Source organism: Helianthus annuus, chromosome 2 (genome assembly GCF_002127325.2).
Source record: "Helianthus annuus cultivar XRQ/B chromosome 2, HanXRQr2.0-SUNRISE, whole genome shotgun sequence".
Lineage (NCBI taxonomy): Eukaryota > Viridiplantae > Streptophyta > Magnoliopsida > Asterales > Asteraceae > Helianthus > Helianthus annuus.
The window spans coordinates 88,859,282-88,931,370 of record NC_035434.2 but is presented as its reverse complement, the minus strand read 5'-3'; the positions used below and the strand labels follow the sequence as shown (position 1 = coordinate 88,931,370).

The 72,089-nt window shown below is 41.9% G+C and overlaps 3 protein-coding genes across 3 annotated transcripts; 2 read left to right on the top strand and 1 right to left on the bottom strand.

Annotated features, from left to right (window-relative positions):
* Positions 1-29,960: 29,960 nt before the first annotated feature.
* LOC110890040 lies at positions 29,961-30,824 on the top strand. The gene has a single exon (XM_022137604.1). The coding sequence runs from the start codon at positions 29,961-29,963 to the stop codon at positions 30,822-30,824; it is 864 nt and encodes a 287-aa protein (XP_021993296.1).
* On the top strand, positions 30,824-32,125 carry LOC110890031. Its single transcript, XM_022137597.1, has one exon. The coding sequence runs from the start codon at positions 30,824-30,826 to the stop codon at positions 32,123-32,125; it is 1,302 nt and encodes a 433-aa protein (XP_021993289.1).
* Positions 32,126-55,559: 23,434 nt separating this feature from the next.
* Positions 55,560-57,392, bottom strand: LOC110890014. The gene is made up of 2 exons (XM_022137586.1): positions 56,078-57,392; positions 55,560-55,891 (listed from the first exon to the last, which is right to left on the bottom strand). Exons 1-2 carry the CDS (start codon positions 57,390-57,392, stop codon positions 55,560-55,562), a joined length of 1,647 nt encoding a protein of 548 aa, XP_021993278.1.
* Between the last annotated feature and the right edge of the window lie 14,697 nt (positions 57,393-72,089).

Here is a 72,089-nt window from a genome sequence, read left to right as displayed (position 1 = left end):
AGAGTGATGATTTTCTTGTGCCAAATGATTTGGTGATGATTGCTAGAGAGCCAAGGAAATGAGAGTACGTGCTTTGGTTTTGGTGAAAGTGATTAGTGAAAAGGGGATTAGGATTAAGTATAATCAAGTTCACTAATGGCTCTCTACACCCCTAACTAATATAATTTACAATAGTACACCATCTCATAACTATTTCATAGTTCCACCACCAAGTTTACACATTTGACAAGTTTCACAAATAACAAACAACTATGCACAATCAACAATCAAAACATATCTAATCCCATGGAAATCAATTGTGCAATTACATGAACGTGCAATAAATACGACATAGAATCTTGAAAATTCGAGTTGTCACATTATCCCCAACTTAAAAGAAATTTCGTCCCGAAATTTGGTACGCACTCACTGAGGAAGCTAGGTAAGGTATATCGTTCACTGGTTTTCCTGGGGTGTCACATCATCCCCCCGTTGATTTGGAATTTCGTCCCGAAATTCAGTAGTAGTAGCTTCAGCCTCAGTAGTGGTTGCATTGGTTTCGAATAACTGGGGGTACTTTTCTTTCATCTGGTCTTCGCGTTCCCAGGTATACTCTGGGCCACGCTGGGAGTTCCAACGAACTCGAACAAGAGGGATTCTCTTGTGTTTGAGGACCTTAACATCCCGGTCCGTGATTTCAATTGGTTCCTCGACGAACTGCAACCGCTCGTCGATAGTGAGTTCCTTAAAAGGAACTATAAGGGTCTCATCTGACAGGCACTTCTTCAGATTCGACACATGAAATACATTGTGAACTGCACCGAGTTCAGGAGGTAGGTTTAATCTGTAGGCTACTTTGCCAATCTTTTCTAAGATTTCGAATGGTCCGACGTACCGCGGATTCAGTTTGCCTCTTTTACCAAATCGAACCACACCCTTCCAGGGTGAAACTTTCAATAAAACACGATCCCCGACCTCAAATTCCAATGGCTTTCTACGCTTGTCCGCGTAGGCTTTCTGACGGTCGCGTGCTGCCGCCATGCGTTGTCGTATCTGTGCTATCTTTTCTGTGGCGTCCACTACAATCTCTGGACCCGTAATTTGACTATCCCCCACCTCTGCCCAACAGAGAGGTGACCGGCATTTACGTCCGTACAATGCCTCGAATGGAGCGGCTTGAATGCTGGTATGATAGCTGTTATTGTATGAAAACTCCACTAAAGGGAGGTGCTTTTCCCAGCCGTTGCCGAAATCGATGACACACGCTCGAAGCATGTCTTCTAGGGTTTGGATAGTTCGCTCAGACTGCCCATCCGTCTGAGGATGATATGCTGTGCTCATGTCTAATCGTGAGCCGAAGGATTTGTGCATCGCTTGCCAAAGCTCTGACGTGAATCGTGCATCGCGATCCGAAATAATAGAGGTGGGCACTTCGTGCCTCGAAACAACTTCTTTAAGATAGACGTCTGCGAGAGTGGAGAACTTGTCCGTTTCCTTGATCGGCAGGAAGTGTGCAGACTTGGTGAGTCGATCAACTATGACCCATATTGTATCGTTCCCACGCTGAGATCTAGGTAGGCCTGTAACAAAATCCATGGAAATTTCTTCCCATTTCCATTGCGGTATCTTAGGCTGCTGAAGTAGACCAGATGGTTTCTGATATTCAACCTTGACTCTCGCACAGGTTAAGCATTTTCCAACGTACGTAGCGATGTGAGCCTTCATACTAGGCCACCAATAAGTAGTGCTGATGTCGTGGTACATTTTATCCGACCCTGGATGTACCGAATAGCGAGACTTGTGAGCTTCATCCATTACAAGTTCGCGTAAACCGCCATAAAGTGGGACCCAAATACGCCCCGTTACATAGTAGGCGCCGTCTTCCTTTTGTTCCATGCGTTGCCTTGAGCCGCGTAAGGCTTCAGCTTTGATGTTTTCGGGTTTCAGTGCTTCTAACTGAGCAGCTCGTATCTGTGCAGGAAGACTGGACTGAATAGTAAGCTGTAGCGCTCGCACGCGCTTAGGTAGAGTGTCTTTCCGACTGAGGGCATCAGCCACAACATTGGCCTTGCCTGGATGATACTTGATGGCGCATTCATAGTCGTTTAGAAGTTCAACCCATCTCCGTTGACGCATATTCAAATCCTTTTGCTTAAGAATATGCTCGAGACTCCTGTGATCGGTGTAAATCGTGCACTTGGTACCGTACAGGTAGTGTCGCCATATCTTAAGCGCGAAAACAACAGCTCCCAGCTCTAAATCGTGCGTCGTGTAGTTCCGTTCATGAACCTTGAGTTGCCGCGAAGCGTAGGCAATAACTTTATCCCGCTGTATCAATACACAACCAAGCCCCTGTATCGATGCGTCACAATAAACCACGAAGTCATCCGTGCCCTCTGGCAATGAGAGAATAGGTGCGCTGCAAAGCCTATCCTTTAAGTACTGAAAAGCGGTCTCTTGCGTATTACCCCATCTGTAAACGACACCTTTCTGTGTTAGCATAGTAAGTGGTTGCGCGATCTTTGAGAAGTCTTTAATAAATCGCCTGTAGTAACCCGCCAAACCCAAGAATTGGCGTATTTCTGTCGGTGTACGTGGTGCTGGCCAGTTTCTGATCGAATCAACCTTGGATGGATCGACATGAATCCCATCCTTGTTCACCACATGGCCTAAGAAGTGGACTTCACGAAGCCAGAAGTCGCATTTTGAAAACTTTGCGTACAATTGCTCCTTTCGAAGAAGTTCCAAGATAAGACGTAAGTGCTGTTCGTGCTCTTCCTGACTCTTGGAGTAAATCAGGATGTCGTCGATGAAAACAATAACGAACTTGTCAAGATAAGGTTTGCACACCCTGTTCATAAGATCCATGAAGACTGCAGGCGCGTTCGTAAGCCCGAATGGCATGACCAGAAACTCGTAATGACCGTAGCGAGTTCTGAAAGCGGTTTTGGAGACGTCCTCATCCCGGACTCTCAGCTGATGATAACCTGACCTCAAGTCTATCTTGGAGTAATAACACGACCCTTGCAACTGGTCGAATAAGTCATCTATGCGCGGAAGAGGATAACGGTTCTTCACCGTCACCTTATTGAGTTCACGGTAGTCGATGCACATTCTGAACGTACCGTCTTTCTTCTTCACAAATAACACTGGAGCTCCCCAAGGCGAAGAGCTTGGACGAATAAAGCCCTTTTCCAAGAGCTCTTGTAGCTGCTTCGACAGTTCTTCCAATTCGGTTGGAGCTAAACGATACGGTGCGCGGGCTATTGGTGCTGCTCCAGGAGCTAACTCAATCTGAAACTCGACTTGACGATGAGGAGGTAAACCAGGTAAATCTTCAGGAAACACTTGAGGAAAATCACGCACAACTGGTATATCCTCCAGCTTCTTTACCTTTGCTGATGCGTCAGTGACAAGTGCCAGAATGGCAGTATGTCCCTTTCGTAAACATTTCTGCGCCTTTAAGAAAGAGATGATGCCAACCACAGCACCACTCTTGTCACCTTGTACTTCGAGGGGTTCTTGACTGGAGCGAGGAATACGAATAACTTTTTCTTTGCATAAGATCTCCGCGTGATGTTGGGATAACCAATCCATACCGATGACGACGTCGAAACTACCCAAAACTATGGGTATAAGATCAATCGAGAAAGTCTGACCCGCTAAAACAATGCTACAACCCTTGACTACATGAGCGGCCTCTACACTTTTACCATTGGCTAGTTCTACGACATGTTTGGTGTCTAGGGGTGTTGGTGTACGTTTTAATAATTTACTCATTTTCAATGACATATAGCTTGTATCAGCACCCGAATCAAATAAGACAGTAACATAAATATCGTCGAGAAGAAACTTACCCATAACCACATTGGGATCATTCACTGCGTCACCCCGACCTAGCACAAAAGCACGACCCCGAGCTTCGTTGCCATTGTTGTTGTTGTTTCCCCCGTTATTGTTGTTATTGTTCCCGTTGCCCTGATTGTTGTTGTTGTTGTGCCGGTGGCTGCTGCTGATCCTGATTCGCAGGACGAGGGCTTCTACAGTCTTTGGCCTCGTGACCCATCTTGAGGCATCTTTGACATCGGCCCCTGTTACACTGGCCGCTGTGGTGCCTGTTGCAGTTGTTACACTTTGGAAGGTTTCCGCGATATCCACCCTGCTTGTGGCTACCTGACGACTGCTGGTTAGGGCTTTGATAGTTGCCAGTCTTTCGCTGCTGATTCTGGGACTGAACCGAAACTGATGCTTTGCTTGAATCCCCCTCCCATTTCCTCTTGTTGTCACTGAGGGTAACGGGAGTAGCTGAAGGAGTGACTGTAGCAGTAGCGCTGACGCGCTTAGGCAGTTTATTCTGATCCACTGCCTGATCGGTGATGCGATGAGCGAGGCGCTGGATTTCCTGGATGTTGTTGAGGTTAGCCGAGGTAACGTGGCTCTGTATTTCTGGTGCCAAACCTTTGAGATACAACTCGATACGCTTGTATGGAGGGTCCACCATAGTTGGACATAACACAGCCAACTCATTTGATCTCTTGGTGTAAGCTTCGATTTCCGAACCAACCATTTTCAAGTTATACAACTCGTCCTCCAACTTGTGAATGTCTTCTCTAGTGCAGTATTCCCTCTTGATCAGTTCTTTGAAATCATTCCAGGGTGTGGCGTTAGCAGCTGCCAACCCTAAGATCTGCACTTGTGCATTCCACCAAGTGAGCGCAATCCCTTCAAGTGTGCCAGTGGCGAACTTCACCCTGCGAGCCTCAGGGCATTCACACATTTCGAAAACCGACTCGAGCTTTTCAAACCAGTGGAGGAGTCCAACTGCTCCCTCCGTGCCACTGAACGAGCTAGGACGACAATCCATGAAATTCTTGAAGGTGCACCCAGGTTGTTGCTGAGCGGGTTGACCTATTGTGTACGAATAGGGCAAAGTTAAGTACGAGAATTAATGTAGGATCTAAAGATCCTAGTGTCTAAACTGCAAGGTATGCTACCTGCTTGGGCGGCTGCAACTGCCGCAGCAACGAGAGCCTCTAGCTGGGCTTGAGTCATGTTAATTCGTGCGGCCATTGATCTTCACATCAAAGGCAACATAAGTGAGAAAAGTTCGCGAATAGTGCGATGACAGAAGAGTGTAAGCACGTAAGTGTTCTCAAGCAATAACAAGTAGTGAGCAAAGTAATGTAAGCATACTACGAGCAAAGTTCTATGCAGTTCTAGCATGTAGGCAATAAACATAAACCTTATTACCTAGGATGTCGAGTCTTGCACGTGGAGCGAAGCGTCGTTGTGGATCGTTGAGAGCACTGTTCTGGTTATAGTCTGGTTTTAATAAAAACGTTTTTTTTCCATATTAAAACCAAGTTCTCTATAACCAATGGCTCTGATACCAATCTGTCACACCCCCAAAATCCACCTGCGGAGTATCACCGCTTGGGAGCGTGACTGACCAGGATCCAGCCACCAATCATATTGAACATGTAATTAATATTAAGTAAAATAAATGTAAACCATCCATCCAATACGATAGGTGTTCAAAACATAACCATAGTTTTCAAAGTGTAGCGGAAGCATAGTAAATAATCCAACAATAGTTAATAGTTTTAAAAGTCATAATAGTTCAACGTAGAAACCACGATCCTTGTCCACAACGACCCGCTTCTCCAGTGCAAGCTCCAAGTACCTAACGATCTGCAAGGCATGTAACAGTATGATCAACAAACTAGTTGAGCGAGTTCACAGTAAGTAAATGAGTAACAATAAGTAACGGGTGGCTCTACTGGGCCAATAGTGAGTTATACAGGTGGGGGCTTCCCATGTTATGTGACCACTAGACTATTCGTATTATCCCTGTTCTTCGTCCGAGAACAGTAGCGCGTATAGGGTGTACGTGGGTTTCACGTACGTATCCTTTGTACCGAGGATAGAAGTAAGTAATGCGTACACGTAGGTTTTACGTGCGTGCCTGACATCCGAGGCAGTAATGACATATGACCACGTAGGTGTTATCCAACCTACGGAACCACGTAGGTGTTATCCCAACCTACGGAACCGTCCTGACATCCGAGGACCATGATAGGTGATAGTCTAGGAAAAACGTTTGTACGTTATAAGTCAATTGAAACCTTTAACCCATTCCCACGACCCGGGAATCCCATGCCTTAGTAGGAGTGTGAACTCACCTTGGTTTGCTCGGTATGCTAGGTTATGTACTCACAAGTAATTAATCAAGTCTTATTGTATGCACGTATAACAAATCAGTTCACGTTCGAAATGATACGCATGTAATCTAATGTCGTATGGTGCTTGACAGCCAATATCATGTATCAATCATGTATCACGTAACAGTTAACCCATTCATGCAATTCACGTAATTCATGTAAACATATACAGGATCATGCATCTCACAAAAACTCAGACAAGTATGGGGGTGTCTCCCCTGTTCAAAACCCTGATAGCACACGATATAGCATACAACCTTGGACATAAAATCAACATACAAATTCGAACATGTGTGATCATATTAAACTCAGACATGGATGATCATGTTAAACTCGGTCCATAGATAGTCCATTAAACTCGGACAACTTATAATTCATTAAGATGGGACCTTTAATTTATTAAACTCAGACCTCCATTTAACATTAATAAACTCGGACCTCCATTTTAACATTAATAAACTCGGACCTCAAGTCCATTGATTAAACTCGGACCCCTTTACATATGAGTAAACTCGGACCCCTTTACATGTGATTAAACTCGGACCATGTACCCTTCATTAAACTCGGACAAGAGAAAGGAGGTTAAACTCGGGCAAGCATACAATGAAATTAAATTCGGACCATCCTAAGGCAATTAAACTCGGACCACTAAGCTTCACATTAAACTCGGTCCACTAAGCTTCACATTAAACTCGGACAATATCAAATCATTTAATTCGGACCAATATCAATTCATTTAAACTCAGGCAACATATTAACATAAACTCAGAACAAACTAACAGTAATTCATACGAGACATTCATGTTCAATACGATTTCATCAGTTACGTATATCATTCAAGCAAACCCTAAATCAAATCATATGACGGCAAACAAGTTTATTCGATCGATTGTTAAACCACAACAATTATCACCATGATACCTATCAAGCATGCATCTAATCATCATTGTAATTTCAACTATCCATGATTAAATCACAGAATCTTACATGAGAAGCTAGGGTTTTTCCAAGAACACAAGAATCAAGAAATCAATAAACAATCAACAATTAATCACAACAATGATTAAACAATTACCTTGTGATGATCCTAAAGAGAGTAATCAAGAGTGATGATTTTCTTGTGCCAAATGATTTGGTGATGATTGCTAGAGAGCCAAGGAAATGAGAGTACGTGCTTTGGTTTTGGTGAAAGTGATTAGTGAAAAGGGGATTAGGATTAAGTATAATCAAGTTCACTAATGGCTCTCTACACCCCTAACTAATATAATTTACAATAGTACACCATCTCATAACTATTTCATAGTTCCACCACCAAGTTTACACATTTGACAAGTTTCACAAATAATAAACAACTATGCACAATCAACAATCAAAACATATCTAATCCCATGGAAATCAATTGTGCAATTACATGAACGTGCAATAAATACGACATAGAATCTTGAAAATTCGAGTTGTCACAGTGAGGGTTGTCACATTCTCCCCCAGTTAAGAAAATTTCATCCCGAAATTTTAGGTTCTGCTTCTGGTTGCAGGGGTCTTAGGAAATAAGTGGGGGTACTTTTCTTTCATTCGGTCCTCACGCTCCCAGGTGTATTCTGGACCATGTCTTGCATTCCAATGAACCTTGACGAGTTTGACACTGCTCCTGCGGGTTTTGTTGATCTTCCAATCTGTAACCTCAACCGGTTCTTCAACAAAATGGAGCGTGTCGTCAATATGAATCTCGTCTGCGGGAATGACAACAGTATCTTGTGTTGGACTCTTCTTTAGATTTGATACATGAAATGTATCGTGAACACCATTCAGCTCGGCAGGTAAGTCCAATTTGTATGCCACTAACCCAATTCTTTGCAGAATCTTGAATGGACCAATATATCGCGGATTCAACTTTCCACGCTTTCCAAAGCGTGCCACACCCTTCCAGGGTGATACCTTCAACAATACCATGTCACCTACCTCAAACTCTAGAGGTTTCCTTCTTCGATCCGCATAGCATTTTTGTCGATCTCGAGCCGCCTTGATGCGATCTCGGATCTGTGCAATCTTATTTGTGGTTTCCTGGACCACATCAGGACCAACAAATTGTTTATCACCGGCATCAGACCAACAAAGCGGTGATCTGCACTTGCGGCCATATAAAGCTTCAAATGGCACGGCTCCAATGCTGGTGTGGTAGCTGTTGTTGTATGAAAATTCGACCAATGGTAAATGTTTGTCCCAGCTACCACCCAGATCCATAACACATGCTCTCAGCATATCTTCCAATGTCTGAATAGTTCTCTCGCTCTGGCCATCGGTTTGCGGGTGAAACGCAGTGCTCAGATTCAATTGTGATCCAAAAGCTTCTTGGAAAGACCGCCAAATCCTTGACACAAACCTTCCGTCTCTATCAGAGATGATCGAGAGAGGCACTCCATGACGTGCAATGATTTCTCTCATGTATATTTCGGCCAACTTGCTCGTGTTATCTTTCTCTCTGATGGGTAAGAAGTGCGCAGATTTTGTTAATCGGTCCACTATTACCCAAATAGTGTCATGACCTCTTGGTGTTCTTGGCAACTTTGTTATAAAATCCATTGAAATTTGTTCCCATTTCCACTTGGGAATCTCAGGTTGTTGCAGAAGTCCTGAAAGCTTCTGGTATTCAGCTTTTACCTTGGCGCATGTTAAACACTTGCTAACATAAACAACAACATCGCCTTTCATTCTAGGCCACCAATAATAATCCTTACGATCTTGGTACATCTTATCCGCTCCTGGATGGATAGAGTACCGTGATTTGTGAGCTTCATCAAAAATAACTTTTCTCAATCCACCAAACAGAGGAACCCAAATCCTTTTCATGAAACATAACGTTCCTTCCTCGTTTGGCACCAATTGCTTCTCCATTCCCCGGAGATATTCCACTTCAATGTTCTTTTCCTTAAGTGCCTCTTTCTGCGCGGCACGAATGCGCAGTGACAGATCTGTCTGAATAATCATCTCCAAAGCCCTAACCCTTATGGGCTTGATCCTTTCCTTTCGACTTAGGGCATCGACTACTACATTCACCTTCCCTGGATGATACTTGATCTCGCAGTCGTAATCGTTCAATAATTCGACCCAACATCTTTGTCTCATATTCAGCTCTTTCTGGTCGAATATGTGCTGCAGACTTTTATGATCCGTGAAGATTGTACATTTCGTTCCATACAGATAATGTCTCTAGATTTTTAACGCAAATACCACTGCGCCTAACTCCAGATCATGCGTGGTATAGTTCTTTTCATGTACATTCAATTGGCGCGAAGCGTAAGCTATAACTTTCTGGCGCTGCATCAACACGCAACCCAAACCTTGACGCGAGGCGTCACAATATACCACAAAATCATCAGTTCCCTCTGGTAGCGCTAAGATCGGCGCATTGCAAAGCTTGTCTTTCAACAGCTGAAACGCTTCTTCCTGTTTGATTCCCCAATCAAACTTCTTATCCTTCTGCGTGAGGAGTGTCAGTGGTTGAGCGATCTTTGAAAAATCCTCAATAAACCTTCGATAGTACCCAGCCAAACCTAAGAATTGTCGAATCTCGGTTGGCGTCTTTGGGGTCTCCCAATTCTTGATTGCTTCAATCCTTGTGGGGTCCACATGAATCCCATCTCCATTAACCATGTGTCCAAGAAATTGGACTTCGCGCAACCAAAATTCGCACTTTGAGAATTTGGCATACAACTTTTCCTTTTTCAGCAACTCCAAAATGGCTCTTAGATGCTGTTCGTGTTCATTCTTCGTCTTTGAGTAAATCAGAATATCGTCGATAAACACAATCACAAACTTGTCAAAATATGGCTTGCAGACTCGGTTCATTAGGTCCATGAAAACAGCTGGTGCGTTCGTCAACCCAAACGGCATTACCAGAAACTCGTAATGTCCATAACGAGTTCTAAAAGCGGTCTTAGGAATACTTTCCTCTTGTATCCTTAGCTGATGGTAACCATATCGCAAGTCGATCTTCGAGTAATAGCTTGAACCTTGCAGTTGGTCGAATAGATCATCAATCCTTGGCAGAGGATATCTATTCTTGATAGTCAACTTGTTCAACTCCCGATAGTCAATACACATACGAAAACTACCGTCTTTCTTCTTGACGAACAGAACTGGAGCTCCCCAAGGTGAGAAGCTTGGTCTGATAAATCCCTTGTCTAGCAACTCTTGAAGTTGTGTTGACAACTCCTGCATCTCTGAAGGGGCAAGTTGATAAGGTGCCTTGGCTACAAGCGCGGTGGCTGGAACCAAGTCAATGTGGAACTCCACTTGCCTTTGGGGCGGCAATCCTGGCAGGTCTTCCGGAAAGACTTCAGGATACTCCTTTGCGACAGGGATGTCTTCGATTTTCGGCTCAGCAGCTTTCTTATCCACGATGTGTGCCAGGAAGGCAGCACATCCCTTCTGTAGACACTTTCGAGCTTTCAGGCAGCTGATGATTCTTAAAGGTGTATCGCGCTTTTCTCCATGAACTACGATCGTCTCTCCATCTTCGGTTGGGATGCGAATGATCTTTTCGCGGCAACTAATCTCAGCCTTGTTGCTCGATAACCAATCCATTCCAACTACCACATCGAAGCTTCCCAACTTGACTGGCAGTAGATCCAAAGTAAACTCACGCTCTCCCAACCCGATTACACAACCTCTGACAACTTCATTTGCTTCAACTAGCTTCCCATTAGCCAGTTCAATTGAGTATTGGATATCTAATTTACTAGCAGTTAACCCAAGCATATTCTTAAACTCTAATGACACGAAGCTATAGTCGGCACCAGTATCAAACAAAACGGATGCAAAGCGTTGGTTTATAGGGAACGTACCAGTAACAACATTGGGATCCTGGCGCGCTTCCCTCGCCTCGATGTTAAACACTCTTCCGCGGGCTTGGTTCAAACCTGGGCAGTCCCTCTTAAAGTGCCCAATGTCACCACAGTTAAAACAACCAAGTTTTTGCCCATTACCACCTCCATTCCCAGCTTGAGTGTTGTTTTGATTTCGATTCACACTACCAGCTTCATTCGCAACGTTTCCCCGGTTTCCATTTCCGCCATTATTCCTTTGTGCACGATTTCCATTACCACCACGGTTATTGTTCCTATTACCGAATCCTCCTTGGCCTCCCCAGCTAGCATTAGCCCAGCAGTTATCCTTCAAATGACCAACTTTTCCACAAGCTTCACATACTTTTGGCCCACACCGGCCAGAATGATGACGTTGGCAGGAGTTACACTTGGGTAGTGAACCCATATAACCTTTTCCTTTCTTCCCAGCACCGGTTGCAGCTTGGACCGGTGTGCTTGATTCTCCTTTCTTGCCAACACTGCTAGTTCCCTGCTTGAAGTTCGAGAATTTCCTCTTATTCTCACCAGACGACTCTACGTGAGTGTCTTTCTTCTTTGGCTCAACATTCGAAAACTTGTTTAGGCGGATGGCTTCCTCAGTAAGAGCCACGCTCAGATCGATGGCCTCTGTGATTGTTGCAGGCTTGGAAGTAGTGACCATACTCATGATCTGAGGTGCTAAACCCCAAATAAAGCGCTCGATGCGTTTGAATTCCGGGGTAACCATATAAGGTACCACATGTGACAAATCGTGAAACCTTTGAACATATTCCGCAATTTTGGGACCTTCCATTTTCAAGTGCCAGAATTCCGTTTCCAGCTTCTGAATATCCGCACGTGAGCAGTACTTTCTTCGCATAAACTCTTTCAGCTCATTCCATGTCATCGCGTAAGCTGCGGCTTCACCAAGGGTTTGCACTTGTAAGTTCCACCAGGATAGGGCTCCGCCCAAGAATAGCCCAGAATTGTAGGTAATTTGCTGGTCTGGTGCGCACTTGCTCATTCGAAGAACAGACTCAGTCTTTACGGGCTTGCAGTCAAGGAACTGCTTGTAAGTGCACCCTGCACATACGTTAGAATATACAAATGGCATTAGCGAACGTGCTATAAATATCCAATTGTATCGTAGTATGTCTCAACGACTTAACATTACCATGAGGTGGATTGTTATTGCCGTTGTTGTTCGAATTGCTTCCACTGGTTCCTCCTTGTGAGGCTGCATACTGTGCTATGGCAGCGACAATGATTCCTTGAAGTTCTGCCTCGTTGGCAGGCATGCGCGTCTGGCGTCTTGGAGGCATCTTCTAAAAGATGTTTCAAGTTGGTCAGGTCATAGTAAGTAAAGTGTACGCATGTATTCAACAATATCAACACATAACATCTCATGTTATAGAACACAATTCAATCAACATCATATATAATGAGAATACTGCGATTGCGCTGTCATAGATCAAGACCACAATGTAAGGTTTACAAGTTCACAACTGTATCGTACATCATCATTGACTATGGGCCACATCGCCCTAGTCCAAACTATCTAATCAGTGTCAACAACAACCAATATACAAACATCAAAAATCATAATCATCCATAATGCGGTCTCCAAAAAGACTGTAAAGTCTGCACAATCGCGGTCCTCTCATCAAAAGTCTACCTGCGTCGTACAAAAAGGCCTAAGCTAATGGCGGTGGAGGAGGGGGAAATTGAGAAAAGAGTAAACGTCGCATATGAAGCCAATCCTCCTCCATAGCGCGATGAGAGCGCATCAGGTATGCAATCTGCTGCTCAGGAGTCCAAAAACGAGCGGCAGAATCGGGAGATAACGGACGAGGGGGGTGTGATACTGCAGGGGGAGTCTGGCACTGGCACGGGAGTCGTTGAGCTCTCTCCAGCTCCTGTACGCAACGGGTCAGCGCCTCCTGCTGTATCATGAAAGATCTGATAATATCCTCCGTAGAATAACCCATGTGATATGGGTGATATGGATCAGATGGTGGCATAATGGGGGGCGTGGTCCAGAGGAACGGCTCACTAGATGGAGCGAAGGATGGTACCGTAAACGGTGCAACAGTGGGAACAACAGTATGATGAGAAATCTGAGGTACAAACTGATCTCCTCCTGTCATGAAAGGTGTATGACCAAAAGGCTGTCGTGATGAACCCTCCCCAGGACGTGGTGGAGGTATGTCCTGAAGAAATGTGACAGGTAAGTCAGTGCGGTGGACATCTGTGGTATGTGTGGGAAGCAAGGGAACATCAATAGGAACTGAAACAGGGGCTGAAACAGGGGCTACAGGTGGTGTAACAGGTACCACGAAAGGTGGGAAATCATCGTCATCGTCTATCCACCCGTTGCGGGCGTGCGCGTATCGTGGATCAATATGGGTCGCAAAAGGTGCGCGGTCGAGCATCACCGGCACTGTATCAGGAAAAGGTGCGACAACAGGATCAGCAGGAATGTCAGCAACATGAGGAGCATCAACAAGAGCATCAACAGCATGATCATCCACCAACAGTGGAGCAGTAACAGGGTGATCATCAACAGGTATATCATCAACCAAAGGAGGAACAGCAGGTGCATCAGCATGAATAGGGTCATGCTTAAATGCGGGGTCAGGAGCAACAACTGGCTCAGGGGCCACAGCAGGCTCCGGATCAACAAACTCCATATCGAAATCAGCTGGATCGGCAAACAGAGGGTCGACAGGGGCTACAGGATCCTCCAAGGGCTTGTCTAAATGAATGAACTCAATGTCATGGTCTGGATCAAAACCAGGTGGCAAAACAGGATCTGAATCATCATCTACATCATGATCGAACTCAAAGCTGTGCGCAGGGACTGGTGCAGCTGATGACACCAGGTCTGGGTTGGCGTCGTGTGAGTGGTGCTGCACTCCCTGTGTGTGCGAAGGTGCGGATGCCACAGACTCAAAGGAGTCTGGAACAGGTGAATGAACGGGAGCCTCCTCTGCAGGAGCGTCAGCAAGAAGTAGGATATCATCAGCAGCAATATGGGCCTCGCCCTCAAGTGGGTCCTCCTTAAATAAATCGACATCGTCATCAGAGACAATGTCAAGGGGCATATCAACAACGGGATAAGCTACAAGGGGCACAGGAGCAGGGATCACCGCGAGTGGCAAATCCCCAACAAGATGGCCATCAGCAGGCTCTGCTACGACATCAGGCAGCGCAAAGGGTTGGAAGTCGTCATCATCTGTGCTGGTAGTATCGGATGTGTACACCTCGTGCTCCGATGAAACTATGTCGTCTGATACTATGGCCATGGGATCTGTAGTGTCCGACTCTCCAGTACCTGATGAAGGCATGACGTCTGTAACACAAACACACATAAACACAAACAATCAATCATATAATAAAATAAGCATGTTAGTCACCAATAAGCAATCAAGTAATTCTTCCTAGTCCCACTAAACTATCCTCCCAGCCTCTCAGACTGATCCTCCTAGTCTCTCAGACTATCCTCCCAGCCTCTCAGACTGATCCTCCTAGTCTCTCAGACTATCCTCCCAGCCTCTCAGACTGATCCTCCTAGTCTCTCAGACTAACTCCCTGGTCCCCTGACCAGAACCTCCCCAGCCACCCGACTGAACCTCCCCAGCCACTCTGCTGAACTCCCTCAGTCTCCCCGACTGAATCCCTGGTCTCCCGACCAACCAAAATTTTTTAAGAAAAAGATGCTCAACTTTTGTCTGTAAAAATGTTTTGTACCTGGGATCTGGACGTAATGTATGCAATGTAAAAATGTTTTCGTGAGAGCCCTAGTGATCATAGTCTAGACTCGAGAAGGAATCCTAGTTCGCTATGATCAAAGCTCTGATACCAAGCTGTCAAACCCTGGCTTTGCGGAAGTGTGGGTTTATTTGGTGTGACTTCTTAATACCATAGCTTAACCACAACAAAGCTATATGAAAATAAAACCATGATGTTCATCCATTGATTCAAGTTTTAAAAGTAAAATACGACAACATTGTTTAAAGTTGACACATGCAACGAGTTACAACCCAACAAAATAAAAACATCGTTCATAGGACACAACCACAAACATAAAATAAACACCGTTTAAGACTTGTGACTCGTCCAGGAAAAAGTCACAACCCCTAAACGTGGATGACATCACTTCTCCTACGCAGCATGAAGGCATAGCATACCTCGCCAGATCCCTAATTCCCTGAAATACATGTAAGTTTGAAAAATCAACAAAAATTGTTGAGCGAGTTCATGTAATGTGAGTATGTAAAACCTTTGTAATACATTTGTAAGTTTAAAATCCCTGGTATGTAGCAAATAAGGAAATAAAGAGATCACCAATGGTTTGCAAGGCCATTGATATGTGTGAAGTGCAGTAGGAAGACTCAAACCTAGCAGATTTTTTGCGCCGGGCTCAAAGTCTCCCCGAGGTCCGTTCTGTTGGGCCTGGAGTTGGGCTCGCTACACCCAGATAGATCTACCGCTAATGACCTCGGTCCTACAATGAGGATTAATGGCCTCCAGTTTCAGCCTACTCACTCACATGATCTAAGTAGTAACCCTCCTTACGCTAACCATACCATGTAAAAAGTATTCGTAATCATAGTAACATGTATTTCACCCCCGAAGTATAAAAACTGAAAACAGTTTAGAGAAAAGGGGGACATGAACTCACAGAAATGCGTCTCGAAATAGTATCTCCCAATCAACCTGCTGCGTGACGACCTACACGTACTAACTTCTATTAGACGGACGGCCGTGCCTTGGCTTAAGGTTTAAGTTTTTGGGAAATAGTTAGGCAACTATTTCGTATTTACACTTCTTAATTATCTTGTATAAATATTCCTTCCCAAGGTTGGGGGTTTTAATACATGTGCGTTTTTGTAATTCCATAAATATATTATTAAGTCTCAATTAATAAAATATATTTTTATTCATTTGTCTAAAATATTCTATCTCCAAAATATACATATTTTCCCAAAAATATTATATTTTACTTCATATAATTTCCAAAATAATACTTCATCAAAATACACATTTAAGGGTATTTTCCGAAAATACATAAGTTACATTTTAAAGTTTGTGTGGTAGTAATAATACCGGTGTAACTTTAAATATTCATTTGTGAAGGCGTTGGTATTATTTTAGAAGTCGTAACTTCATGATATTCCAAGTAATATTATTTTTACTCTGAAAATAATATATATGTAGTTCACAAAATAATCATAAAATCACATAAGTGTTTTACTATGAAATATATATTTTAAATATATATTTAACAAGTTTTATTTACGAAAATCCACCTCCGACACTTGGTTATTTTATAATAAAAATCATGGCGAAGTTTGTTTGGAAAACAAGTCAAAAATATATTCATAACACTTGTCACAAAATATTTCCAAGTGTTATTTTCTGGAAAAATTTCGCCAGAGTTTCCCCTGTAACTGGAGGTGGCCACGCTTACTAGCGTATCATTTTCTTTTCAAGATTCAATCAACAATTTTCCGATCATCAACATACATCATTCAAAACATCAAACTAGTCAAGACAAGTATAAATCGCCAACTCATGAACTTGTAAGTTGTGTAAAAATATGTAGTAACTTCCCAACATTTTAGTAGATCTTTCCATCTTTAAAAATAAAATCAGTTTCTTGAAAACATTATTCCTAAAGAATATGAGATTTTACAACTTCTAGTCAAAAATTACGAAAATGTTTCTTTGTTAAATCTTTTGTTACACAAGTGTCACTTACACACTTGCTTCTTCACTAAAAAGCTTGTATTTTGTGTAAGATCCGGGTTTTAAAACAAGTCTTGTATCTTTCACTTGGTTCTTCCGAAAAACCACTTGTGGATCTTTAGATCTACTAGTTTAGAACTCTATTTTACCAGAATAATCATTTTTACACAAGTTCATGTTCATAAGTAGTAGAGTTCATCATCTTACCATTTTTACACTTAACATATCACTAGTTCATGTTCCATGAACATGATCTAGCATGGTTAGATGACGATCCGTTCCACTACTAGCATCAAACAACATAAATTAGTCATAGCTAGACAAGTTTCATAAGTTTTACACCACTAGCTTTTCTTTAACCATCTTGTTCATCTTCCATTCAAGACTTTTAGTTTTGTTTCCGCATGTTCTTGAGCTTTAACCATTAAATCTCTTATTAACCACCTTAAACATGAACAAGAGAGTGTTTAGAAGCACTTACAACTAGCTCAAGGCTAGGGAAGAATCAAAGCGAAAACAAGGTGGATAAAAGCAACGTAGTGAGGTCCTTGAGATTCCGAAAGCACCGGGTCTCCTCGTATGATCTCTTGTACACTTGTATGTATGTGGAATGTCTTGATCAAAGCTTGATGATGGTGAGATGGTGGGCTATGGTTTCGGCCTAACTCAAGGAGAGGGAAAGAGAGAGATGCAATTTTGTTTAAGTGTTTGATGAATGAAATGTGATCTCATGGTTTTATTTATAAACCATATTAGTGTATTATCCATGGTGTATTGTGTCAACAAGATATTAGACATAGGCAAATAAAATAATCAAAATTGTAAGAAGTGTGTCCCATATGGGGACCGATCGGTTGAGGGGGGGGGGTTATGGTTTGATTTCAACTAACTAGTTAAGTGCTAGTTATGTTAGTTAGGTATTCAAGTTAGTTATTAGTGTGTTATGTAATATAACGGGTGTTAAAGCAGGATGGGGGGGGAGAGAGGCGATTTGGGCGATCTTGGCATCTTCGTGAAACCCTTCCAGGTCCTGATTGTCATAGGTGCGGCTGCCGATTGGTGTTCGTGTTAGGGTTTTCTGTTCATCACGGTTGGCTGATTTGTTATTCTTGTTCGGCTGTCAGATACGTGTTAGGGTTCCGGCAGTCCTTTCTCCATTCATTCGCTGATTAATTGTTCTTCAATCACAACGTAAGCTATTCTGACAATTCATTGTTCGCTGATTGATTGTTATTCGGGTTTGGCAGCCATTTTTCATCTCCGACTAGGGTTTGTGGCTGAACGCATTATCAGCCGTTACTAGGGTTTGATTGATTTAATTGCTGTTTTCTTGCCTGTATAAACATCTGATATGGCTGTTGATAAGGATGAACAACCTGAGGATAATTCAAACGTCTTTGCGAGAAAGATCCGAAGTATCGATGGGAAACCTTTTGAGCCAAGACAAAATTCACAAATCCCTACGGTTTCAGAAGTGGGTAATAAGAAGGTTCGGTTCATGGTACCGCTGAATGATACTGATTATGTTCTTGGCTGTTCGGATTCACCGGATGAGGATTATGCTATGGTTTTTGATAAGCGAAAGGTATCATTTGTGCTACCGCTAAATGATGTCAGTCCTGCTCGTGTCTGAAAGCAGGAACAGGGTGATAATGCTCGAGTCCAACAACAATTGTATGCTGATGTGGTACTAAACAAATAGGGTGAGCAGAGTGGTCCTAAGCGGGTTGGTAATCAGAATCAAAGTGAGGAGGAAAGTGCTAGGAAGACCAATGATACGGCTAACCAAGTACCGAAAGTAAATTTTCGAAAGCTAATATCAGATGCCTCTTTGGATGGTGTGGATGTAGTGCTTCCGATTGACTTTGTTCGCCAAGTTAACAACAGGTTAGCTAACACTCTTTATGGTTACTTCCTGGGGGATAGAATTGCATATCCGGTTGTTTATTACTTTGTGAGAACAAATTGGAAGAAACATGGTCTTGTGAAGACGATGATGAATTCAAATGGGTTCTTTTTCTTCAAGTTTGAAGATAGGAAGGGAATGGACGTTGTTCTTGAAGGGGGTCCTTGGATGATCCGTAACAAACCCTTGTTTCTCAACATTTGGTCCCCTACAAACAGCCTTAAAAAAGAAGAGTTTAAAAAGGTTGCGGTTTGGGTGAAATTGCATGACGTCCCTCTAGTGGCATATTCTGATGATGGGTTAAGCATGCTGGCTTCAAAAATTGGATCTCCTGTGCGGCTGGATTCGTATACTGTTGATATGTGTAATGAGGCTTGGGGACGGAGCAGCTATGCTAGGGCTCTTATTGAAATATCAGCTGATCAGGATTTGAAAGGCACTATAACCATGGCTATTCCTGAATTGGATGGAAACAAATATGTTGTCACACCCCCAAAATCCACCTGCGGAGTATCACCGCTTGAGAGCGTGACTGACCAGGATCAAGCCACCAATCATATTGAACATGCATTTAATATTAAGTAAAATAACTGAAAACCATCCATTCAATACAAAAGGTGATCAAACAAATCATCGTTTCAAAATGTAGCGGAAGCATAGTAAATAAACCAGTAGTAGTTAACAGTTTTAAGTGTCATAATAGCTCAACAGAAAAGCCACGATCCTTGTCCACAACGACCCGCTTCTCCAGTGCAAGCTCCAAGTACCTAACGATCTGCAAGGCATGTAACAGAATGATCAACAAACTAGTTGAGCGAGTTCACAGAAAGTAAATGCGTAATAGTAAGTTCGTTTGTAACAGGTGGCTCTACTGGGCCGTTTGTATGTTCTATTGGTGGTGGTGTTCCACGTTATTGGTGGTGGTGTTCCACGTTATTGGTGGTGGTGTTCCACGTTATTGGTGGTGGTGTTCCACGTTGTATAACCACTAGACTACTCGTAACTATAGGTATCCTTCACAACCGAGGATAGTGATCAGTATAAGTATCCTTCACATCCGAGGATAGTGATCAGTATAAGTATCCTTCACGTCCGAGGATAGTAATGTGGTAGTCTAGTCATAGTGTCAATAGTGTATCTAATCAACCTTTCAATCCCATTCCCAACACCCCGGGAATCCCATGCCTTGGTAAGAGTGTGAACTCACCTTGGTTTGCTCGGTATGCTAGGTTATGCACTCACAAGTAATTAATCAAGTCCTATTGTATGCATGTATAGCAAATCAGTTCATGTTCGAAATGATACGCATGTAATTCTAATGTCGTATAGTGCTTGACAGCCAATATCACATATCAATCATGTATCACGTAACCGTTAACCCATTCATGCATTTCACGTAATTCATATGAATATATACAGGATCATGCATCTTTCAAAAACTCAGACAAGTATGGGGGGGGGGGTCTCCCCTGTTCAAAACTCGTATATCACATATAATCATCATACAACCTCAGACATATACTCAGCATATAAATTCGAACATGTGTGATCATATTAAACTCGGACATGGATGATCCTGTTAAACTCGGTCCATGAATAGTCCATTAAACTCGGACAACTTATAATTCACTAAGATCGGACCTTTAACTTATTAAACTCAGACTTCCATTTAGCATTAATAAACTCGGACCTCCATCTTAACATTAATAAACTCGGACAAGCTAATGTAATTTAAACTCGAACCAAGGTAATGAAATTAAACTCGGACAACATTAAGCATATTAATAAACTCAGGCAACTAAATCAATCATTCATACGATTATTCAAGTCTAACGTGATTGAATCAGTTACGTTTTCATACGGCTCAAAACCCTAATTCATACATTTTCACAGTGAATGTTCAATTATCAATCAACAGTTCTACATATCTTGCATCTTAATCATCAACCAATGATTCCACATCAATTACACCCATTTCACAACAATCAACCATCAATCAATCACAGAATGATCATATGAAAACTAGGGTTTGCACATATTACAAGAACCAAGGATTTATGAAATCAAATAATCAATTAGGTTTACAAGTATTACAATAATCATAAACAATTACCTTGAATGATTCTAGAGAAAGAGAGGAATCAAACTTGTGATGCCTTGCCAATGATTTGGTGATGATGATTGCTAGAGGATTAGAGAGGTGAAAGTACGTGTTTTTGTTTTGTGTGCAAATGATTAAAGAAATGAGATTAGGGTTAAGTATTTAGGATTTCACTAATTTCCATCTACATCCCTAAGTGTTATAATTTACAAATGCACACCATCTCATATTTGACAAGTTTACTGTTTCATAGTTCCACCACCAAGTTTACACATTTGACAAGTTTCACAAATAACCAACAACTATACCCAATCAAACAATCAAAATATATATAATTTCATGGAATTCAATTGTGCAATTACATGAACGTGCAATAAATACGAAATAGAAATCTTGGAAATTCGAGTTGTCACATTATCCCCAACTTAAAAGAAATTTCGTCCCGAAATTTGGTACGCACTCACTGAGGAAGCTAGGTAAGTTACATCGTTTACTGGTTTTCCTGGGGTGTCACATCATCCCCCCGTTGATTTGGAATTTCGTCCCGAAATTCAGTAGTAGTAGCTTCAGCCTCAGTAGTGGATGCATTGGTTTCGAATAACTGGGGATACTTTTCCTTCATTTGGTCTTCGCGTTCCCAGGTGTACTCTGGGCCACGTCGGGAGTTCCAACGAACTCGAACAAGAGGGATTCTCTTGTGCTTGAGGACCTTAACATCCCGGTCCGTGATTTCAACTGGTTCCTCGACGAACTGCAACCGCTCGTCGATAGTGAGTTCCTTAAAAGGAACTATAAGGGTCTCATCTGATAGGCATTTCTTCAGATTCGACACGTGAAATACATTGTGAACTGCACCGAGTTCAGGAGGTAGGTTTAATCTGTAGGCTACTTTGCCAATCTTTTCTAAGATTTCGAATGGTCCGACGTACCGCGGATTCAGTTTGCCTCGTTTACCAAATCGAACCACACCCTTCCAGGGTGAAACTTTCAATAAAACCCGGTCCCCGACCTCAAATTCCAATGGCTTTCTACGCTTGTCCGCGTAGGCTTTCTGACGGTCGCGTGCTGCCGCCATGCGTTGTCGTATCTGCGCAATCTTTTCTGTGGCGTCCACAACAATCTCTGGACCCGTAATTTGACTATCCCCCACCTCTGCCCAACAGAGAGGTGACCGGCATTTACGTCCGTACAATGCCTCAAATGGAGCAGCTTGAATGCTGGTGTGGTAACTGTTATTGTATGAAAACTCCACTAAAGGGAGGTGTTTTTCCCAGCCGTTGCCGAAATCGATGACACACGCTCGAAGCATGTCTTCTAGAGTTTGGATAGTTCGCTCAGACTGCCCATCCGTCTGAGGATGATATGCTGTGCTCATGTCTAAACGTGAGCCGAAAGATTTGTGCATCGCTTGCCAAAGCTCTGACGTGAATCGTGCATCGCGATCCGAAATAATAGAGGTGGGCACTCCGTGCCTCGAAACAACTTCTTTCAAGTAGATGTCTGCTAAGGTAGAAAACTTATCCGTTTCTTTGATAGCCAAGAAGTGAGCAGACTTTGTGAGTCGATCAACGATTACCCAAATAGTGTCATTCCCACGCTGGGATCTAGGTAAGCCCGTAACGAAATCCATGGAAATTTCTTCCCACTTCCACTGTGGTATCTTGGGTTGTTGAAGTAAGCCTGCTGGTTTCTGATATTCAACCTTGACTCTCGCACAGGTTAAGCATTTTCCAACGTACGTAGCGATGTGAGCCTTCATACTAGGCCACCAATAAGTAGTGCTGATGTCGTGGTACATTTTATCCGACCCTGGATGTACCGAATAGCGAGACTTGTGAGCTTCATCCATTACAAGTTCGCGTAAACCGCCATAAAGTGGGACCCAAATACGCCCCGTTACATAGTAGGCGCCGTCTTCCTTTTGTTCCATGCGTTGCCTTGAGCCGCGTAAGGCTTCAGCTTTGACGTTTTCGGGTTTCAGTGCTTCTAACTGAGCAGCTCGTATCTGTGCAGGAAGACTGGACTGAATAGTAAGCTGTAGCGCTCGCACGCGCTTCGGTAGAGTGTCTTTCCGACTGAGGGCATCAGCCACAACATTGGCCTTGCCTGGATGATACTTGATGGCGCATTCGTAGTCGTTCAGAAGTTCAACCCATCTCCGTTGACGCATATTCAAATCCTTTTGCTTAAGAATATGCTCGAGACTCCTGTGATCGGTGTAAATCGTGCACCTGGTACCGTACAGGTAGTGTCGCCATATCTTAAGCGCGAAAACAACAGCTCCCAGCTCTAAATCGTGCGTCGTGTAGTTCCGTTCATGAACCTTGAGTTGCCGCGAAGCGTAGGCAATAACTTTATCCCGCTGCATCAATACACAACCAAGCCCCTGTATCGATGCGTCACAATAAACCACGAAGTCATCCGTGCCCTCTGGCAATGAGAGAATAGGTGCGCTGCAAAGCCTATCCTTTAAGTACTGAAAAGCGGTCTCTTGCGTATTACCCCATCTGTAAACGACACCTTTCTGTGTTAACATAGTAAGTGGTTGCGCGATCTTGGAGAAGTCTTTAATAAATCGCCTGTAGTAACCCGCCAAACCCAAGAATTGGCGTATTTCTGTCGGTGTACGTGGTGCTGGCCAGTTTCTGATCGAATCAACCTTGGATGGATCGACATGAATCCCATCCTTGTTTACCACATGGCCTAAGAAGTGGACTTCACGAAGCCAGAAGTCGCATTTTGAAAACTTTGCGTACAGTTGCTCTTTTCGAAGAAGTTCCAAGATAAGGCGTAAGTGCTGCTCGTGCTCCTCCTGACTCTTGGAGTAAATCAAAATGTCGTCGATGAAGACGATAACAAACTTATCAAGATACGGTTTGCACACCCTGTTCATAAGATCCATGAAGACTGCAGGCGCGTTCGTAAGCCCGAATGGCATGACAAGAAACTCGTAATGACCGTAGCGAGTTCTGAAAGCGGTTTTGGAGACGTCCTCATCCCGGACTCTCAGCTGATGATACCCTGACCTTAAATCAATCTTGGAATAGTAACACGACCCTTGCAACTGGTCGAATAGGTCATCTATGCGCGGAAGAGGATAACGGTTCTTCACCGTCACCTTATTGAGTTCACGGTAGTCGATACACATCCTGAACGTACCGTCTTTCTTCTTCACAAATAACACTGGAGCTCCCCAAGGCGAAGAGCTTGGACGAATAAAGCCCTTTTCCAAGAGCTCTTGTAGCTGCTTCGACAGTTCTTCCAGTTCGGTCGGAGCTAAACGATACGGTGCGCGGGCTATTGGTGCTGCTCCAGGAGCTAACTCAATCTGAAACTCGACTTGACGATGAGGAGGTAAACCAGGTAAATCTTCAGGAAACACTTGAGGAAAATCACGCACAACTGGTATATCCTCCAGCTTCTTTTCCTTTGCTGATGCGTCAGTGACAAGTGCCAGAATGGCAGTATGTCCCTTTCGTAAACATTTCTGCGCCTTTAAGAAAGAGATGATGCCAACCACAGCACCACTCTTGTCACCTTGTACTTCGAGAGGTTCTTGACTGGAGCGAGGAATACGAATAACTTTTTCCTTGCATAAGATCTCCGCGTGATGTTGGGATAACCAATCCATACCGATGACGACGTCGAAACTACCCAAAACTATGGGTATGAGATCAATCGAGAAAGTCTGACCCGCTAGAACAATACTACAACCCTTGACTACCTGTGCGGCTTCTACACTTTTACCATTGGCTAGTTCTACGACGTGTTTGGTGTCTAGAGGTGTTGGTGTACGTTTTAATAATTTACTCATTTTCAATGACATATAGCTTGTATCAGCACCCGAATCAAATAAGACAGTAACATAAATATCGTCGAGAAGAAACTTACCCATAACCACATTGGGATCATTCACTGCATCTCCTCGACCCAACACAAAAGCACGACCACGAGCTTCATTGCCGTTGTTGTTGTTGTTTCCCCCGTTGTTGTTGTTATTGTTCCCGTTGCCCTGATTGTTGTTGTGATTGTTGTTATTCTGGTTCCTGTTCAACTGAGGGCAATGCCTTTTGAAGTGACCCTCTGCACCGCACTGAAAACACCCTTTGTTACCCTGCTGCTGATTCTGTTGTGCCTGGGGTTGCTGCTGATTCTGGTTTGCAGGACGAGCGCTTCTACAATCTTTAGCCTCGTGACCCATCTTGAGGCATCTTTGACAACGAACCTTATTACACTGGCCACTGTGATGTTTGTTGCAGGTGTTACACTTTGGAAGGTTTCCTCGATACCCTCCCTGTCTGTGGCTGCCTGAGGAGTGCTGACTTGGACTCTGGTAACTGTCTGTCTTTCGCTGTTGAGCTTGCGACTGCACTGAAGCTGATCCCTTGCTAGAATCCCCATCCCATTTTCTCTTACTTTCACTGGGAGTAGCAAGTGTAGTAGAAGCAGTAGTGGTAGCAGTAGCACTAATACGCTTTGGCAGTTTGTTCTGATCCACTGCCTGATCGGTGATGCGATGAGCGAGACGCTGGATTTCCTGGATGTTGTTGAGGTTAGCTGAGGTAACGTGGCTCTGTATTTCTGGTGCCAAACCTTTGAGATACAACTCAATACGCTTGTATGGAGGGTCCACCATAGTTGGACATAACACAGCCAACTCATTTGATCTCTTGGTGTAAGCTTCGATTTCCGAACCAACCATTTTCAAGTTATACAACTCGTCCTCCAACTTGTGAATGTCTTCTCTAGTGCAGTATTCCCTCTTGATCAGTTCTTTGAATTCATTCCAGGGTGTGGCGTTAGCAGCTGCCAACCCTAAGATCTGCACTTGTGCGTTCCACCAAGTGAGCGCAATCCCTTCAAGTGTGCCAGTGGCGAACTTCACCCTGCGAGCCTCAGGGCATTCACACATTTCGAAAACCGACTCGAGCTTTTCAAACCAGTGGAGGAGTCCAACTGCCCCCTCCGTGCCACTGAACGAGCTAGGACGACAGTCCATGAAATTCTTGAATGTGCACCCAGGTTGTTGCTGAGCGGGTTGACCTATTGTGTATGAATAGGGCAAAGTTAAGTACAAGAATTAATGTAGGATCTAAGGATCCTAGTGTCTATACTGCAGGGTACACTACCTGCTTGTGCAGCTGCAACTGCCGCAGCAACGAGAGCCTCTAGCTGGGCTTGAGTCATGGTAATTCGTGCGGCCATTGATCTTCACATCAAAGGCAACATAAGTGAGAAAGGTTCGCGAATAGTGCGATGACAGAAGAGTGTAAGCACATAAGTATTCTCATGCAATGTCAAGTTGTGAGCAAGGTAATGTAAGCATACTACGAGCAAAGTTCTATGCAAATTCTAGCATGTAGGCAATAAACACAAACCTTATTACCTAAGAAGTTGAGTCTTGCACGTGGAGCGAAGCGTCGTTGTGGATCGTTGAGAGCACTGTTCTGGTTATAGTCTGGTTTTAATAAAACGTTTTTCCATATTAAAACCGAGTTCTCTATAACCAATGGCTCTGATACCAATCTGTCACACCCCCAAAATCCACCTGCGGAGTATCACCGCTTGAGAGCGTGACTGACCAGGATCAAGCCACCAATCATATTGAACATGCATTTAATATTAAGTAAAATAACTGAAAACCATCCATTCAATACAAAAGGTGATCAAACAAATCATCGTTTCAAAATGTAGCGGAAGCATAGTAAATAAACCAGTAGTAGTTAACAGTTTTAAGTGTCATAATAGCTCAACAGAAAAGCCACGATCCTTGTCCACAACGACCCGCTTCTCCAGTGCAAGCTCCAAGTACCTAACGATCTGCAAGGCATGTAACAGAATGATCAACAAACTAGTTGAGCGAGTTCACAGAAAGTAAATGCGTAATAGTAAGTTCGTTTGTAACAGGTGGCTCTACTGGGCCGTTTGTATGTTCTATTGGTGGTGGTGTTCCACGTTATTGGTGGTGGTGTTCCACGTTATTGGTGGTGGTGTTCCACGTTATTGGTGGTGGTGTTCCACGTTGTATAACCACTAGACTACTCGTAACTATAGGTATCCTTCACAACCGAGGATAGTGATCAGTATAAGTATCCTTCACATCCGAGGATAGTGATCAGTATAAGTATCCTTCACGTCCGAGGATAGTAATGTGGTAGTCTAGTCATAGTGTCAATAGTGTATCTAATCAACCTTTCAATCCCATTCCCAACACCCCGGGAATCCCATGCCTTGGTAAGAGTGTGAACTCACCTTGGTTTGCTCGGTATGCTAGGTTATGCACTCACAAGTAATTAATCAAGTCCTATTGTATGCATGTATAGCAAATCAGTTCATGTTCGAAATGATACGCATGTAATTCTAATGTCGTATAGTGCTTGACAGCCAATATCACATATCAATCATGTATCACGTAACCGTTAACCCATTCATGCATTTCACGTAATTCATATGAATATATACAGGATCATGCATCTTTCAAAAACTCAGACAAGTATGGGGGGGGGGGTCTCCCCTGTTCAAAACTCGTATATCACATATAATCATCATACAACCTCAGACATATACTCAGCATATAAATTCGAACATGTGTGATCATATTAAACTCGGACATGGATGATCCTGTTAAACTCGGTCCATGAATAGTCCATTAAACTCGGACAACTTATAATTCACTAAGATCGGACCTTTAACTTATTAAACTCAGACTTCCATTTAGCATTAATAAACTCGGACCTCCATCTTAACATTAATAAACTCGGACAAGCTAATGTAATTTAAACTCGGACCAAGGTAATGAAATTAAACTCGGACAACATTAAGCATATTAATAAACTCAGGCAACTAAATCAATCATTCATACGATTATTCAAGTCTAACGTGATTGAATCAGTTACGTTTTCATACGGCTCAAAACCCTAATTCATACATTTTCACAGTGAATGTTCAATTATCAATCAACAGTTCTACATATCTTGCATCTTAATCATCAACCAATGATTCCACATCAATTACACCCATTTCACAACAATCAACCATCAATCAATCACAGAATGATCATATGAAAACTAGGGTTTGCACATATTACAAGAACCAAGGATTTATGAAATCAAATAATCAATTAGGTTTACAAGTATTACAATAATCATAAACAATTACCTTGAATGATTCTAGAGAAAGAGAGGAATCAAACTTGTGATGCCTTGCCAATGATTTGGTGATGATGATTGCTAGAGGATTAGAGAGGTGAAAGTACGTGTTTTTGTTTTGTGTGCAAATGATTAAAGAAATGAGATTAGGGTTAAGTATTTAGGATTTCACTAATTTCCATCTACATCCCTAAGTGTTATAATTTACAAATGCACACCATCTCATATTTGACAAGTTTACTGTTTCATAGTTCCACCACCAAGTTTACACATTTGACAAGTTTCACAAATAACCAACAACTATACCCAATCAAACAATCAAAATATATATAATTTCATGGAATTCAATTGTGCAATTACATGAACGTGCAATAAATACGAAATAGAAATCTTGGAAATTCGAGTTGTCACATATGTTACGGAGACTATTCGGGTGGAGTATGAATGGGAACCTCCAAGATGTGCTCACCGCTGTGTGTTTGGGCATGACTCTGAGGAATGCCCTACTCGCATTGGCTCAACATCTAAATCTCCTATTAACAAGCCAATAGTAGACAAGGATGGTTTCACTGACGTTCCGGTTAAGAAGAGTGCAAAGAAGAATGGCTTTCAAGTTAATAACCAGAAGCCCAAATTTGAATACAGGCCGGTGGATAGGAAGAAAAAGCCTGTTACTTCTCAGCAGGTTTCGACTTCCCATAAAATCCAAACCCATAACCCGTTTTCTGCGCTCGAATATGTTGGGGGTCGGGGTGGTTCAACTCAAGAGAAAAATAAAGGGGGCAGACAGATTCATGTGGATTTAGATGAGGACGGGGTTGAAGTTGTTTATGATGAAACCAAGGATTCGGGTACATATCCTTCGTCTTCTAGAACAGGGGCAAGCACCTCTTCCACAAAGATCTTCAATGGTTAGCCTGTCTTGGGATCGTCTAAAGGGGCTGCCGTTTCGTGGCAACTTCATTTTCGATGATGGAGGTTGAAGATTTTGGTTTTTTATTGTTTTGTCTACTAGATATCTTTGCATGATGTATAGTAGGCTAGGTTTGATGTGATGTCATAGGTTTTTTTTATGTTTGTTGGCATACATATATGGGGCATGTCCTGTATATGAACTAGTGTGGAATTCATCCTCACTACTTGTACTTATTTGCGGTTTATAATAGATTCACCGGGGTAACCCTTTACCCAAAAAAAATATAACGGGTGTTAGGGTGTTCGGGGACCCTAACTAGCTCAGAAAAGGAAAAACAATGTCATTGACAATATTTTCATGTTCCGGGCAAAGTCCGGTTGTTCGGTTAGATATTAATCCGTTAAAGTGCTAAATAAGCATTTAAAGTGTTGTTAATATTATTTTTAGTGACACAATGAATTCTCGACACTTTAGGAAGTGTCTAGTATTATTTTCCCATGTTTTTGCACTTTACTAGTTAAATAAAATTCTGAATTTTGTAATAAAGTGCAGAATTTTGTTATCAGAGCATGTTTTAGGCACATCCGGTCACTATAACTATCACCTAGTGACGCAGTTTTACAATCCTCACCTCCCTACACTCCCTACCAGTGTAGTGATCTATTCCCGGCTCATATTGGCCTGAGAGACAGTGCCTGTCTAGTGTTGGCTATGTCAGCTTGTTACTGGGTTATCCGTTCATTGTGCTACTGTGCTTTTGTGCATCAAGTTTGTCACTATAGTTCTGTGTAAATAATGGAGTGACAGTAATAATGTATGATGCATGATAAGTATGTATCAGAAATCAAGTAGCAGTTTATTCACAACTGTAAGCAAGCACAGTAATTAAGCGTTAATTAAATATTAATTAATTCGTACGGATACCTGATTTGGTGAGGGTTGTCACAATTGCATTCAATGATAATAAACAGCTACATGATTAAAACATGATGTTCATCCATTCATAAGTTTTAAAAATAATACAAACACAAGTTGTTTAGTTTCAACCAACACACTTCAGTTTAACACGAAGCAAGTTTAACACGAAGCAAGGGATGGAACAGTTACTGGAGGATGGTCCATGGATGATAAGGAATGTCCCTATTATTCTGAAACAATGGTCATCGTCGGCTAATGTGACGAAGGAGGAAATTACCGAAATACCTGTGTGGGTTAAAATGCATGAAGTGCCGTTACCTGCATTTACTGAAGATGGTTTGAGTTTACTTGCGTCGAAGATAGGAGTGCCTAAGATGGTAGATTCTTACACGGCATCTATGTGTTCCGAATCGTGGGGTAGGAGCAGCTTTGCTCGGGCACTGATAGAAGTTCATGCTAGCAAAGAATTAAAACGAAGTGTGAAGGTTGCAATACCGTCTATGGAAGGAACAGGTTATGCCACGGCTGAGGTGAAAATTGAATATGACTGGGAACCGATGAGATGTTCTACATGTTGTGTTTTTGGACATGATGACAATACGTGCCCAAAGCAACCGAAACCAGAGGCAAATAATGATCTTAACAAGAGAAAAGACAACTTCCAGGAAGTTAAAGGCAAAAATAAGAAAGGAGGTCAGCAAGGTGTTAACGTTAAAACGCAGAAACAAAAAGTGATTTATCGGCCGGTGGTTAAGAAGAAGGTTGATGGGACGACTGCTTCGTCGTCTCGGGTTCATGTCTCAAACCCGTTTGATGTTCTTCAGGTCGATGAAGAGCAGCCGCATACGGATGGGTTGAATGATAAATCTAGTGGCCAACCGAAACCAAAAGCTAAAGGAGGTATGGACGGATATGAGGAGGTTATCGACGATGGGGTAGAGGTGGATGAGCTTTTAGGTGAAATCCCGAATTACCTAGATAAGAAACTGGAAAAAAAAGGAGCTGAGGGTGCAAGCACACCCGGAGAAAGGGGTTTTTAATGGGTAGCTTAGCCGCATGGAATATAAGGGGTTTGAACCGGCCCCTGAAACAAAAAGAGGTTCGGCAGGTCATGAAGGATAATCATTTGCAGGTTTGTGCTATTATGGAGACTCATGTGGATGCTTCTAATGTATCGAGTGTTTGCAAAAAAGTTTGTAGGTCTTGGAGTTGGGCGACTAACTCGGGATGCTGTCAAAAAGGAACACGTATTATGGTGGGGTGGGATGCCGATGTAGTTGATGTTATGGTGTTATCCCAATCTGATCAGGTAATGCACACTCAGATTATTTTCAAAATGGATCGGAAAACAGTTTTTTGCTCGTTTATTTATGCTGATAATCACTATAAGAATCGGAGAAAACTATGGGATGACTTGTGTTCTCATCACGCATTTATGAAGAATAACCCTTGGGTTATAATGGGAGATTTTAACTCCTCATTGTATTTGGAAGACTCGTTAACGAGTTCATCAACAAGTAGTGTTGGAATGAGGGAGTTTAAGGAGTGCGTCAATAATATTGAGGTTTTTGATATTAATAGCTCCGGTTTACATTATACGTGGTCGAACAAACAGAAACAAGGTGCGGTGTTTAAAAAGATAGATAGAGTCATGGGTAACACTCCGTTTATTGACGTTTTCCCAGCGGCAGCGGCGTGCTATCACCCATACAGAATTTCGGATCACTCACCATGTATTCTATCTTTGCCGAGTCTTACGAGGGAGAAACCGAAACCTTTTAAATTCGTAAATTTGTTGTCGGAGAAAAAGGGTTTTATGGAAGAGGTAAAACGCATTTGGGATGTAGATATGCAGGGGTTCCCCATGTTCCAAGTAGTTCAGAAACTCAAAGCGCTTAAGAGACCGTTACGTAAGCTTTTTCAACAGCAAGGTAATTTGCATGAAAAGGTAAAAGAGGCGCGGAACAATCTGGATGCGTGTCAAAGGGCGATGGATGAAGCTCCGATGAATTTAGAGCTGAAAACACAGCATGATAACCTTATCGTAAGGTATATAGATGCTACTCGTGATGAAGCAATGTTTTTACAACAAAAATCAAAAGTCGAGTGGCTTGCATTGGGGGATTCGAATACGAAATTCTTTCATAATGTGGTAAAAGCTAAAAATCATCGTAGTAGAATTTTTTCGATCCGGGATGCAAATGGAAATTTGTTTGAAGGAGGTGCGGTTCCGCAGGTAATGGTTGAACATTATACTCGGTTTTTTGGGACTTCTGGCGCTATAAGTATTGACCCGTCTCCAGAATTATTCACTAATGTGTTGCCGGTTGAGAAAGCTTAAGGTATGGTCCGAGATGTTACGGATGAAGAGATTAAAGGAGCAATGTTCTCCATAGCTGGTAACAAGGCTCCCGGTCCAGATGGGTTCACCTCGGTTTTCTTTAAGAAGAGCTGGGAAATCGTTGGGAATGATGTTTGTCGAGCCGTTCATGATTTCTTCAGAAATGGTAAATTGTTACAACAGCTAAACCATACAATAATTTCGCTGATTCCTAAAGTTACTACACCGATGTCTATTACGGACTACCGGCCAATCTCATGTTGCAATACTCTCTATAAATGCATTAGTAAGATAATTTCTAATCGCATTAAGGAAGGGTTAGGGGATATAGTGAGCATTAATCAGTCGGCTTTTGTCCCGGGGAGAAAAATTTCTGATAATATTCTTTTAACACAAGAATTAATGCATAACTATCATCGAAATGTCGGTCCTCCGCGATGTGCATTTAAAGTTGATATTCAGAAAGCTTATGACACGGTGGATTGGAATTTCTTAAGGAAGATATTGGAGGGGTTCGGTTTCCATGAAAAAATGGTGAAGTGGGTGATGGCTTGTGTTGCTTCTACCTCTTTTTCGTTAGCTATTAACGGGAATCTTTATGGTTTCTTTAAAGGGAAAAGGGGTTTGCGTCAGGGGGATCCTATGTCCCCTTATTTGTTTACAATTGTGATGGAAGTTCTTACGTTGATTCTTCAAAAACAGGTCGCGGTTTCAAATGATTTCAGGTTTCACTGTAAGTGTGAGAAGCAGAAAATAATCAATTTATGCTTTGCGGATGACTTGTTTTTGTTTGCAAGGGGAGAGAGTAGCTCCGCAAAAGTTATAATGGATGCGCTAAATTTGTTTAAGAATATGTCTGGCTTGGTTCCGAGCATGGCCAAAAGTACTGTATTTTTTGGTAATGTTACGGATCAAGTTAAGCATCGAATCCTAGCCATTATGTCGTTTGAGGAGGGAAGCTTGCCAGTTCGATATCTTGGGGTGCCGTTAATTTCTACACGGCTCCAATACAAAGATTGTAAACAGCTCGTGGAACGGATGGATGCTAGAATTTCTGATTGGAAAACTAAATGCTTATCTTTTGCGGGTAGAATTCAATTGGTGCGTTCGGTTCTTTCTTCGTTACATATTTATTGGGCCTCGGTATTTATTTTGCCGAAGCGAGTTATAAAAGATTTAGAAGATAGAATGAAGCGGTTTCTGTGGGCTCAAGGTGGTACGTTAAAAGGCAAAGCCAAGGTAAAATGGAAGTCGGTTTGTTTGCCTAAAAATGAAGGAGGGTTGGGGATTCGTCGAGTGGGAGAAATGAATAGTGCATTGATGGCGGTTCATGTTTGGAGTGTGCTTACCCATCGTGAGTCGTTGTGGGTAAAATGGATTCACTCGTATCGCATCCAGAACAGATCGTTTTGGGAAATTCCAATTAAGGGTAATTTAACTTGGAGTTGGAGGAAGATGCTAAACTTGCGACCAATGCTACGGAATCATATTTGGACCGAAATAGGTGATGGATCTAACACGTTGGCTTGGTTCGATAAGTGGGATGTGATTTGCCCAATCGGAAATATGGTGACTCCTCGAATGATTGCTAATGCGGGTTTTAACATGAAGACAAAATTATCGGAGGTGTATTCACATGGTGAATGGCGGTGGCCGGCTCAATGGGTTGTGCGGTTTCCAGCCTTAACGACTTTGCGGCAGCCCGTCTTGCATGCTAATCAACAAGATCGGTTTGTTTGGCGAAGTAGAGAGGGCATTAACGTGGATTTCAGCTCGGCGTCGGTTTGGGATGATGTCCGAACAATGCAGAATGAGGTGCCGTGGGCGGGGGTGGTATGGTTTTCGCAAGCGATCCCGAGACATTCTTTCGTCATGTGGCTCATAGTGAATAGAAAGCTGAAGACTCAAGACGTGATGCAAGCTTGGAACACTTCAGGAAACGCTAACTTTAATCTTATGTGTTGTTCTTTCTGTACATCAGGTCCGGATTCTCATGAGCATTTGTTCTTTGAATGTGGATATGCTTCGGAGGTTTGGAATGAAGTGAAGGTTAAAGCTGATATGGGAGACATCTCAAACCAGTGGCATGTTATTTTTGATTTCTTGGTGGGTATAGCAAATTCCAAGAAGGCTGCTCATGTGATCGCTAAGCTTGTGGTCAGTGCGGCGGCATACTTTGTGTGGGATGAAAGAAACCGAAGATTATTTACTACCAAACGAAGAAGTAAGGCGCAGTTGGTGGACGTCATTATCTCTACGGTTCGGCTTAAGCTCCAAACTATGAGATTCAGGCGCTCGGTGCAAACGGAACATGTGTTACGAGATTGGTCGCTTCCTCGAGGGTTACTATTAGCTGATGATGATAACGGCTAGGAGTTAATTCTTTTGTTTTGTAATTTGTTCGTTTGACTGGTGTGTTTTTGTAGGCGTCTTGTTTGCTGACGCGTGTAGACTCTCGGTTGGCATGTCTTCCGAGAGAACTGGGAAGTACTTTTGCTTCTCACTTGTTTTGATTGTTGGTTGATATAAAATTTACCGGGGTAACCCTTTACCCAAAAAAACCAACACACTTCATATTAAGTTTACAACCATTCAAAGTAGTAATAATTTCCATAAAGGAATTTTAAACAAAAGACTCTTAAACCAAGACTTTGATTCGTATATCTTATCTATGATAAGATATCCAAACTAAACCCTTCAAAAGTAGGATGACATCAAACTTGAAATTTACTTCTTGAAACCTTTCTCAATGCTGCCAGATCCCTCTAGTTTCCTGAAATACATGTAATTTGAAAACATCAACAAAGTTGAGCGAGTTCATGTGTTTTGTATGAGTTCCAAATAAACTCGTAAACATTTGAGAGAATCCTTTTGCAAACCGGTATGTAAAGCGTCTATGAATAGACCATTAATGTTTTGCAAGGACATTAATATGTGTGGTGCGTAGGAAGTGCTTAAACCTAGCGAATTTGTCCGGTCCATCCGGCGGGAATGACATAGTCACCACATGCGGCCTCACAAGGACCCATGAGTGGGGCTCGCTACACCCGATAGATCTACCATTCCTGCCCCTCGGTCTAAACTAGATTAATGGCACTTAGGAGAGGTACTACCCATCCACGTGATCTAACAGTTCGTTCCTTAGCTAAACCATTCCATTGAAACCTTTGAAACATGTATTCCACCCTCGATATATATAAATCCGAAAACAGTTAAGAGAAAAGGGGGACATGAGCTCACAAGTTTGCGTCCGCTGTCTCGTAACTCAAAGATCCTCCTCATGGGTCGTACTATCACCTACACACGTGCTATGTTTTATTAGACGTTTAGCTCGTGTAACGACTCTTAGTCTTATTTATTTATTAAGTCTTATTCTTGAATTTAGTATACTTTGAGTTATATGATTGATATACATTATATAATTCCCAATTATATAATTATTGGTTAAAATAAGGATATTTTAACTTGACTATTTTCCATTGAATTATTTGGAATATTGTTAAAAATAATTTATTTTTAAATTGGTTTGTCATGTATTCCTCACATATATATTTTCCAAGTATAGGTATACTTAGGGATCCCAAAGCGTAGAGTTAGTAACTAGTTCGCGTAAATGGCTCTGAGCGATTTTGGCTCTCTCCTGAAACCCTAGCTTTCCTCTTCATCGTTCCTGCTGATCTTCTTCTTGATTGATTTGGGTTAGCAATTGTGGTGTTGTCGTTCCTTCTGAGTAAGGATACTAGACTTCACCGTGGTTTCTAATCTTTTGACGTCTGGATTAGGGTTAGTGTTTTTTCGGTTTTCCTGCTAGGGTTTTGTCAGATCGCTTGGGTTTTTTCTTATTCGTTCGTGATTATTTAACGTTGCATGCTGTTAATTGGGTAAGATATGGATTATACTCAGTTTAAGGTGTCGGAATCGGATGGTAGGCATGTGAAGCCGCCGGATATTCTGTCCTCTTCGTCAAACCCTAATAAGGGTTTTGCGTCTAGGTTATTAAATATTGACGGCAAGACTTTCTGCCCACGTAGAGGGGTTATTTCTGATCATCAACAGGGACCAAAAGTTGTGAACATTATTGATGAACTCTCCAAGATCACCGTTCCTGTTGACAATAAGGCTGATGATCGTGGTGTTAACAGTTCGGAAGGTGTGCATGAAGAGATGTTTTGGGATACATTAAGTGGTGAAAAATCAGTTTCATATGCTGAAAAAGTTCAGTCAATTCGGAAAAAAAGAGAGGTAAACTTCAGACTTATGGAACCTAAGGAAAGTAGAGAGGATGCGGACATTGTTATTCCAAGAGAGGTGGTGCAGCAGGTACAACACAAATTCGATAATGTGCTATATGGTTACTTTTTAGGGAACCGTTTGCCATTCCCGGTGGTTGAATATTATGCGAAGAATGTTTGGGCTAAATTTGGTTTTTTAAAACTTATGATGAACGAGTCAGGATTCTTTTTCTTTAAGTTTGATTCAAAAGAAGGCTTGACAAAGGTTTTGGAAGGAGGACCATGGCTAATACGGAAGGTTCCGCTGTTTTTAAATGTATGGTCGCCCAAGATTACACTCAAAAAAGACAGCATTAAAACAGTTCCTATATGGGTGAAGTTGCACAATGTACCTATAGCAGTTTATACGGATGATGGATTGAGTTTGCTGGCGTCGAAGTTAGGAACCCCAAAAAGGTTAGATTCTTATACTGTTGACATGTGTGTTGATAATTGGGGTAGGAGCAGTTATGCTCGTGCTATGATTGAGATAAATGCTGATAATGAGCTAAAGGATCACATCATTGTGGCTATCCCAAAAATGGATGAGGAGGGGTTTATTTTGGATCGGGTCAAAGTTGAATATGAGTGGAGACCGCTCCGTTGTAGTTCATGCTGCTTGTTTGGCCATGATGATCATTCTTGTCCAAAAAAACCTAATGGTAAGGCTAAGGGGATAACGGTTGACGAGGAGGGCTTTGTTACTGATAATCGGAGGATGGCAAGGTATTCGTTTCCTCAAAAAAAGCAAAAACCAAAGGTTGTGTATAGACCTAAGGTTAACAAAAATCATGCTAGCACGTCTGGTACTAAGGGGGATGCTTCGAATGAGCCAGTGCTAGAGTCGGATGAACGTAAGAAGGATGAGAAATCCGTCCATAAGGTAGGCAAGAGTATTAGTGGGAATGGCAGCAATGGAAATGATTTGAATTTACGTAACTCTTTTTCGGCTTTGTCGGGTGAGCATGTTGTGGATGGAGACCCGGTTATCGACGTAAGCTATAAGGGAGGCTCGAACAGTATTACGGATAATGATGATGGAGTTTTTGAGTATTTACATACTGAAATTTCAGACTTTATGGCAGCTGGAACGAATGCAAAACCTTCTGAGGGGGCAAGCACTCCCGGTTCAATGGGTGTTAATGGATAGTACAATGGTTTGGAATGTTAGGGGCTTGAACCGGCCCCTGAAACAAAAGGAGGTTCGCCAATTAATAACCGAGAATCATGTTAATATTTGTGCTGTGTTGGAGTCGCATGTCAATATTACGAATCTGGATAAAGTGTGCAAAGGGGTTTTCCGTAGTTGGGACTGGTGCTCGAATGGTAGTAGTTGCTTGAGGGGCACTAGGATTATAGTTGGCTGGAACAAGGATATGGTGGATCTTATGGTTATCCACTATACGGATCAGGTAATTCATGCTCAAACTAGGAGGAAATCGGATAACAAGCAGTTGTTTTATTCGTTTATCTATGCTGAAAATAAGTACCAAGACAGAAGAGTTTTATGGGATAATCTTTGCAAACACAAAAGTTTTGTTCGTGATAGGCCGTGGGTGGTGATGGGTGACTTTAACTCAGCTTTATCTATGGAGGACTGTCTTGTTGGATCGTCGACGGTATCCATTGGAATGAGAGAGTTTTATGAGTGCATCCAACATAATGAGCTTATCGATGTCAAGAGCCATGGGATGCACTTCACTTGGAACCAAAAGCCGAAACTAGGAGTGGGAGTGTTAAAAAAGATAGATAGGATCATGGGTAATGAGCACTTCTTGGACTCTTATCCTGATGCTTATGCCTTATACCACCCTTACCGTGTTTCCGACCACACACCGTGCATTCTCAAGTTACATAGTTTGAAATGTGATAGGCCGAAACCGTTTAAGTTCGCAAATTTCCTGGTATCCAAGGAGGGTTTCACTCAGTGTGTTTCTAATGAATGGGCTAAGAGTATTCATGGGGTAACTATGTTCTCGGTGGTTAAGAAGCTCACGGCCCTAAAGTCTCCCCTGAGACGTCTTTTATTCAAGCAAGGCAATCTGCATGAGCGGGTCAAGTCTTTGAGGTTGAAGCTGGATGACCTTCAAAAAGCTATTGATACTAATCCGCTGGATCTTATGCTTAGAGAGGCTGAGGCTAAGTGTCTCAAGGAGTTCCAATCGGCCTCTTATGATGAGGAGTGTTTTTTAAAGCAAAAAGCTAAAGCCGAATGGTTGGCGGCTGGTGATTCTAATACGAAGTACTTTCATAACTGTGTGAAAACTAGAAACGCGTACAGTAAGATTCATAACATCCAAGATGCTAACGGTACTCAGTTTAATGGCGATGACGTTTATGCCGCTTTTGTCAACCATTATCATGATTTTTTGGGTAGAGCGCGTAATGTAGATAAGCTGGACTTTAATGATCTATGCACTAATGTCCTCAATCCTAACGTTGCAACGTCTATGGTTCGGCCTGTTACAAGTGAGGAGATTAAGAGTGCCATGTTTTCCATAGGTGAGAACAAGGCACCGGGTCCGGATGGGTTCACATCGGCGTTTTTTAAAAGCTCTTGGGAGATTGTTGGGAATGAGGTTACGAAAGCTATCCAGGAATTCTTTGTTAATGGGAAGCTGCTGCAACAAGTGAATCATACCATCATTGCTTTGGTTCCAAAGGTTAGAACCCCCAACTCGGTAGGTGATTATCGGCCGATTTCCTGTTGTAATGTGCTGTATAAGTGTATCAGCAAAATTATAACTGAAAGGATTAAAGGTAGTCTGGATGTGTTGGTGAATATAAGTCAATCTGCTTTTGTTCCTGGTAGAAAGATATCGGATAATATCCTCCTGACACAAGAGCTTATGCACAATTATCACCTGAATATTGGCCCTCCTAGATGCGCGTTTAAGATTGATTTACAGAAGGCATATGACACGGTGAGCTGGTCCTTCCTTGAGGACATCCTGATTGCGTTCGGTTTCCATCACAAAATGGTTAGCTGGATAATGACTTGTGTAAGCACAGTTTCTTATTCGTTGAGCATTAATGGCAATTTACATGGGTACTTCAAGGGCAAGCGGGGGTTAAGACAAGGTGACCCGATGTCACCTTACCTTTTTACTTTGGTTATGGAGGCCCTCTCGCTATTACTTAGGAATGCAGCTACTTCTAGTAATGCGTTTCGGTACCATCTTCACTGTAAAAAACAGAAGATTATAAATATTTCATTTGCAGATGACTTATTTATATTTGTAAACGGTGATGCTACTTCAGTCAAGGTCGTGAGGGATGCTCTTCATCAGTTTTCGGTGGTCTCGGGTTTGGTCCCTAATATGTCGAAGAGCACGGTTTTCTTTGGTAATGTTCCATGTTCTATCAAGCAGGAAATTCAAACCATTCTTCCTTTTCAAGTCGGTGTCCTTCCTGTTCGCTATTTGGGGGTTCCACTAATATCCTCTAAGCTTTCGTATAAGGAATGTAAGATTTTGGTTGAAAAAGTAGAAAAGAAAATTGATAACTGGACGACTAAAACTCTTTCTTTTGCGGGTAGATTACAGCTAGTGAAATCTGTTCTCTCGGCTATGCATATATATTGGGCTACGGTGTTTATGTTACCAGCTCGAATTATAAATGATTTGGAAAAGCGCATGCGGGATTTCTTATGGTCTGGCAATTACCATCGGTCTGCTAAACCAAAGGTAGCTTGGAAGATTGTATGCCTTCCGAAGGATGAGGGTGGGTTGGGAGTTCGTAGCTTATCGGATGTTAATAAAGCCCTTTTGACGTCTCATGTCTGGAGCATCCTTACAAGTAGGAAGTCGTTATGGGTTCAATGGATACATAGTTACAAACTAAAAGGTAGAAACTTTTGGGAGGTTCCTTGTCGTGGTCGTATGACATGGGGATGGAGGAAGCTCCTAGCCATCCGAAGCTTGATTCGGCCGTTCGTATGGAAATCTATTGGTAGTGGGTCTGAAACAAATGCGTGGAGTGACATTTGGTGTGATCATGGTCCTCTTCGTAACTTTATTACCCCAAGAATTATCGCTAATGCAGGCTTTAATTTACAATCTTCGTTAGCGGATATAGTTTCTCCGGATGGTGAGTGGAGGTGGCCGATTGCCTGGTACAATCTTTTCCCAGTTTTAATTAATCTAGTGTCTCCTATACTACGAGTGAATGTTCGTGATCGGATGGTTTGGAAAGACTTAGAAGGAAAAACATGTTCATTTACATCTTGGGAGGTTTGGAATAGTATTCGTCACCATGAAAGCAAAGTAAACTGGGTGAATATGGTGTGGTTTAAACAATGCATCCCTAAACACTCGTTCCACATTTGGCTTGTTATTCGAAACAAACTGAAGACGCAAGATCGGTTATCTGTGTGGGAAGCGGGTAGTGCAACTAATCTAAATCTCATGTGTTGCCCTTTATGTTGTTTTAACAGGGACTCGAGAGATCACTTGTTTTTCGAATGCTCTTTTGCGGCCCAGGTTTGGAATAATGTTAGGGTGATGACCGATATGGAGCATGTGGATGGTGAATGGTCCGATATTATGGCTTGGATGGATCAAAACGTGAGTCTGAAGAAACCCGAAAACGTCATAAGTCGTTTGGTGGTTGCGGCTGCAGCCTACTATGTATGGCAAGAACGGAACAACAGGTTGTTTACTCGAAGACAACGTACGGCTTCGGTGGTTGCTCAGGAGGCTATTACAATTGTCCGTATGAGAATTTTGAACTTCAAGTTTAAGCGGAGATTTGAAAATGGAAGCTTGATGGAGAAGTGGAAGATTCCTAGAAGCAATTTGGAGATAGAACCGGACTAGTGTAGTAGTTTTTTTATATTGTTTATGACTTGGCCGTGTTTGGCTTGGGTGTGTTTGTGGCTTATGTTGCCTAGTTGTGTTTGTTTGGTCGTTTGTGTCTAGTCTTGGTATGCCAGGACTAGCAATAGTGTGGTATGTCTGCCTCACTCTTGTTTTTATTGGTTTTGATTTATAAAATTCACCGGGGTAACCCTTTACCCAAAAAAAAAAGTATAGGTATACTTGTATTTGCATATTTTGCCAAGTAGTGGTAGTGTATTCCGGTATGTATTTATACGTATAGGAATACGTATTTTCTTGTATTTATTAAGTATTTTATACTTAATTTGTGTATAATTTTCCGGAATATTATTTTTATACAATTAAAAATCACCAACTTTATATTTTTGACATATACATATTTAAGAGAATTTTTATAGAAAATATCTATAAATTTATTTGACAAAAATATCTATACTTCCATATAGATCTTAAAAAATAATATGTTTTTAAGATTAAACTTAGAAAAATATATATTTTTAGTTTCTATCAGAATAATTTATTTTTGTGTTGTTTAATAAAATATATATTTTTCTCCACTTCAAAAATAATGTGACAACCCGAATTCCCAAGGTTAGTAGCGTGATTATAACCATTCTAAACCTTCATTACTTCCCTTTGACGTACCGTACTTGCATCCGTGCTTGTGTGTTTCTATGCAACGTTTTCGGTAGTCTTGTTAAATGGCATATATGAGCTTTATTGGGCCACAAAATACATGTGTTTGTTTGATAAAGGAACCCATGAGCACAAGTTTCAAACCCGGCCCAAATGAGTGTGTTGTTTAGAAAACACAACCGGCCCAACTGAATGTTTTGTTTAGGAAACACAACCGGCCCAAATATTGGCCTATTAATACAAGCGTACGTATCTATTTTACTTGTCTCACAATCGCATCACAACAACCCTAATCACCTATTGTGAACGGCAGTAGCAAAACCCCAGTCAGGATCACCATCATCGGTTAGTGCAATTAACTTTGATTTGATTCTTTTAATTGTTCTAGTTACGTATAGCATGTTTGAGTGCAAATGATTGATCGAGGGTTTATGTATAGCATGATACGCACTTAGGGTTTCTGCATGATAGAATAGGATTTGGATAAGTTATTTATAATGATTAAACTGTAGCATGATCTGAATAAATACATGATAGTGATCGATGGTGTGTATGATGTGATGTTCTTGGATAGGTTACATGATCAGGAATGATAAGCATGCATTGAATTAAGTCATGTGTAGATCGGATTTCGAGCAAGATGTTGATTTATGATGAGAAACTGCTACGAATGTTACCACTAAATCCAAATAACTCAATGATATTGTTGAACTGTTATTATAAATCAAAGATTATAGTGGGCCGCACATGACAACTATATTATATCCGCCCGCACATGGTTGCTGTTATAATCAGATTGTATGTGAAAATTGGTTGGCATGTGATACTATAGCAAAGGTTGTCAGGCCTTTTACTCTAGTGGCCCAATCAAAGAAAAGGTCCAACTGCATTTTATAACCTATAGTTGTGTGGTCCAATGGTAGTTTAGATTCATTAAATAAAAGTAGGCCATTTATTAAATTGATTTGATCACTCAAATCTGATTACATGCATCATCATGTGAAAGAAATGGGAAAATGTGATCAGCCATGTGGTTACAATGGGATTCGGCCCAATCAGAAATTAGAGGGATCATAGGGCTTGATTAGTGAGTTCTAACAATGACGTTATGGCATGAATGAGATCTATGTTATTGTTCGCTGAGGTGTTATTGGCGGTTTACATGTAGGAATTGATGATATGTAATGGACTATGTAATACGTGATTTAATTTACAAATCATCTACTGGCCGATGTTATGTTATGTGTATTTCAAGAATCAAATCACAAGTGGATCATAAACGATTGTGTATCATTGAACTAATTTCACTAGTTGGGCCAGGAAAATAATTAGATGGCACTAATGAAGTGTGTTGGCCATTTGGGCCGCACACCATGTATTGGTGTTTGGCCCACACAACTAAAACCATTTCTGTTTGGGGCCGGGGGGAGCATTAGGCCGCATGAAATTGGTCAGCCGACATGAACTTGAGGAAACCATGGACCACAATAAATTTTGAATGCATGATTAAATGAGAAATGATACGTGTTGTGCTTGTATGCAAACTGACTGTTATGTGTAACTATCATAGGGCTTGGTAAATCACTGTTGTTAAACGAGTAATTAATTCTACCGAGCAATCCAAGGTGAGTTCACTACATTCGAGCATGTGTCCCAGTGGTTGGGGACAGTCAGGGGGTATCCCATAGGGGGATAAGTCTTTGGGTAAAAACGGGTATATTGGTTAATATTCTCACCTATCATCTTTTGTAAGTCCCTCATCGGGTATTAGTTAGTAGTGCTACTTAGGTTTGGCACCCTCACACCGCTCCTGTAGAGGACGGAGGTGAACTAATGACCCAGTCTGGCCCAGTACTAGATAGGAGTACGTGGGAAGGGCAGTCGTGTATTTCAGGAGCCGTCATTGTTCGGAATTGAGATATTAACAATATTACTTGCATTGGTTATTGAACTGTTTTACATACAACGGGTAACAAACGTTTTCTAAAACTGTGAACTCGCCAGCTTTGTCTGATACACGTGTTACATGCTCGCAGGTCCTTAGGTACTTGGAACGCAGGAACTTGCTGGCTGGAGGGTGCGAGTGGTCATGGTTGCATTGATGAGTTATTTAACAAACATTTATTTACTTTGGTTGTGTGAAACATATACTTTGGGATACGTTGATGCTTCCGCTGAACTTAATGGTTTCGAACAACTTGTGCTTGAATTTTATTACTAATAAGTTATGAATCTTTGTTTTGAACTTGTGATTCAATGTAATTGGTGGCTCCTAGCTTGTTGTCACACGCCTAACAGGGACACTCCCTAGGTGGTAAATTGGGGGTGTGACAGTTTGGTATCAGAGCCACTGGTTATAGTGAATTTGGTTTTAAAAATGATTTATAAAACCAGACTATAACTGAACTGATACGACATTGACCATGACATTCAGCTCCAGGCAGCAAGGTTCGTCTCTTGTTTACTATTGCATAGCATAGTTAGCACATACTCATGATTAGTATCACACCCGAACGCACACTTGATATTACAATACGAATTACTATGCTATCTGTTTATGCTACGTGTTTTAAGGGTAGGACTCTACTTGAACATACATGCTCTATGTTGTGATGTCGTCGGTCGTACTGCATGAATTTGGGGAAACCTTTTAACATGAGTAGGGAGGAACTGAGATAAGCATGCAAATCGGGTTATTATTATGGGTGCACACATAATAACAACGTGGGGTGCATGTGAGTCCCAGTAAATCTCGACTAGTGTGAAAAAGGAATCCCACGTCGTTGGTCAATCTTGTATTAGAACCTCGAAAACTGTGAATACTATAGCAATACTTGACATCCGCTTGAAATGGTCTGTTAATTCGTTCCTTCTTCCCATACTTATAGAATCATGAACGGACGTGGTGGAGGTCGTCGTGGTGGACGTGGTGGAGGCCGCGGTGGTGGGCGTGGCGAAATCCATATGACCCAAGCTGAGCTAGAAGAATTACTCAACACCCAGGTGGCTGCAGCCTTGGCAGCTTATCAGGCTGGTATGACATGTACCAGACATTCCTTTCCTTTGAATCGTAAACTTGAGTCTTACTTGTTGGTATATTCTCTCTCGTTAATAGGTCAGCCGGCGCCACAAAACCAGCCTCACCCACCGGTTTGCACATTTAAAACTTTCATGGATTGCAAGCCACAGACCTTCAGTGGCACTGAAGGGGCTGTAGGACTTATACGCTGGTTCGAAAAGGCAGAGTCAGTGTTCGCAATATGTAACTGCCCGGTTGGGGATAGAGTAAAGTTTGCAGCAGGCACGCTTGAGGATGGTGCCTTGACCTGGTGGAATGCCCAGGTTCAACTGCTAGGTATTGAGGCGGCAAACGCCACTACGTGGGACGATTTTAAAGAACTGATGAGAGAGGAATACTGTCCTCGAGACGAAATACAGAAGTTAGAGAATGAGTACTATGATCTGAAAATGGTGGGGTCTGAAATTGAAGCGTATGTGAAGCGGTCGTATGAGTTAGCTGATTTGTGTCCGACCTTGTCCCGACCCATGTCCCGAAGAATCGAGTTGTTTATTAAGGGGTTACCTCCACGAGTGAAGGCTTTAGTTACAGCAGCGAACCTCAATAACCTAACTCAGATTGTTAGATTGGCACATAAGATCGTTGACCAAGAGGTGGAGAGCGACTCATTGCCACCTCGTATTTCTAGCACTACCACAGCTGCCACTACTTCCACTGCATCTGCTGCTGATAGCAAACGTAAGTGGAACGATACGGACAAGGGGTCCAACTCTGCACAGCCTCAGAAGAAGACGGATACTGGCAGCACCCGCAGTTTCAGTCAGACAGCATCAGTGAATCAGAACTCGAGTAACAAATCAGGGCAGGGATCATATGCGGGGAAGCTACCCTTGTGCAGCAAGTGTAACTATCATCACAAGGGACAGTGTGCTCGGGTTTGTCATCGATGTAATCGACCAGGGCATATGGCTAGGGATTGTAGGGCCACTTTTCCAGCTCAGCAGCAGCCATCACAGCAGTTGGGTAGGCAACAATCTCAACAAAATCAGGGTACTCAGAGAGGGTGTTATCAGTGTGGAGCCGAGGGGCACTTCAAGCGAGACTGCCCTCAGCTGAAGCAGAACACAGGGGGTAGTAACGGGAACAACAATGCGGGGAACAATGCGGGTAATGTCGCGCGTGGGCGCGGGTTTGTGTTGGGAGCTGGGGAAGCGCGGAACGACGGCAACGTGGTTACTGGTACGTTTTCAGTGAACGGTGTTATTGCTTCTATTTTATTTGATTCTGGTGCCGACTGGAGTTACGTGTCTTTAGAGTTTAGTTCTCAGTTAGGGTTAAGTCCTACACTTCTCGTAATGAAACACATAGTAGAAATCGCAAATGGTAAAACAATCGAAGCTACACATGTTCTATTTGGGTGTAAAATCGATCTTCTGGGTCAAGTATTCGACATTGACTTAATACCTATTACTCTTGGAAGCTTCGACGTGATCGTTGGAATGGACTGGTTGTCCAAGTATCAAGCGGAGATTCTCTGTAAGGAGAAGATCATACGTGTTCCCCTTCCTAGTGGGGAATTTTTATCAGTTCAGGGTCATCGCAGTGGGACCCCAGTTAGTATTGTTTCGGCAATGAAGGCTCAGAAGTATTTACGTAAGGGCTATCCTGCTATTTTAGCTTTTGTCACTGATTCACCGTCTGACGAAAGGAAGATTGAGGATCTTCCAGTTGTTCGTGAATATCCTGACGTATTTCCTGAGGAACTCCCTGGTTTACCTCCACATCGTCAGGTGGAATTCCAGATCGACCTCGCCCCAGCGGCAGCCCCGGTTGCTCGTGCTCCTTATCGTCTTGCACCAGGAGAACTGCAGGAACTATCAAACCAACTCCAAGAGCTGTTGGATAGGGGTTTCATCCGACCTAGCTCCTCCCCCTGGGGAGCTCCAGTCTTATTTGTGAAGAAGAAGGATGGGTCCTTACGAATGTGTATAGATTATCGCGAGCTCAACAAGATGACAATCAAAAACCGTTATCCTTTACCTCGTATCGACGACTTGTTTGACCAGCTGCAAGGGTCAAGTTTTTACTCCAAGATCGACTTAAGGTCGGGTTACCATCAAGTGCGAGTCAGGGAAGAAGACATTCCCAAAACCGCGTTTCGGACGCGATACGGTCACTATGAGTTCTTGGTTATGCCATTCGGGTTAACCAACGCACCAGCGGTCTTCATGGACCTCATGAACCGCGTGTGCAAGCCATACCTTGATGACTTCGTTATCGTTTTTATTGACGACATCCTAATTTACTCCAAGAACAAGGAGGATCACGAACGGCATCTACGCCTTATCCTAGAACTCCTGAGGAGGGAGCAGTTGTACGCGAAATTTTCGAAGTGCGATTTTTGGATACGGGAGGTACATTTTCTGGGGCATATAGTTAACGAGATGGGCATACATGTGGATCCTGCCAAGATTGACGCCATTAGAAATTGGGCGGCACCGAGGAACCCTTCGGAGGTGCGACAATTTCTCGGTCTAGCAGGGTATTATCGTCGTTTCATACAGAACTTCTCAAAGATTGCACAGCCACTCACCTCGTTAACACAGAAGAAAGTAGTTTACTCCTGGGGGACGAAGCAGGAGGATGCTTTCCAGCTTTTGAAACAAAGGTTATGCAGCGCGCCAATCTTATCTCTACCAGATGGCACTGAGGATTTTGTAGTTTATTGTGATGCTTCGATTCAGGGTCTCGGTTGCGTGTTGATGCAACGCGAGAAGGTGATAGCTTACGCCTCTCGACAATTGAAAGTTCACGAGAAGAACTATACGACACACGACTTGGAGTTAGGAGCAGTGGTGTTTGCGCTGAAGATTTGGAGACACTATTTATACGGCACGAAATGCACCATCTATACCGACCACAAGAGCCTTCAGCACATCTTTGACCAAAAAGAATTGAATATGCGACAGCGTCGTTGGGTAGAGTTGTTCAACGATTACGAGTGTGCCATCAAATACCACCCAGGTAAAGCTAACGTAGTAGCTGATGCACTCAGCCGCAAAGAGACAAAGCCTAAACGTGTTCGCGCATTACAACTCACTATTCATTCCAACCTTCCTGATAAGATTCGTACGGCTCAGACTGAGGCATTGAAGGAAGAGAACATCGAAGCTGAGGGTTTACGCGGTATGGAAAAGCAGCTTGAGCAGAGATCTGATGGTATCTACTACATCATGGAAAGAGTATGGGTTCCTCTGTTTGGTGATCTTAGAGAACTTGTGATGGATGAAGCACACAAGTCACGATATTCTATTCACCCGAGGTCGGACAAAATGTATCACGATCTTAAAGTTATGTATTGGTGGCCGAATATGAAAGCCCTCATAGCCACATACGTGAGTAAATGCTTAACTTGTGCTAGAGTTAAAGCAGAACATCAGAAGCCTTCGGGTCTACTGCAGCAGCCAGAAATACCCACATGGAAGTGGGAACAGATCGCTATGGATTTCGTTACTGGATTACCGAGGACTCAGGCTGGAAACGATACTATATGGGTAATTGTTGTTCGACTCACGAAATCGGCGCACTTCCTAGCAATTAAGGAAACAGATAAGTTTTCGCAACTTGCAGCAGTGTATCTTAAGGAGGTAGTTGCTAGGCACGGAGTGCCAACTTCTATCATCTCAGATCGAGATCCGCGTTTTACTTCTGAACTATGGCAGTCTATGCATAAATTGTTCGGTTCGAAACTCGACATGAGCACCGCTTACCACCCACAGACGGATGGTCAGAGTGAGCGCACTATTCAGACGCTTGAAGACATGCTGCGGGCATGTGTGATCGATTTTGGGAAGGGGTGGGAGAAACACTTGCCGTTAATAGAGTTCTCCTACAACAACAGCTACCACACAAGTATTCAGGCAGCTCCGTTCGAGGCATTGTACGGGCGGAAATGTCGTTCTCCTCTCTGTTGGGCTGAAGTAGGTGACAGCCAACTCACAGGTCCTGAACTCATTCTTGAAACTTCACAAAATATAGCTCGGATCAGAGATCGTATGGCAGCAGCGCGCGATCGTCAGAATAGTTATGCTAACAAGCGTAGGAAGCCTTTGGAGTTCGAAGTTAATGATCGGGTCATGTTGAAAGTTTCACCGTGGAAGGGTGTTGTACGCTTTGGGAAGCGTGGCAAGCTCAATCCCCGTTACGTTGGGCCATTCAAAATTCTAGAGCGGATCGGTAAAGTCGCTTACAGACTCGAGTTACCTGCGGAATTAGGTAATGTTCACGATGTGTTTCACGTTTCTCAACTAAAGAAGTGTCTGGTTGATGAGACACTAGTTGTGCCATTCCAAGAGCTCAAGTTCGATGACAAGCTACAGTTTGTTGAAGAGCCTATTGAAATCATGGATCGGGAAGTCAAGGTGCGTAAACATAGTCGAATTCCGATTGTTAGGGTCCGTTGGAATTCAAGGCGTGGACCGGAGTTCACGTGGGAGCGAGAGGATCAGATGGAGCTTAAGTATCCACACCTTTTTCCTAAAGACAAGTCTAAACTTGGTAAAGCTAGAGAATTTCGGGACAAAATTCCCCTTCAAGTTGGGGATGATGTAACACCTGAGGAGGATCCGCAACAATCTTGAATTGTCACTTCACTCTCTCGTACCTACTTGCCAAATTTCGGGACGAAATTTCCTTCAAGTTGGGGATGATGTGACAACCCGAATTCCCAAGGTTAGTAGCGTGATTATAACCATTCTAAACCTTCATTACTTCCCTTTGACGTACCGTACTTGCATCCGTGCTTGTGTGTTTCTATGCAACGTTTTCGGTAGTCTTGTTAAATGGCATATATGAGCTTTATTGGGCCACAAAATACATGTGTTTGTTTGATAAAGGAACCCATGAGCACAAGTTTCAAACCCGGCCCAAATGAGTGTGTTGTTTAGAAAACACAACCGGCCCAACTGAATGTTTTGTTTAGGAAACACAACCGGCCCAAATATTGGCCTATTAATACAAGCGTACGTATCTATTTTACTTGTCTCACAATCGCATCACAACAACCCTAATCACCTATTGTGAACGGCAGTAGCAAAACCCCAGTCAGGATCACCATCATCGGTTAGTGCAATTAACTTTGATTTGATTCTTTTAATTGTTCTAGTTACGTATAGCATGTTTGAGTGCAAATGATTGATCGAGGGTTTATGTATAGCATGATACGCACTTAGGGTTTCTGCATGATAGAATAGGATTTGGATAAGTTATTTATAATGATTAAACTGTAGCATGATCTGAATAAATACATGATAGTGATCGATGGTGTGTATGATGTGATGTTCTTGGATAGGTTACATGATCAGGAATGATAAGCATGCATTGAATTAAGTCATGTGTAGATCGGATTTCGAGCAAGATGTTGATTTATGATGAGAAACTGCTACGAATGTTACCACTAAATCCAAATAACTCAATGATATTGTTGAACTGTTATTATAAATCAAAGATTATAGTGGGCCGCACATGACAACTATATTATATCCGCCCGCACATGGTTGCTGTTATAATCAGATTGTATGTGAAAATTGGTTGGCATGTGATACTATAGCAAAGGTTGTCAGGCCTTTTACTCTAGTGGCCCAATCAAAGAAAAGGTCCAACTGCATTTTATAACCTATAGTTGTGTGGTCCAATGGTAGTTTAGATTCATTAAATAAAAGTAGGCCATTTATTAAATTGATTTGATCACTCAAATCTGATTACATGCATCATCATGTGAAAGAAATGGGAAAATGTGATCAGCCATGTGGTTACAATGGGATTCGGCCCAATCAGAAATTAGAGGGATCATTAGATGTCTTGATAATGTTTGAATAATAGGGCTTGATTAGTGAGTTCTAACAATGACGTTATGGCATGAATGAGATCTATGTTATTGTTCGCTGAGGTGTTATTGGCGGTTTACATGTAGGAATTGATGATATGTAATGGATTATGTAATACGTGATTTAATTTACAAATCATCTACTGGCCGATGTTATGTTATGTGTATTTCAAGAATCAAATCACAAGTGGATCATAAACGATTGTGTATCATTGAACTAATTTCACTAGTTGGGCCAGGAAAATAATTAGATGGCACTAATGAAGTGTGTTGGCCATTTGGGCCGCACACCATGTATTGGTGTTTGGCCCACACAACTAAAACCATTTCTGTTTGGGGCCGGGGGGAGCATTAGGCCGCATGAAATTGGTCAGCCGACATGAACTTGAGGAAACCATGGACCACAATAAATTTTGAATGCATGATTAAATGAGAAATGATACGTGTTGTGCTTGTATGCAAACTGACTGTTATGTGTAACTATCATAGGGCTTGGTAAATCACTGTTGTTAAACGAGTAATTAATTCTACCGAGCAATCCAAGGTGAGTTCACTACATTCGAGCATGTGTCCCAGTGGTTGGGGACAGTCAGGGGGTATCCCATAGGGGGATAAGTCTTTGGGTAAAAACGGGTATATTGGTTAATATTCTCACCTATCATCTTTTGTAAGTCCCTCATCGGGTATTAGTTAGTAGCGCTACTTAGGTTTGGCACCCTCACACCGCTCCTGTAGAGGACGGAGGTGAACTAATGACCCAGTCTGGCCCAGTACTAGATAGGAGTACGTGGGAAGGGCAGTCGTGTATTTCAGGAGCCGTCATTGTTCGGAATTGAGATATTAACAATATTACTTGCATTGGTTATTGAACTGTTTTACATACAACGGGTAACAAACGTTTTCTAAAACTGTGAACTCGCCAGCTTTGTCTGATACACGTGTTACATGCTCGCAGGTCCTTAGGTACTTGGAACGCAGGAACTTGCTGGCTGGAGGGTGCGAGTGGTCATGGTTGCATTGATGAGTTATTTAACAAACATTTATTTACTTTGGTTGTGTGAAACATATACTTTGGGATACGTTGATGCTTCCGCTGAACTTAATGGTTTCGAACAACTTGTGCTTGAATTTTATTACTAATAAGTTATGAATCTTTGTTTTGAACTTGTGATTCAATGTAATTGGTGGCTCCTAGCTTGTTGTCACACGCCTAACAGGGACACTCCCTAGGTGGTAAATTGGGGGTGTGACAAATAATATATTTTCTACTTTGACAAAAGACGATTTATTTTATAATAGTTGTAAAATCCATATTTTGCCGTTTCTTCGGTTTCAAAAAATACCGTTTGTCACATTTGTCGAGTTACGAATTTATTTCTGGAATATATATGTATATTGTCCATATGTCCTTTGTCCGATTTTTGTCCGATATTTGGGTATAAGATATATATTTATCTTCTTGTGATTCTTGTAGTATTTCATATTACAATTTTTGGTATTTTGGTGTGATATATTATTTTCAAGGTTCCTAATTTTAATATAACTAATACAATCAATATACATGTAGCACATAATTTTGTGACTTCTAAATATATACTTAGTCATTTTTATTATTAAAAATCAACCTCCAAAACTTGTAATTTTATAACAGAAATTATGGCAAATTTTTATATTAAAACCATGACCAAGAATTACTTGTAAACACTTGTTTAAAAATATCTTTCCAAGTGATTAATTTTTACAAAATTTTTGCCATAGTTTCTTTTGAAAATGGAGGTTTCCATGCTTAATAGCATATCATTTTCTTTTAAAAATTCATCATCAATCATCAACAATTTTCATACAACTTACCATAAGACATTACTTACACTTTTACTAGATGATATGAACTTGAAGTTTTATAAAACTTTGTAGTATTTTAACATGTTATTTAACATGTTTATCTAACACTAAAAACATGGTTTTTATTTCATCAAACTCATTTTTACAAATTTTCATCCTTTACAACTTGTATGACACTTTTACAAAAATTAATCCTCTTGTATTTTTCATGTTTCATACACTTTACTAGTTCCATTTAACCATCTAAAACATGGTTATTTTCCTTTAAAACCACATCATGTTGAATCTTGATGAAACCTTTAGTTTCTTGAAAATTTTATTTTTGAAATCTTACATTTTCAAGACTTACATCTTGTAGGAATAATCATCCTACACATAATCAAATTCATCTTCAAGTTCATGTTTAACATAAAGGATGATCTATAATTTTTTCAAGAATCATCCTCATACTTGCTAGATCATGTTTTAAATCATCATCTAGCAAGCTTCATGTGGTGATTTACACCATACATACAAGTAAGTAATCAACAAACAAGTTCATTACATACACTTAAACAACTTAGATCTTCATGTTTTAGAGCTTTATGTTAATGTTCATCTTCTTGATTTGTTGAGATTCTTTAAATTACCAAGTTACATCTTACTTTAACCACTAAAATTAAGAGTAAAAACAAGATCAAAGGGGCTTACTACTAGCACTATGGCTAGGGAAGAATCAAGATGGAAGATGATGAGAAATGAAGTGGTTAATAGCTCTCCAAAGTGGTCCTTCAAGTTCCTTTGCTTCCCACCTTCTTAAGTGTGCTTGAATCACCTTAGATTATGCTAGGATTACTTGGAAATGGCTTGAAGATGAAGGGGTTATGAGGGGTGTTTGGGGCCATGAGCTTGAGGGAGGAGAAGGGAAGTGTTGGTGAGTTGAAGGTGATGAAATGATTAAGTGCTATGAACTTGTGGTTTTATAAAAATGATCTTCAACATCTTTTTACATGAAGGTTATTATGTCTTGAATCAACTTAGCATATCAAATATAATATTCAAAGAAAATTAATATGTGGGGCCCCTTATGAACCGTCCACGATGGGGGGGGGGTCTTTAGTTAGGTTTTAACACTTAGTTACATTATTTGGTTAGATTTCAAGTGTTTTAGTTAGTGTTTAATGTGTTTAGTGATTTTAAGATGTAATATGGTGTTTGGTGATCATAACTAGCTTTGTAACATTAAAACAATGCTTCTAGTTAAATTTTGGTGTTTCGGGTAGTGTCCGGTTGTTCGTTTGGTTACCGGTTCGTTAAGGTGCTAAATTGCGCAGTTTAGGGTGCTATATGATGTCTTTTATGACAGTTTTCATTCTCGACACTTATCAAGTTATTCCGGACCATTAAACCACATTTTTGCATTATATTTTGAGGTTAAAATGCTGAATTTTGCTGTTTTCTGCAGAATTCTGCAGTTTAAGCGTGTTTCGGGCACTTTCCGGCACTTAAATCATCACTCGGAAGGCAATTTTATAGTCCCTACTTTCCTACATAGTATTCTAATGTAATTCTTGGTTCTGGGGCTCATTCTGTGTTCTAACAACATGTCTGTCTGAGTACTGAACTCCCGTCAGTACTTCTAGTTTATCTGTTTATTGTGCTAGTCTCGTCTTGTGCACTAATTGAACTACTCCGGGTTGCATGTAATAATGATAAGCAATCATGCAACATGTAATGTATTTGTATGTCTTTGAAAGTAAGCGGGAAATCATTCATATCATTAGTTCAATCATGCACAATCATAAATTACAAATTACTGTTCATATTTATCACACCCCGACCGCGTAAAACAAAAAAATCGCGGCGGAAACGTCGGGGAGTGTTGTAACAGAATCATTGTTTCATAACACATGGATTGAAGTTCTGTTTTATTGAATTGAATGTATTACATTACATTGAAATTAGAAACAAAACATGAACAAACTAGACTTTCATTGTCATTAAGTCACTAAGGCCTCGTTCGTTCCTATGTGAGCATGCATCAATATCATCATCAAACATCACCAACTATGGTACCTGAAACACATGTGAAAATACGTCAGCATAAAAATGCCGGCGAGTACATAGGATTTTATGTGAGTGTCAGATTCATGGCTCGTTTATATTTTGAAAATAACTTGAACACCTTTGTAAATTGATAATTAGAAAACCAATTTTTGTAAAATGCTTGTAATGTAAATTGAAATAACCATGTCAAAATAGATTTGTTTTATAAAACCTCGATACCATGAATCTTACTCAAAACATTTGTCTAAGTAAACCCAAATTGTAAATCATTTTTGAAATAAAACTCGAATGTTTTATATTGTTTAGAAAACCTTGTAATATAATTTTGTTTTGATAACCTTGCCCAAGTGATCTAGATAACGCAACGATATATAATGTGTTAAGAGCACTTATATATAGGAAGTACCAGCGGCGTATCCACCATGCTTTTAACAACTTACACCCGCCCCATTACCTAATCACTCCTTAACCCAACGGTTCAAACAGTTTCAAACGGTTCACATAATCAATCGGTTTCAAACGGTTCACATAATCAATCAACTTCAAACGGTTCACATAAATCAATCAATTCCAACGGTTCTAACAGTTCAAAATGTAAAACAATGTGTCCATATGCTGGATGAACATATGCAACAAAATGTAATATACAAAAATCAATGTGCTAGCATGCTAAGTGAACATACATAGCAAAACATAATGAAATCATGTACTATATATGTACTAATGAACATTTTTTTTGGGTAAAGGGTTTTACCCCGGTGATTTCATTCCAAACAAAAAATACGTACAAGTGGAGTAGAAAAACCTACACCAGTTCTCTTACATGACATGCCACATAAGAGTAAAACAAGCAAACAAGCCAAAACTAAGGAAAACAACCCTCAATACACTAAAACAATCAGGTCTCGCCGAAGAACTCAACGGAGCTCAGCTTCCAATCTTCCAAGATTTTCCTCACATGCGGCTTATCCTTGTAGTTGAATGATAGTAACTTCAGCCTCACGTTGTCAGTAATGACATTTATTAGCACCTCAGGCGGTCTTAATGGATTGTTGAAAAACCTGTAATTTCTTTCTTGCCATACAAAATACGCAGTCGCCTTGATAAGAAGTTTACCAATAACCGAATTTAGGGACCTTGAGGTCGCTTTCGGCAGCAACCATCCAACAATGTCAACCCACTTGTTAGGCACCATCTTCATACTAGACTTCTCCTTGATAGCATCCAAAACTGAAGAGGAGTAAGAACATTGGAAAAACAAATGCTCATGCGATTCTAGCTCCCGTTGACACAATAAACAACACATCATGTTCATAGAACCACTGGTGATGTAATTCCATTTTTAAATTCGATCTTGGGTCCACAATTTCCTTCTAAAGATCAGCCAGCAATGAAAAGAATGTCTCGGAATATTACAACCCGACCACACAATCTTTGACCATGTCATTTCTTGACCTCGAGCACGAATAGCTTCCCATACCAGCTTAGAAGAGAACGACATGAGTTTACCTCCATCAGATCTCCAAAGTGTGACATCTTGCTTGTTGGGAACGATATAGATCGGATTGAGCTGGAATAAAACCGGAAAAAGATCCCGCCAGGCCTCAGGCCAAGACCAAATGCCATTATGCACAACCTCAGCTACTTTTGAATAAATCGATAAGCCATGTTGATACATGTTTCTGGTAGAGACATAACGGCTGAGCGGGCACTGGTTGCACCAAGTATCATGCCATAAAGACGTAGACTCACCATTACCAATTTTCTTCCAAAAAAATTTGCGGACCAAGCTCCTGAAAGACAAAAGCTTCCGCCAACCCCATGTTGAGCTTTGCGGCACCTTAACATCCCAAAAACTCCTACCTTGAAGCCGATGAGCCTGAATCCACTCCACCCACAACGATTTCCGACCCGAGACAATACTATAGATATGAAAGGTCATTAAAGACTTGTTGACATCCGAAACCTTTCTAATACCCAGCCCCCCTTCAGACTTAGGGAGACAAATATCCTTCCACGCCACCTTCGCTCTTTTCGAACCCGAAGATCCGTGACTCCACAGGAAATCTTTCATAATCCTCTCTATGCTTTTGATGATACTAGCTGGGAGACAGAAAACGGCAGCCCAATAAGAATACATAGCCGCTAAAACTGAGTTAACCAACTGGAGCCTCCCTGCAAAAGATAAGAATTTTGTCTTCCAATCTAAAAGCTTTTTAGCAATCCTCTCAACCAACACCTTGCAATCACTTTTAAGCAATCTAGAAGCAATCAGCGGCACTCCAAGATACTTAATAGGCAACGCTCCTTCTGGAAACGGAACTAAGGACAAGATCTGGTTCTTTACTCGAGCTGGGACATTACAGAAGAAAGAAGTGCTTTTGCTCAAGCTAGGAATGAGCCCAGACATGTCCCTGAAACTATTTAGCGACTCCATAATGATTTTTACCGATTCGAAGTTGGCTCTGGCAAACAAAAACAAGTCATCAGCGAAACACAAGTTGATGATTTTTTGTCTCTGGCAATTATTATGAAACCGAAAGGTATTGTGATTAGCTGCCGCATGCTGAAGAATGGACGTGAGAACTTCCATGACTAGCGTGAACAAGTACGGAGATATGGGGTCACCCTGTCTTAACCCCCTTTGGCCCTTAAAATACCCATGAATTTCTCCATTAATGCTGATCGAGTAAGATGTTGAGGTAACACAACTCATAACCCAATTCACCATCATATCATGAAAAGCACGAAAGTAACAAGTAGGCACATGTGTATCACCCCAAAATGTTTGAAAAATAGTAAAAGAGAAGACTATGTACTCACTTGAGGATGCTTAGAAGTCTTGAACAACAACCAAGCAAAGCTAGAGGGATCACGGAAAATCAAACGACACCTAATATAGGTAACTATGTTAATAAACCGGACCTCGGAAGGTTATTCCCTATACAACTATGGTCATAAAATATGCTTGATCGGATCCTAATGATCGACCAAACGGGTCGGGTTCGTAAGTCTAAGCGGTTGTTTAGATCGCTTATCTTACGACCCTATATAAGCACTAAACTAAAAGTGACGAGCTAAACATGTTTAACGATGTTAGAAAACATGTTTGATATCAAAACAAAGGGGTTTGATACCCAAGAATAGTTTGGTTGCAAAATACGCAAGAATACACATTTTGACCAAAACTATGACTCGTCACTACGCTTAAATAACGTGGTAATCAGTAGGTATAGTCACAAAGGACTATGACCATCGTGATTACGCTCACGTTGCGAAGTTCAAACGAACTTCGTGTTGACCATTGACTGGTCAAAGCAGAAAGTCAAACACTGTTTGACTTTCATGCTAAAAACGCATAAACGCACGAAAGAACACTTACAAGAGGTCTAAGCAATGGGGATTTGATCCAAAATTTCTCAGGTATGAAGGTTTTAGGCTTCAACTTAGAGAAATCAGATCAAATGTGAGCTTGGAAATGAAAAGCTTTGGGGTTTATATAGTTTTCGGGTAACCATTAAGATCATTCATCGAAAACAGAGCTTCGATCTGAGCCGTACAAGTGTGCCCATGGTTTTAGAATACCATGGGTGCCCCAAAATAGCCCCTAGAATTGATAAAAACCATTTGCAAACATAGAAACCCAGCTGCTGATTGCAATCAGCTGTTTTGCTGATCTGGGGGTCGCTCGCGCCCCGCGTAAGAGATAACCCCAGTCTACGCGGCCCGCGTCCGCAGATAGATCAGCAAACATGTTTCAAATGTGTAGTTGTGGTCCCTGCAATTGTTTAAGCTCAATTTTGACACATTTAAGGCCCGTTAAGCCATTTTCAAGGCTCTACAATGATGCCTAAGCATAGGGGACATGAAACATGCTCAAAAATATGCCGGATATCGGTTCGTTTGGTCGTACGGTCACGATATTCGGTTAATTACGACGAAACACGAACGGACGTGAAAAATGATCCAAATTAAGCGACGAATGGAATTTTATCATGCCAATCACTAAAATAAAATATTTTAATGATTACATAAATTTTTGGATGTCCGGATATATACAGAACGTAAGATATGCGCGAAAATGCAAACTTATGCACTTTTTGACGCTTTTAGTCCCTATTGATCAAGAAAGTTTATTTTTGCGCACCAAACACCTCAAAGCCTATTTATAAGCTATGTAAAGGATATTTAGGGCATGTTTAACTTATGATCAAGTTCTGGAATGTTCGTCACAGTACGAATCGGCATACTTTCGCAGTTTGTCGAAATTAGTCCTTGTGATCGAATAAACTTGATTTCGGCATACCAAACCCTCCAAAACTTATTTCTAAGTTATGTAAAGGTTATTTATAGAATGTTAAGCCTATGTCACTGTTCCGGAGTGTTTGTTGCATTAAACTGGTTATATTTACGCATCAGTTCGCGTATAACCTTCCAGAAAGCGATTTTAAAGCTCGAAATCGAACATGAATTGATATGTGCACATGATACACATATTTATACAAATCCCAAGTATGATGACACACCCGCACATAGCGGAAGCACGAGGTGTGATCTGATCGGTTCTCATTGCATAACAATATAAGTGAACATACTAAATGAATAAAAACAAGCTCCAATGCCATTGTCATAATCGTTTCAAAAGAACGCAACATAAGTTAAATGTATTGGTTACAAACCATCAAACAAAAATAAGTTGTCATTGTTTTATACATCAAAATGTAAGTCTTAAAATGTCAAGGCTTTGACCACTATATCACCGCAAAGAGGCGGTATATAACGGGCAAGCCCTTCAAATGGTGGCATGGAGTCTTGATACTTGCTTTCCTTGACTGAAATGTCCGCATGGTCCACTAATTTCCTGAAATACATGTTAAGTTTGAAAACATCAACAAAAGTTGGCGAGTTCATGCAGTTTAGTTGTATGAGATGTATCTGTAAAATGTGAGTTGTATAAAATGTATCTGTAAAATGTGAGTTGTATAAAATGTATCCATAAAATGTGAGTTGTATAAACTGTATCCATAAAATGTGAGTTGTATAAGATGTCTCTGGGCGAAAATGGCGACTAAGTTCTCCTAGACGATTTCTTTCAATCCTGATCTCTATTGATCTTCGTTAGTGTCTAAGAAGCAGATTCCTTCTCTGGTAAGGTATCATTAATTGTTTCGTAGGCGCTATTCAAGATTAGGGTTTCGTCAGGTTTGGTATTATCAAGAAGGTCACGGTTTCTTTTCAGATTTGTTACCAACAGGCAATAATCGTTCGTAGGCTGATAATCAGATTTGTTATCTGATTGGAGGCCGTCAATCTGCATTAGGGTTCTGACGGCAACAAGTCATCAACGTCTAATCAGATTAGGGATTTGCGGCTGCCAATTCTTCCGATTAGGGTTTTGCGGCCGACTACGTTTTTTCAGGCTGCTGTTTAGTCGTCGGCAAGTAGGTTTTGTTGCGGCTATATTCAGGTCTGGTGCGGCTGGTATAAACTTTACAAATCGTTGAAGGTAAAGTTGATTGGTGTCGGCTGTTTTGTTCTTCAGAATCTGCTCGTATTCAGTTTAGGGTGTCCATGGTTGAAGGTAAAACCGATGATATGCCTACTAAAGTTGATCATGCTAACAGTTCTGCTGGAAACCATCAGGCTACTCATGGAAAGCCGTCTTTGTCTTTTGATGAAATTGCTGCACGTTTCATTGAAGTAGATGGGAACACGTTCCGGCCTAAGCGTGGTGTAACGAGTCCAACGCAAAGTGACCCTAAGGCTACAAACATCATCGATGAGCTCACCAAGGTAACAGTTCCGGTTCGGTTTGAAAATCGGGATGGTGGAAAGGCTGATAATTTTTGGGAGTACCCTAGCAGGTTTACGCCAAATTCAGACCTTGTTGGAGTTTTTTCTGCGGCTGATAAACAAAAACAAACAGGTTCTGGTTCTCCGGTTCAGCTTTCATTTGCGAATATTGTGAAGGATACTAAAGAGAAAGCGAAGGTGAACTTTAGGGTACTGGAATCGAATGAGGCTGTTGATGGAGCTGATGTTGTCATTCCTCTATCTTCAGTTAAACAAGTCTCTGACAGGTATGCGAATACCTTGTATGGTTATTTTCTGGGTAAACGGCTGGCTTTTCCTGTTGTTGATTTCTATGCAAAGAAATTGGGCAAAGTATGGATTGTCAAGAATTATGATGAATGCTCATGGGTTCTTCTTTTTTAAGTTCACAACGAAAGAAGGGATGGATCAAATGTTAGAGGATGGGCCGTGGATGATTAGAAACGTTCCAATTATTTTGAAAGAATGGTCAGCCTCTATCAAGTTGGTAAAAGAGGATTTAAAAGCGATTCCAGTTTGGGTCAAGATGCATGATGTGCCGTTAGCGGCATTTACTGAGGATGGGCTCAGTTTACTTGCTTCTAAGATTGGGGTACCTATAATGTTAGATTCGTATACGGCTACAATGTGTGCGGAATCTTGGGGAAGAAGCAGCTATGCTAGAGCTCTTATTGAAGTCCAGGCAGGAGTTGAGTTAAAGAAGAGTGTTACGGTAGCAATTCCTTCCTTGGATGGTCTTAGTCACTCGAAGGTGGAGGTTAAAATTGAGTATGATTGGGAGCCGTTAAGATGTTCTTCTTGTTGTGTCTTCGGTCATGAGGATCACTCGTGTCCTCAGAACCCGCAGGAAAATTCGAATGGGGATACTGAGAAGAAGGATAAGGATGATTTTCAGGTGGTAGGAGCCAAAAAGAAGAAATCAAATAATCAAGGGCTTCATATGAAAAACCAGAAGCCAAAGGTAGTTTACAGGCCAGTTGTCAACCCTAAATCGAAATCGTCATCAAAGAGTCCGGTTCAGAATCCGGTTTCAACGTCTAACCCGTTTGACATTCTAAAGGACGATAATGGTAATCAGGGAGGTACTACTGTGGGTCGAGTGGAGAAGAATCGGTCAAGTGACAGGGAGGAATCGGATGAGGAAGTGGTGGAGGAAATCTACAATGAAACGAGTAAATTTATGACATCGGGTATTCATCTTTCCTCTTCCTCTTCGAAAGCAGGGGCAAGCACCTCTTCTTCCAAGTTATTTAATGGATAGGCTGTCTGCTTTTCGTCTGAAGGGGCTGCTGTTTTGCGGCTTCTTTATATTTGATGATGGTGGTTGAGAATTGTGTTTGTGTGTTTTGCATTATTTTGTCTACTAGATGTCGTGTCATGATGTATAGTAGACTAGGTAATGGGGTGTCATAGGTTTTTGGTGTTTATTTGTTCTACATATATGGGGCATGTCCTGTATATGAACTAGTGTGGAACACATCCTCACTACTTGTACTTATTTGCGGTTGCATTTTTAATAGATTCACCGGGGTAACCCTTTACCCAAAAATAGTATGTAAAGCGTCAATGAAATCGTTGATCAATAATGTTTCGCGAGGACATTAATATGTGTGACGAATTAGGAAGCAATCCAAAGCTAGACGATTTCGTGTCGACTACCATCGACTGGGACACAAACGCACTCTTCTGTATGGGTCCACGACCAAGAGTGGGGCTCGCCAAAACCCATTAGATCTAACCCTTTGTACCTAGATCCAAACTGGATTAATGGTGCTTAGATGTATGACCCTAATCGCAAATGATCTAAGGTGTTTCATTCCATGACTTAACATACAATTGAACATGTATTTCCCCGATAGTTATAAAGTTGTAAAGCATTTAAAATGAATAGGGGACATGAACTCACAGAATTGCGTCCGTGAATGGTAAGTAACTGTGATCTGACGTACAGTCATCCTGAATAGTGTCACGACCTACAAACGTTCTATATTTGTTAGACACTTCGGTCTTGTAATGACTTGAGTACAAGTCTTTTATCTTGAATATGTGTTAAGACTTGTATGTCTTTGTTATTCATTGAACTGTGTCTTAGATGTATTAACTGATAACTGTTTAGTGTATATATTTCGCCAAATACATATTCTTGTATCTCGTGAGTTGTATCGTAGTTGTATAAATGTGTTTTCACCAAGTGTTAGGTGATGTGAAAGTGCATATCTGTGACAACTGTGCTCTGTAATCAATGTACGATGTAAAACAATGTTGATTATTAATAAACAATGTGCTTTGGTGTTATTATATGTGTTTTGGTGTTATTTTGTGTGTATTTGTGTTTGGTGATTTTACAATTCGATTCGATTCCAATTTCAAGCTCTAAATCGCTTTCTAGAAGGTTATACGCGCACTAATGTGTAAATATAACCAGTTTAATGCAACAAACACTCTGGAATAGTGAAATAGGCTTAACATACCTTAAATAACTTCCACATAACTTAGAAATAAGTTTTGGATGGTTTGGTGTGTCAAAAACAAGTTTGTTCGATCGCAGGGAGTAATTGTGTCAAACTGCAAAACTATACCGATTTGAATAGTAACGAACACTCCAGAACTTGATCATAAGTTAAACATACCCTAAATAACCTTTACATAGCTTAGAAATAGGCTTTGAGGGGTTCGGTGTGACACTCGAGGTTTTTCCGAACGAACACCTTGTAATATTTTGTGTATATAAATATTATTAAATGGAAACGTGATCTTTATTTGCTTAATGTGTGTTGAATGTACGTATTATATATAAATGTACGTGAGTCGAGACCATGACTCGCAACCGGGCGGTTGCGAGTGGGCCTTTGGGCCGTAACCGGTTTGGGCCGAAACCCCAAGCCCAACCCGAAACATCCCTTGGTATATATACCCCATCTTTCCCCACTTTCCCTCATTTCATACACAACACACAAACACACTTCTACTATTTTTCTCTCAACTAGAAACCCTCAACAACACACCCCAATCCCTTTCAATTTTCGGTTCAAGCAAGGATCCCGGACAAGGACTCGGTCAAGACCACTAACTCGGACACTCCATCTTCTCGGTTCTTTTCCTTGTTTACGGCTTCTTCTTCTCAAACCGGTTAGTGTTCTATTTTGTGTGTAGAAATTATGTGTGATAAATGAACTAGAAATGTTTGGTTAGAAACAAGATGCATGATTCTTAGGTTGGTTTGTAAAGCTTGACAATATGTGGTAACATGTTTAAAAATGGTTAGAAAATGGTAGTCTAAGAGTATTCATGGCTAACCAATCTATGCTTCATTGTCCTTGCAAAATGATGTTGTTAAATATGAGATTTCGGCTACAAACATGTGTGTTTCTTGTTCTTGCATGATGATCTTGCTAGAAATATGTGATTTTCGGTTCATAAATGTGTGTTTATGTTGGCATGAAAACCCTAGAAAATGATGAACATAAGATGAACTTGTTTGAATATGACTTGAAGATGTAAAAATGGCAAAGTTTGATCTATTTTCATTGATGGTCAGTTTAGGAAAAGTGTTAGTGAAACCTTATTGGTTGTTTCCTAATCTGGGTCTGAATACATGGTACAATTTCGGACTGTTGCATCTGCATCATCACGTGTACGTGAAAGGGACAGCTTACGACTCGCAACCGCGTCGTTGCGACTCGCAACCAAGGCAAGACAACTCGAGACCACGTAGTTGCGACTCGCAACCACAGCATGACTACTCGAAACCACGAGATTGCGACTCGAAATCACGCCGTTGCGACTCGCAACCAAAACATGATGACTCGAGACCACGGTTACGACTCGTAACCACAGCGTGACAAGCCGAGACCACCTGGTTGCGACTCGAGACCAGCTGGTTGCGAGTGGGCTGTCCATTCTGGTTATTGGGCCATTCTGTGTTAACTTGGGCTATCTGTTAAATGAACTATGTGTTGCTGTTGACTGCTTAATTATTTAGGCCGGCCCATTAACCCACTGTTTACTTATATGCTTGATACATGTTAGTTATGTGTAAGTTTTACGTGAATACTTGTATACCGAACCTGACCTATACCGGTAACCATGTTAGGACGTGGTGACCAACGTGATTGACAAGTAACCTAAACCTACCGAGCAACCCAAGGTGAGTTCACAACTTAAAAGCATGCGTCCCGGTGGTTTGGGACACGAGACTAACAACCCTATCCCCTGGTAAAAGGGGATACCATTTACATACTTTCCCTGGTTATTGGGAACAAAACTTACTTTTCCTTCCCTGGTATTGGGAAACCTTTTGGACAATCCTATCCCCTGGTAAAAGGGGATACCATTCACATACTTTCCCTGGTTATTGGGAACACAACTTACTTTTCCTTCCCGGGTATTGGGAAACCTTTTGGTTAATTACTGTTTATACGGATTGCAACTAACGGCACTAAACGAAACTCTATCACTCAAGTCCCTACTACAAATACCGATTAGTCGCCGGGTTAGGCGAGCGGGTTATTAGTTGATAGCGCTATTTAGGTGTTTACCAGCCTCACACCATGCCCTGGTTTGGGACGGGCGTGAACTAATAGACTCAGAAATCCGTCAATGATGATAGAACATTGACATCGGGGCATCCTGCGGATACGCAACGGTTACCTAGTGTTCGGTATTGGAAAAACAGTTTAGTCGCTAAGTTTTGGGGTAGCTCCCCAGGGCATGTATAAACGGATAAATTAACCGGTGAAACAAGTTTTTGGTAATTAAAACTGGACAACTAGTGAACTCACTCAGCATTATTGTTGACTCCTTACTGCATGCTTTGCAGGTAACCAATGATTCAGGAGCTGCTACTTGGGGAAGTGTAGTGTTCGTCAAACCCGTGTGTTGGGATAACTGTTTTGATCAATGAACTGTCTTTAAAACTATTTTGGTTTATGCTTCCGCTGTTTTGTTAAACTAATTACCGAATCTAAACTCTAATGTTGTTAATTACTTCGGATTTTAAATATTTCTACTATTAATTAAATGCTCAGTATAATTGGTGGCTGGATCCTGGTCAGTCACGCCCTCGAAGCGGGTGTTATCCGCAGGTGGATTTTGGGGGTGTGACAGATTGGTATCAGAGCCATTGGTTATAGTGAACTTGGTTTTAAAAAGGGGTAAATCTTTTTGGAGAAAACCAGACTATAACCCGTGACTCGTGACGACACTACACTCCAAGTGCAAGGCTCAACACTTTTGACCTCATAGCTCGGACCAGTGTTTACTTGTTTGCTTACTTTATGTTTCCTGTTTCGCTATACGTACTAGTATGCCTAACTAGTGAAAGCCCACATACGATATTGCATGTGATTGCACGTTAGCACACCAACATGAATTTATGTACACTTTCTCGTATCATGTGATTGATAGGGTGGTAATTCCCTAAACCTCCATGACTTACACTACTTGATACTCTTTGAAATCTACTCGAGTGTGGGGAACCATTTGACATGAGTTAAGAGGAGCTGAGATGAACATGCAAATCACAATATTATTGTGGGTGCACACATAATAATATAGTGGGGTGGATGTGAGTCCCAGTGAGGCTTAACAAGTGAAAAAGGGGTTCCGTTTCGTTATCTGTATGATGAGAGACACAACAGTTCATAGGAGCCATGGCAATGATTGCCTCCTACTCGAACACGATCTTTTCACTTCTCCCTGCACCCCTTTCGAACCTCGATGCTATCGAGTAGTACCTGAACACCCATATGAACGCCTAGCAAACTGTGTAGAACATTAGGTGCCTGTACGAACATCCCCGGGATGGGTGTTGAAACGACAACGATTGGTCTATATCCTTCTCACCTTTCTTCGCTTACTGGAACTTAACGTGTTGACGTCTTAAATCCCGAAGTGCGATCACTTCTGCAACACTATCTCAACATACCGTGTATTACTCAGTCAAGAGGGTAGACGTAGTACCTTACTGGCTTCAGCATTTGAACGACCCTAGTCACCGACAACGAGCATCAGCGAATTGACTCCAATCGAACCCTTAACCCTAGTCAGCGGCTCATAGGAGCCAGCTCTTACGAATCAGTCGGGCCATAAGCGATGACAATTGACAATGGTGCGGAAATGCGTAACGGCCAGCTCAATAAGTACACCTTGGGACGCGGCACGGAAACGTGACAAGGTGGACTTGTCAGTAAAGGATCGTAGCGCACCATTTCAAGCAACGACATCAGAAACAACAGTCGCGACAACATCAAGGTCAACAACCAGGGAATGATGATAGTAATGGAAATCCTCGCAACCGTAACAACAACATTGGAAATGATGCTCGTGGAAGGGCATTTAGGATTGGCGCCGGCGACGCCAGGCATAGTAGCAACATGGTAGCTGGTATGGGTAGTTGTTTGCTTCATCTCTGTTCTGCTTGACCCTGATACTTCTTGAAACTGAACCAGATGTGGAATCGACTGATGGCAAGTCAAATAGAATCTCAAGAGTTCGTCAGGATGTAAACACGACCTTGTGGGACGAGTGTCCGATGTCGACCTTCCTTCTACCACACTCGATGGTTACAACGCAGTAGTTAGTGTGAATTGGTTACCCAGGAATCACGCGAATATACCCAGTGAGGAGAAAACTTTGTGTGGAGAATCGGCATTTGTTCTAAAGCGTCAGAGTAGTTCAATAGTTAGCGCCATTTCAGCTGTGAAGGCCAGAAGCGTCTACAGAGGGATTACTCCGCTGTGTTAGCAACCGCTACGGATGTTAAGGCTAAGGAAAAGTGGATCGAGGATCCACCAGTTGTTCGTTGTTTCTCTCGGCGTGCTATCCGAGGAACATTCAGTTTTTCTTCCGAAAATTTGTTAGGCGGAATCTCAGTTTGATCTCACGTCTGAGGCAGCCCTGATTACTTGTACTTTTTACCATTTTGCGCCAGGAAGGTCGCAAGGCCTATCAAAGCAACTACAGGAACCGTTGGACAGGAGTTTTGTAGGGTCTAGTTCTTCGCTTTGGGGGAGCCTCACTTATCCTAGGGAAGATGGGCCTTTTCTTGTGTATACTGACTATTAAGAACTCATCAAGGTGACAGCCCATAACCGTTTGTCTCGATCCTGTATTGACAACCTGTTGACCAGTTACATGGGTCATGCTCCAATGTGAAGATTGAGTAGCGAACGAACTAACATCAGATGGAAGTCCAGAGGGAGGATGTTCCTAAAACGGCATAGTGAACGCAATAAGGCCATTTCCAGGAGACACCGGATGAATTATTCCATGACCTTTTGGGGTGAACAACCCACCAGCTGCTTTATGGATCACACTGCAACTGTGTTTATCTAGTACGTTTTGAATCACTTCTAGGAGAAAGGGGCACCTTGAACAACACTTGTATTCCATTGTAGAGCTTCTAGGGGAGGAGCGTCTACGTGCGAAGTCTACCTAAGTATGACTTCAGGATTCGGGAAGTACACATTTTCTTTTTATCAAACAACGAAGTGGGAATACACATGGATCTCGCTAAGATCCATTTTGTTAGGAACTGATCAACATCAAAGATCCCTTCGAGGATACAGGAGTTTCTTGGTCCCACTAGATACTATCGCAGCTTAATCACAAGATTTTCGAAGGTCGCACAGCTTAAGTCTCGTTGGCACAGCAGGGTGTTGTGTTCGTGAAAGACCAAAACAGGAGGACGTCTTTTCAGCTTTCGAATCCCAACTTTGTAATGCACTGAGCATCATCTTCACCCTAGGGTACGGGTGATCTAGCGGTATACCATGATGCTTCGAATCAGGATCCCAGTTACACACGGATGCAACGCGAGAAGGTTATTGCTTACGCCCCTCGACAACTTAGGACGCACGAAAGGAACTACACAACGCTTGATTTGGAACTGGGAGCAGTGATCTTCGCACTTAAGTTATGACGGCATTACCTATACGGAACCAAGTGCGCCGTCTACACCGACCGCGGAAGTTTAGAACACATATTCAAGCAGAAGGAACTGAATATGCGACAGCGACGATGGGTCGGACTGCTGAATGATTACGAGTGCTCTATCAGGTATCACCCGGGCAAGGCCAATGTAGTGGCAGACGCCCTCAGTCGGAAGGACACTACGCCTAAACGCGTAAGAGCTTTACAACTCACGATCCATTCTAGTCTACCTTCGCAAATACGAGCTGCTCAGATAGAAGCACTGAAACCAGAGAACGTTAGAGCTGAAGCCCTACGCGGGTCAAGGCAACGCTTAGAACAGAAGGAAGACGGTGCTTATTATGTAACAGGACGCATTTGGGTCCCACTCTATGGCGACTTACGGGAACTTGCGATGAAAGAAGCGCACAAATCTCGCTACTCAGTACACCCTGGTTCGGATAAGATGTACCACGATATTAAGACTACGTATTGGTGGCCTAGCATGAAGGCCCACATAGCAACTTACGTCAGCAAGTGTTTGACTTGTGCGCGAGTCAAGACGGAATATCAGAAACCCTCAGGCCTACTCTAACAACCAGAGATACCACAATGGAAATGGGAGCAAATTTCCATGGATTTCGTTACTGGCCTACCTAGATCACAGCGCGGAAACGACACTATCTGGGTGATCGTGGATCGACTCACGAAATCCGCACACTTCTTGGCAATCGAAGACAACAGATGAATTCTCCACTCTGGCGAAGATATACCTCAAGGAAGTGGTTTCGAGGCACGGGGTGCCCACCTCTATCATCTCTGATCGAGATGCACGTTTTACTTCGGAACTGTGGCAAGCAATGCACAAGTCTTTTGGCTCACGTTTAGTTATGAGCACAGCATATCTATATCACCCACAGACGGACGGGCAGTCCGAACGCACTATTCAAACATTAGAAGACATGCTTCGCGCTTGTGTAAACGACTTTGGCAACAGCTGGGAAAGGCATCTGCCACTCGTGGAATTCTCGTATAATAACAGCTACCACACCAGCATTAGAGCTGCTCCGTTTGAGGCATTGTACGGACGTAAATGCCGGTCACCTCTTTATTGGGCAGAGGTGGGGGATAGTCAAATCACTGGTCCAGAACATGTGATAGACACTACTGAGCGGATTGCTCAAATACGACAACGCAGAAGGCCTACGCCGATAAGGGCAGGAAACCACTTGAGCTCCAGGTTGGGGAGCGGGTATCACTCAAAGTTTCACCCTGGAAGGGTGTGGTTCGTTTTGGTAAACGAGGCAAACTCAACCCACGGTACGTTGGACCTTTCGAAATCCTTGAGAAAATAGGCAGGGTGGCCTACAGACTGAACTTACCAGCAGAACTCGGTGCAGTTCACAACGTTTTCCATGTGTCGAATCTGAAGAAGTGTCTGTCAGATGAGACGCACGTAGTTCCTCTGAAGGAACTCACGATCGACGAACAGTTGAAATTCGTCGAAGAACCTGTCGAAATCACGGACCGGGATGTTAAGGTCCTCAAGAGCACTAGAATACCTCTTGTTCGAGTTCGTTGGAACTCACGTCGCGGCCCAGAGCTTACCTGGGAGCGGGAGGACCAGATGAAGTCCAAGTATCCCCAGTTATTCCCAAACGAAAACCCCAGCACTGAAGCTACAACCGAATTTCGGGACGAAATTCCAAACTAACGGGGGGATGATGTGACACCCCGTTAAAACACGCTAGCTTGGCAGTGGCTGCTTCAACTTTCGGGACGAAAGTTCTTAAAACTTGGGGATAATGTGACACTCGAGGTTTTTCCGAACGAACACCTTGTAATATTTTGTGTATATAAATATTATTAAATGGAAACGTGATCTTTATTTGCTTAATGTGTGTTGAATGTACGTATTATATATAAATGTACGTGAGTCGAGACCATGACTCGCAACCGGGCGGTTGCGAGTGGGCCTTTGGGCCGTAACCGGTTTGGGCCGAAACCCCAAGCCCAACCCGAAACATCCCTTGGTATATATACCCCATCTTTCCCCACTTTCCCTCATTTCATACACAACACACAAACACACTTCTACTATTTTTCTCTCAACTAGAAACCCTCAACAACACACCCCAATCCCTTTCAATTTTCGGTTCAAGCAAGGATCCCGGACAAGGACTCGGTCAAGACCACTAACTCGGACACTCCATCTTCTCGGTTCTTTTCCTTGTTTACGGCTTCTTCTTCTCAAACCGGTTAGTGTTCTATTTTGTGTGTAGAAATTATGTGTGATAAATGAACTAGAAATGTTTGGTTAGAAACAAGATGCATGATTCTTAGGTTGGTTTGTAAAGCTTGACAATATGTGGTAACATGTTTAAAAATGGTTAGAAAATGGTAGTCTAAGAGTATTCATGGCTAACCAATCTATGCTTCATTGTCCTTGCAAAATGATGTTGTTAAATATGAGATTTCGGCTACAAACATGTGTGTTTCTTGTTCTTGCATGATGATCTTGCTAGAAATATGTGATTTTCGGTTCATAAATGTGTGTTTATGTTGGCATGAAAACCCTAGAAAATGATGAACATAAGATGAACTTGTTTGAATATGACTTGAAGATGTAAAAATGGCAAAGTTTGATCTATTTTCATTGATGGTCAGTTTAGGAAAAGTGTTAGTGAAACCTTATTGGTTGTTTCCTAATCTGGGTCTGAATACATGGTACAATTTCGGACTGTTGCATCTGCATCATCACGTGTACGTGAAAGGGACAGCTTACGACTCGCAACCGCGTCGTTGCGACTCGCAACCAAGGCAAGACAACTCGAGACCACGTAGTTGCGACTCGCAACCACAGCATGACTACTCGAAACCACGAGATTGCGACTCGAAATCACGCCGTTGCGACTCGCAACCAAAACATGATGACTCGAGACCACGGTTACGACTCGTAACCACAGCGTGACAAGCCGAGACCACCTGGTTGCGACTCGAGACCAGCTGGTTGCGAGTGGGCTGTCCATTCTGGTTATTGGGCCATTCTGTGTTAACTTGGGCTATCTGTTAAATGAACTATGTGTTGCTGTTGACTGCTTAATTATTTAGGCCGGCCCATTAACCCACTGTTTACTTATATGCTTGATACATGTTAGTTATGTGTAAGTTTTACGTGAATACTTGTATACCGAACCTGACCTATACCGGTAACCATGTTAGGACGTGGTGACCAACGTGATTGACAAGTAACCTAAACCTACCGAGCAACCCAAGGTGAGTTCACAACTTAAAAGCATGCGTCCCGGTGGTTTGGGACACGAGACTAACAACCCTATCCCCTGGTAAAAGGGGATACCATTTACATACTTTCCCTGGTTATTGGGAACAAAACTTACTTTTCCTTCCCTGGTATTGGGAAACCTTTTGGACAATCCTATCCCCTGGTAAAAGGGGATACCATTCACATACTTTCCCTGGTTATTGGGAACACAACTTACTTTTCCTTCCCGGGTATTGGGAAACCTTTTGGTTAATTACTGTTTATACGGATTGCAACTAACGGCACTAAACGAAACTCTATCACTCAAGTCCCTACTACAAATACCGATTAGTCGCCGGGTTAGGCGAGCGGGTTATTAGTTGATAGCGCTATTTAGGTGTTTACCAGCCTCACACCATGCCC

Coding starts and splice junctions, on each gene's coding strand:
- LOC110890031 (XM_022137597.1), top strand. CDS start 30,824: ATGGGTAGCTTAGCCGCATGGAATATAAGGGGTTTGAACCGGCCCCTG.
- LOC110890014 (XM_022137586.1), bottom strand. CDS start 57,392: ATGGTGAATTGGGTTATGAGTTGTGTTACCTCAACATCTTACTCGATC. Junction 55,892..56,077: donor AAAGATTGTGTGGTCGGGTT/GTAATATTCCGA, acceptor ACTCCTCTTCAG/TTTTGGATGCTATCAAGGAG.
- LOC110890040 (XM_022137604.1), top strand. CDS start 29,961: ATGGAACAGTTACTGGAGGATGGTCCATGGATGATAAGGAATGTCCCT.